Genomic DNA, 72089 nt, shown 5'->3' with positions numbered 1-72089 from the left:
CACCATTACCGGTGCTGGTAAACCCATTCTGCCAACCTCCTAATGAGTGCCAGTGTCTGGCTACAGCTGAGTTCATATTTTGGTTTCTGATGCATGACCTGTGCTCGTTCTATCTTACCTTCACTGTTCTTTCCGATTGCCCCACATAATGTAGTCCACATGGGCATTTGATTGCGCAAATAATACTCTGTGTGTCACAAGTTGCATAATTATGGAGCTTGATGCACTCTCCTGTGTGCGGGTGATTGATGGTTTCGCTCTTGAGTATATATCCGCAGTTAGTGCAATGCAGGCAAGGGAATGTTCCAATCTGTTCAGTTCTCCTTTTTTGTTTTGGTGGTCTTTTACTGACTAGTCTATCTCTGAAGTTTCTGTTATGCTGATAGGGAAAGGTTGGAAAGTCCCTGAACAGATGTTCCACTCGTTCATCACATGTGATCGTTCTCCAATTCTTTTAGATAATTATTTTTATTGTGTTGCTTTGCTTGGAGTATTTTGATACAAAAACAAGAGGTTGTTCTGTTTTTGCCCAATTGCTCCAATTTGCTCCACCGACTAAGTTTTCACCAGCCCAGCCTGATAAAAAACATACTGTATAGCCAAATGCTACGAGTCCAAAGAATTGTGAGTGACCCTAAAGATTACGCTAAAGAAGTTTCGACAATGGGCAACAAATTCATCAATCGTGGAGGAGATAGAAACAGCTGGGGCACGCATAGAAACCCAAAAGAGAGAAGATCTACTTAAACCAAAAGAAAGGGCAAACTTCAGAGATAGACTAGTCAGAACAAGACCACCAACACAAAGAAGGAGAATTTAGCGGATTGGAACATTCCCTTGCCTGCATTCCAGTAACTACAGATATACTTAAGGGCAAAACCATCAATCACCTGCACACAGGAGAGCACATCAAGCTCCATAATTATGCAACTTGTGACATACAGAGTATTATTTCCGCAATCAAATGCCCATGTGGACTATATTATGTGGGGCAATCGAAAAGAACAGAGAAGGTAAGATTGAACGAGCACAGGTCGTGCACCAGAAACCGAAATATGAACTCAACAATAGCCAGACACTGGCTTGATAAGAAACACAACCTGGTGCAGATTCGCTTTCAGATTCTTGAAGTTGTTGCATAAAAGGGACCCACATGAAAATATCCAGAAAAGACTAGATCAGAGAGAATCATTTTGGATTGACAGATTGGGCACATTGTTTGTTTGTTTGTTTGTTTATTTATTTCTAATGTGCACCAGACCTGGGGGTATCAGGGCACAACAGTTACAGAAAATGCAAGGCTAAGGTTACAGAGTTACAAGTAATGAGCAGGAATAGATCATATATACAGGTTATACACAGGAATTATACATATATACAGCAGGCCTGTGTTAAGAAGTACTTTGAGGGCATATACAGATACATTACAGAGGTGTAGGTAGCACAGCGGTCGAGCCTACAGGTCAGTGGATTTGAGCAGGTTAATGTAGTTACGTCTAAAATTCAGGTATGGTTGATCTTCTCTAAGAGGGTGTGGCAGAGAATTCCAGAGTTGGGCTGCTTTCATAGGAAAGCTACTGCCACCTGCCTTAGCGAGCTTGAATCTGGGGATGGTGAGGCAGTTGGCGTTACTAAGTCTCATAGGTCTGGTGGATGTTCTCCTATGGAGTCTATCCATGAGGGAGTTGGGGGCAGCATTGTTTAGTGATTTATGGGTGAGGGATGCGGTTTTTAGTAGGATTTTATTGTGGGTCAAGAGCCAGTTATTTTGATGCCTGGTCGCTGAGATGTGTGATCTTCTGGTCACACCAAGTGCAGCTCTTGTGGCGTTGGTTTGGTGGATTTGTATCATCTGAATGATTGATTTATTGCCGCCGATGTAAAGGGCATTGCAATAATCTAGCCTGGAGAGTATGAATGCTCTCGCCAGGATAATGCAGTTGTCATTCGACAGAAAGGGTTTGCCGGTCCTAATGAGTTTACAATTGTAGGCAGTGGTGGAGGACATTGATTTCACTTGTTTGTCGAAGGAGAGGGTGGAGTCAAGGTAGAAGCCAAGAGGCTTTACCTCCTTTGCCACCTTGATGAGGTTACCATCAATTATGAAGGCTGAGTACTCCTGGCCTAGTTTCTTAAGGTTGGTTTGGGTGCCCAGGATGATAAGCTTAGACTTGTCATCATTCAGGCATAGACCATGGGTCGCCATCCATGCCTGGATGATGAGATACACTCTATTCACCAAGGCCAAATCCTTGTCGTAATCCCTGGAAAGTGGGAGGAGAATCTGAGTATCATCTGCATAGTTAGTTTTGTTGATACCCAAAAGGTCCAAATAATCAAACAGGGGCTTAGTGAATATATTGTATAATGTAGGGGAGACACAAGAGTCCCGGGGGACACCGCACGTGATAGGAATGGGGTCAGCAGCTGCTGAAGGGGAGAAGACCCTTATAGTTATGTCGCTCAGGAAAGATTCTATCCAGCTAATGGCTTCTTTGGAAAAGTGGGCCGCAGAGTCCAGGTGGCCGCATAAAACCTTGTGGTCCATGAGGTTGAATGCGGCAGAAAGGTCTAGTAGTAGGAGGAGGGCTGTTTTCCCTTTGTCTCTTAGCACATCAACCTGTGTTTTCAGGTCAATGAGGGCCGTTTCCGTACCATGTAGTGAGCGGAAGCCTGATTGTCTTGCTCCCAAGAGTTTATGGAATTCCAGATATTTGGTAATCTGAGTATAAGCAACCTTATCTAGTATTTTGAGCAGGAAGGGTACTGTGGTGATGGGATGGTAGTTGGTAGGAATTAGTGGATCCAGGGTTTGCTTCTTTTTTTTTAAAAACATAATTTTTATTGGCATTTTTTAGGTTATTACAACAAACATATAATTTCAATTTGGTTCCATTCCCAGAACGTTCAGTCATTAACCCTTCCCCCCCACCCTCCCCTCGCCAGTGAACAGGTGTTGATTTCAAACTTGTCTTGCAGGGACGCATTGTGCATTTTTAGGTTCGGACTGACAAATAGACTAGTGCACACATAGTCTAGGGCTCAACCTAGTAGCACCCCGTGAGGGGGCGCGTGCCTCGTACAACAGGTACCTATGAGGTCCCCAAACTCCTCCTGGCCTAGAACCTGAACAGGTCAACAGATCAAGGGCTCCCCCCTCAGGTTGGCTGCTCGTATTTTTCAAAGAAGGGGAGCCAGAGTTCCTCAATGTTAGATCTGGATTCATCCAGGACATGGGTTAGAAACTCCATATCGTATATCGCCCGAACCTTTGCAACCCATTCCTTCTCCTCAGGCATGTGCGGGTTCCTCCATTTCTGGGCCAAGATGCTCCTGGCCGCCACAAGCATGACCTGTAACATGTAGCCTTGAGTGTCCTCCTGGTCATCTCCCACCTCAATGCCAAATAGAAGCAACCAGGGACAGAGGGGGCCTAGTTACTCCATCAACCCCCTTGGTCCATGGATAGGACCTCTCCCCAATATGACTGCACCCTTGGGCAAGACCACGACATGTGCATGTAGTCCCCTTTTTCCTTTCGGCATTTTCAGCAGTGAGGGGTATAACCCGGGCTCATTCTGGCTATCAACTGTGGAGGGTAGTGCCATCTGTGTAAAACCTTTAGAGCTTGGTGTCTGTACTGGGGGGAGGTCGTTGAGCGGTGGGCCCGGATGCACATTTTAGTCCACCTTTTGTCATCTATTGCCATGCCCAGATCTTTTTCCCATTGTGTCCGTGCTGGCGGGGGATCCCTAGGTATCGAGAGCAAGAGGAGCTTGTACAAACGGGATATGACCCCCCTGGAGCCTTGTGTGGAGATTATCGTTTTCTTGAAGTCCGTGAGGTCCCTCCTGTGGATGTCCCCCCATGAGGGTTCGGAGAGGACTCCCTTCAGTTGAAGGTAGCGGAAAGGTGATAGCTTGCCCAACCACAGGGCTTCCTCCAGATCCAGAAGGGGCATGAAGGACCCACCCACCCACAAGTGGCATGGCCTAACGAGGCCCGCCTCGTACCACCTCTGATATGCGGCAGGCTCTGCTACTTTGGCCAGGAATGGCGGCACCGAAATACAACTCAACGGAGAGGGCCAGGTTGTGAGCCATCTGTAGTAGCTCCCCTCCTTCCAGACGGACCACAAAACACCCAGTACCGGGTGGTCCAGAACCCGCCTGGGGATGTGTGCACTAGGGACCCACAACCACTCGTCGAGCGTGACCGGGGCGAGTAGCCTATTATTCAGTGCCACCCATTGCTTTTCTGACCCAGGGTTGAAGTGGTCAACCAGAATCCTCAACTGGGAAACCCTGTAGTATGTATCAAAATCTGGGAATCCCACCCCTCCGTCTTCCTTGGGCCTTGTTAGGACGTCGTAGGAAATCCTATGTTTCTTTCCCGCCCAGAGGAACCTCAGCAGGGTGCGTTTCATTGACTGTAGGAACATGGTAGGGACCTGAGTGGGGAGCATCTGGAAGAGGAATAGAAATTTGGGAACTACCACCATTTTGATCAGGTTGAGTCGTGCCATCCATGAGAACCCCCGAGACCGCCCACCTCTCTATATCTCTCTTGACCTCTGTCCACAAAGGGGTGAAATTGCTCGGGAAGAGGTCCGTTGGGTCAGGTGTGATTTGAATTCACAGGTGTCGGAATCCCTATCTCTGCAATTGGAAAGGGAGACCCTCCACATACTCCTTCTTGGTTTCCGGTAGTCGACCCCCCATAAAAGCCACAGATTTGCCCAGGTTAACCTTGTACCCTGAGAGGTCCCCATAGCGCTCCAATGCCTGCAACACATGGGGGATCGTCTGTGACAGTTTAGTGACATAGAGGAGAGCATCATCAGCGAACAAGCTGATCTTACAGTGGGAGCCACCCATCTGAACTCCAGTGATAGCCTCATTGTTGCGCACCGAGATCGCCCAGGGTTCCATGACAAGAGCGTATATCAGAGGGGATAGTGGACAACCCTGTCTCGTTCCTCACCCCAGGGAGAGGCCTATGATTCCATCCCATTGGTGGCCACCCTGGCCGTGGGGGCAGAATATACTGCCGCCATCCATCCCAACCACCTCTGGCCCATCCCTATTGCCGAGAGAACCTCCCCCATGAATGCCCAACTCACCCGTTCGAAGGCCTGTTCTGCGTCCAGGGACAGCAGAAGGACCCCCTCGTCCCGGGTTTCCCTTGAATGCAGCACATGGAGGGTTTTGCTCATGTTGTCCGAGGCTTGTCTATTTAATATGAAGCCCGTCTGATCTAGGTGAACCAGGCGGGACAAGCATTTCTCCAGGCGAGTGGCCAGGATCCTGGCAAAGATTTTAGCATCGAGGTTCAAGTGGGAGATGGGTCTATAGGAGCCGCACTCTGTCAGGTCTTTTCCTGGCTTGGGGATTACCGTGATGAGGGCCTGTAGGAATGTGGGGGGGATCGTCTCTTTGTTATGGATTTGGTTAAACAATTTGGCCAAGGGTTCCATCAGTATGGGCTGGAATTGTTTGTAGAAATCGGCCGTATACCCATCTCCCCCTGGGGCCTTCCCTGCTTTAAGTCTCTTGATGGCTGCCTCCACCTCCTCCATCGCTATATCCCCCTCCAGGCCCTGAAATTCAGCCTCCGTTAAGCAGGGCTGCCGGTGTTCCTCCAGATAAGCCCAGATCTCCCCCAACGATTCTCCCCTTGTTTTGTGTACAGGTGCCTATAAAAGTTTGCAAAGGAGCCCACTATCTCTACCTTTTTATTGAGGACCATACCCTCCCCGTCTTTAATAGGCCCGACCCTCCTCTCCAGTCTGCAACCCCTGGCTCTACGTGCCAGTAAGGTCCCCACCCTGTCCCCCTTTTCGTAGTACCTTTGTCACGTGTATCTCAGTTTCTTGACCACCTCCCCTATGAGGACCGTGTGTAGAGCCTGGCGCTTCTCACGCTTTTCCGATAGGAGGGACTCCCTGTCAGCCCCCTCCTGGGTAAGCCTACCCCGCAGGCTCTTGAGTTCCGTCCGTATCTTGGCCTCAATGAGCCCTCTTTCCCGCTTGCGCCTGGAACCCTCAGCTATGAGGAGACCACGAAAGGTGGCCTTCGCCGCCTCCCACACTGTCACCATATCTGTCTCCCCATTGTCGTTCGTCTCGAAATACGCCTCCATTTCGCCTCTCAGGAAGTCCCTAAAGACCGGATCCCTCAGGAGCGTGTCGTTGCACCGCCACCGGGCTGACCTGGGGGACGGGGGGAGTGACCAATCTGCCACAAGAAGCTCACGGTCGGACCACGTTATTACCTCAACTCTTGGGGCTGTAGCTACCCCTCTCCCCTCTTTAGAAGTTAAAAGGAAATCAATTCTGGTGTAGGTGTGGTGTGGGGGGGAGAAGAATGTGTATCCCCCGGGCTCCAGGTGTGCCACTCGCTAGACGTCCTCCCAGTAATGTTCCCTCAGAAGGGTCTGCAACGTTAGGTTATCTTTAGTTGTCCCTTTCGGTTCAGTCTCCCTTGCCATCCACCAGTCCAGCCCGGGGTCTATTATAAGATTGAAGTCGCCCCCCAGTATCATGGCCCCTTCAGCCCATTCATCCATTACCCCCAGAATTTGGGTCAGGAAACCTATCTGACCCGAGTTGGGAGCGTAGAGGGTGGCCAGGGTTATGCGTTCCCCTTCATAGGTTCCCTTAATCCCCAGGAACCTCCCCCCAAAGCCTCTTTTGGTTTCTATGTTAGTGAGGTGGAATGTTTTGCTCAAGCGGATCCCCACCCCTTCCTTCTTCGAGCTTCTGTGGGAGGCCCAAAAATTGGCTCCAATTTCCCTCCCCCTGATGGGTGAGTCCCTCCCCTGTCTGTAGTGGGTTTCCTGGAGGAACAGCACCATTAGCTGTTGTTTGTGGAACATATTACTGGTCAATGACCTCTTGTTTTGAGAGTTGAGGCCCTTGACATTGAGTGTGCCTATTTTGCCTTCAACCATTTTCGTCTAGGTAGTCCATCTCTATCTTCACCGTAATGTAATGCTTGTGTGCAGCCTGCTGTAAAATAGAAGATTCTTGTTCGAACTGGCTAGTCCCCCCACCCCCCGTAAACCCCTCTAGGTGTTACCATTTTGACCTTGGTGATGGTCATTCTCCCCCCTCCCTCCCTGTCCCTTTCCCCCTCCCCCCGACCCCCATCTTGAGGCGTTCGTCCATGTCTCCCGATATCCTTCGGGGACGGTCAACGAACCACCAAGGACTCTACCCCAGCCCCGGGTAGTGTGAACATGTGGATAACGCATTCCCTTCAAATCAGAATGTATGTGTATGAACCTTTAAACAAACATGTGGGGCGCGACCTTGCGTTCGAGGTCCCCCACCCCCCCGTGTCCCCAGGCACGGACCCCACGTACGGGTCCATCGAACAAGTCAATAAACCTTGTGAAAAAAATCAGTAAACAGACCCAAAACCCCCCGCGGGCCCAACTTGGCACCAACGTGGCGCTCCTCCATGTGACCCCCGGTCACCGGCCCTAGAGAGCCAACGGCGTAGCCCCCAGCGACCATGGTCACTGGGAAATCTCATGCTCAAGTGATGAAGTGATGTTGCTGTCATTTCAGGTGCTCCTCAGAGGCCGATTAGGGGGGCCTGGTTTTTTGGAACTTGCGCGCCCCCTTGACCCTGGTCTTGCCACTGGGTTTCCCCAGTCTGTCGGGGCCCCATGCGGGGTTCCTGGCCTCACCCCCTGATCCGCCGGATGGACCGGCACGGTCTCCCACCAGGTCACCAGTGGCCTGCAGAATGTCCTCTTCCCTCACCAGGTGGTGTCTTTCCCCCGACCACTCGAATGCCAAGTAGAAGGGGTGGCCCCAGGGATACCTGACCCCCTTATGCTGTAACCATCTGGTGAGGGCTCCGCATTTCTTTCACATTGTGAGTGTAAGGGCTGAGAGGTCTTGATAGATTACCACTTTAGAGTCTCCATATTGGTTATCACCGAAGTTCCTCGCTTTCTCCAGGATCCTGGCTTTGTCCTTGTAGTAATGCAGACAGGCCAGCACCGACCTCGGGCTCCTACCTCCGGCTCGGTGCACCCTGTCGAGTTTAATCTCGAATTCGGCCTCTGCCCCAATGACGATTCCTATGATATCGTGAACCTTGCCTTCCAGTGCCTGCAGGCTCTCCCCTTCGGACTCCACTAGGCCAAAAATACGCAAGTTGTTCCTCCTTTCCCTGTTCTCCATGTCATCCACCTTGAACCGTAATTCCTCCTCCCTACGATGTACCTCTTGAAACCTGGCCTCCATTTGCGTCTCCAGGATCGCCGGGGAGAGCTGGTTGTTCTCGACTCCCTCCACGTGGTCTTCCAGGGTGGTGACTTTAGTGGTAAGGTCGGCCAATTTAGCACCCATGTCGGTCCGAATCCCACGTATCTCCTCCAAGATCATCTGGATGTTATTTTGGATGGCTCCCAGGTCGGGAGGCGACACTGATGGGCATCCAGAGGCCATTTTGTCCCCTCCGGCCGCAAACTGGTATTTGGAGAGGGCCTCGTTCCAACTCATGGGGTGCTGGTTGCGGCAGAGTATGGCAACTGTCCACCGCGGGGTCCATGGCCGTGATAGGACTCGTGCAGGGGAGAGACCGGGAGAAACCGGAGCTATCCACGGTGGGGAGGTGCCCTCAGAGTGACTGTCTATGGATGTGCCAGCCGAGTAACTCTGGGCTTCAGCGCCAGTGGGGGAGCAGGTTTATCCCCCCCCGTGGTTAGGGAAACCACTGAATGGCTGGTCGTGGTCGGTGGGGTCTTCTGTGGCGGGGTATGGGGCGGGACCCTTTAGTCAAGCGGCGCTCGTGGGGGCCACTTCATGAAGTCCTGGCCCGAGGGCCTCTCACCTGGAAGGTGCCGTCTCCAATGTCCCCCAGTCGGATGTAGTGTGGGCACGCTCCCATGACGGCCCGGACTGGGGAGCTCTTGTGTGAGGGTAGGCGGGCCTGTTCAACTCCGCCTGTGGAGTGTGCCGGGGTGCTTCGATTCTCGCTGGGGCGATGTGGGTCCGTGTTCAGCTCCTCAGGCGTCTACGTTCAATCTCGAGCGTGTCCTCACGTCGCCCCGCAGCACTTCACCGCGCCCGGGAACAGAGCACCAGAGGCCTTGGGGTGAGGCGGAACCTCCAGGATCCCCTGCCCCGACTTCTCTTCGCTCCAAGTGGGTACACCCCCCGCAGGCGGCCGCAGTGTTTCCCCGCTCCTGCTCTCTGCTGCGGCCTTGGCGTGCCTTGGCGTGCACCGCCTGCGTGTTGCTCGGGACCGCGGGGGTAGGGGCCGCGGAGACCTCGGGCGGCCGAACTCGGCCCGTGGGTGTCGTATAGACTCCTGGTTTGGACCCCCTGGGGGTCTTGTGAGGGATGGGCCCCTTCTTCCTACTCAACTCCGCAAGTTTCCCGGGGCTGGGTGCGGAGCTATCGGCTCAGGCGGCCATCTTGCCTGCGCCCCCTGGTGGCTTCCCAGGGTTTGCTTCTTTAACAGTGGGAACACCCAGGATTGCTTCAGGTTAGTGGGGATGATGCCAGATGCAAAAGAGGCGTTGATGAGTTTGGATATAAAAGGGGCAAGATCTCTTGCGGCATCTTTTATAATCTGTGCTGGACATAGGTCGCCCTGGCAGTTGGATGGCTTAAGTGAGAGAATTACTTTTTCTACCTCAAGTATAGAAGTTTTAGTGAAATGGAATCTGGCGGGGATGTCCGATAGTGTTTCACTAGGGGGGAAGTCTAATTTGTTCAATTGGGATAGCGAGTTGATGGAGGCTTTTTTTGGCTATTTTGTTTTGGAGGGTTGTTACTTTGTTGGAAAGCGCCTGTTGAATATCTGAGCACCATGTTTTAATTGTGATGCACATATCAGATGTTGGGATAGCAAACTCTAATTCTTTTCATATGGTGAATAATCCCTTCATACTGGAGTTGGCGTTAGAGATACGTTCATTGTAGGAGTTACGTTTCGCCAGGCAGATTTCCTTTTTATATTTGTATTTTGTATTTTGTTTATTTGTATAGCGCACAAGGCCCGAGGGCAACCGAGCGCATTATTTAGTTACAGTCAGCTTACATAGAACTATTTACATTTAGAATATACAAAATATACATGTCACATAATCAAAAGTATACAATTTACAATATACAAGTGACATAATCGAAGGTATACCATTTACAGGATAGGGCAGAATGCAATGGCAGAGACATAAACATAGCCTGTGGTGTCATAGAATATTATTACAGTCAATAGTCATCCTTAGTCGAGGGTGGATATCCAAGCTTTGGCATTACGCTTGAAGGCAGTGAAGGAAGGTTCAGCTCTGAGTGGGTTGGGTAGTGTGTTCCACAGCTTGGCTGCTAGGACAGGGAAACTGCGGCCTCCAGATTTTTGGAGGTTGAACCGTGGGATGACAAGGCAATTAGTGTGTGTGCTTCTGAGAGGTCTCGCAGCTGAGTGCGAGGTGAACCTGTTGGAAAGGTAGCTGGGGGCTAGGTTAGCGATACTTTTATGTGTGAGTGCCAAGGCTTTAAGAGAGACTCTTTGGGTAACTGAGAGCCAGCGAAGGCTCCGTCTGTATTCGGAGATATGTGCAGTTCTAGGAATGTTCAGGGCCGCTCTAATAGCATTGTTTTGGATGATATGAAGTTTTCTGATATTGCATTGGTTAGTGCCCAGATAGAGGGCATTGCAGTAATCGATTTTGGAGAGGACAAGATTCCTGGCTAGAGTTATGCAATTGGCAGGAGACAGGAAAGGGCGGCAAGCTGTGGTAAACATGCATGTGTAATATGCGGCTGAAGAGACTGCATTAGTTTGCCTGGATAGGGAGAGGGTGGAATCAAGATAAATACCTAATGTCTTGGTGTCCTTGGCCACTTTGATGGAGTTACCATCGATGCTGAAGGACTTGAATGAGGAGTCAAGTTTACTGAGTTTTTGGGGTGAACCTAAGATGAGGAGCTCAGTCTTCTCGTCATTTAAACACAGTTCATTCTGCACCATCCAGGCCTGGATGACTTGATAAATGCCGTTGATAGCTAGGGAGTCAATTTTGTGGTCACCCGTGATGGGAATAAGTATTTGGGTATCGTCAGCGTAGTTGGTGTACGTGACGCCCATACTTTCCAGTATGTCAAATAGAGGTTTTGTGAAAATGTTGTCGAGTGTTGGGGACACACATGACCCTTGGGGGACACCACATGTGACAGGGGAAGGTTCAGCAGTGGCAGAGGGGGAGAGTATCCTCATAGATCTATTGTCCAGGAATGATGTAATCCAAGCTGTGGCTTTCTCCGAGAAGTTAGCCGCTGATTTAAGGTGGTGGCAGAGGATTTGATGATTGACTAAATCGAATGCTGTGGAGAGGTCTAGAAGCAGTAAGAGCGCCAGTTTTCCCTTATCTTTTAAGTCTTCTATTTGTATTTTTAAATCTAGTAACGCAGTTTCTGTGCCATGGCGAGGGCGGAAGCCCGATTGCCTAAGACCCAGAAGGTTGTTGGATTCAAGATAATCTTGGATCTGCAGGTATGCCGCTCGATCGGGAATTTTTAAAAGAAATGGCACCGTGGTGATAGGTCTGTAGTTGGAAGGAGTGTTAGCGTCCAAGGTAGGTTTTTTCACTAAGGGAATAACCCAGGCGTCCTTGAGGTTGTCAGGGACGATCCCCGACTTGAAGGAGGATTTTATGAGTGTAGTGATGAAAGGCGCCAGGTGCTGTGAGGCCTCCTTGATAATAGTGGCAGGGCAGGAGTCACCCTGACAATTAGAGGGCTTAAGACTGTTAATGATGTGTTCAACTTCAGAAATAGAGAGGGGTGAGAAGCAGAAAGGTTGCTGAGGTGCAGTATTCGGTTTGTAGTTAGCCTGAGGGGCAAGCTGTGCTATAAAGGAGTGTAGACTGTTTTTTTTCTCATTGATTTTGGTTTGGAATATAGTAATTTTTCCCAAGAGAGCCTCTTGGATGTTTGTGCACCAAGCACTGCCTTTGGAGCAGGTGTCTGGAGGAGTAGCAGGGGATTCCAGTTCCTTTAAAATTTTGAATAGCTCCTTGGTGTTGGATTGGGCCTGTTCAATATGTTTATTGTATGGTTCTTTTTTAGCAGCCAATATGGCTTCTTTGTAATTTAAAGTGGCTAGAGACATCCTTGCTTTATTGGATTCCGTGGGATGGCTTCTCCAACCAGTTTCAAGGGTTGTTTTTTGGGACGGGATTTTAGTTAGTTTGGATTTGTTGGCTTCTTTATTTATTTATTTATTTATTTATTTATTCACATTTGTTAAGCGCACATCAGACCGAAGGCATCGTGGCGCTGGTTACAGTGTTGCTTATACTTGGTTACATACAGTTCATGTCCGTGTGGTTACATTGGACGAGATATGCTTTTTTACAGATATACATGAGCAGCAAAACCACGTGAGAACGTGGTTAGTTGAAAAGGGCAGTTTTGAGCTTTTTTCGGAAGGAGAAGAGAGATGCATCAGCTCTGAGGTCAGTAGGTAGGGAATTCCAAAGTCTAGGTGCGAGGAAGGGGAAACCTATGCCTCCTGCTTTGGTTCTGTTGATGCGAGGTATAGCTAGTTGGTTTGTGTATTGTGCTCTTCTTGGTCTTGTGGATTGATATCTACCTATCGTGTCAGATAAGTAAGAGGGAGCTGTGAGGTTGATGCATTTATGGGTGGTTGTGAGAATTTTGAAGGAGATACGGTCTTTGACAGGGAGCCAGTGAGCTGCCTTTCTGGCTTGTGTGATGTGTTCTCTTTTTGGTATGCTGAGGGCTGCTTTGAGAGCGTTGCTTTGAGTTGTTTGGAGCCTAGATAGGTTTTTTTGGGAGGTGCCGGCTAGGAGCGCATTACAATAGTCTAGTTTGGCTCCTATAGTTGCTCGAGCGATGGAGAGGCAGCCATCCTTGGTTAGGAAAGGTTTTATAGCGTTGATGAGTTTAGTACTCAGTGCTGCGGCCGAGACTATGGCGCTGACTTGTTTGTCCATGGATAGTGTTGCGTCTATGTGAACCCCCAGTGTTTTGACTGAGGATAGGACTGGGATGGTACAATTGTCTATGTTGAAATTGGTGTACAGTGGGTTAAGGTTGGAGAGGGTAGATTTCTGTCCTAGAATGAAGATTTCGGTCTTGTCCCCGTTCAAGCAGAGGCTGTTAGTAGCCATCCAGGCTTGTATGGTAGAGTAAATTTGCTGTAGGGTAGAGGCATCTTGGTGATAATTCCCTGTCAGAGGGAGGAGAACCTGCGTGTCGTCGGCGTAGTTCGTGTAGATGATCCCCAGCGAATCTAGTTTATCAAATAGTGGCTTCGTAAAAAGATTGTAGAGCGTGGGGGCAGTACAGGAACCTTGTGGTACACCACAGTGGATGATGGAGGGTGCTGCATGAGCTATGTTAGAGAACACTTTCATCGCTCTTCCTTTTAAGAATGATGTTACCCAGGATGCTGCGTCCTTTGAGAAGTGTGCTGCGTGTGTCAGGTGACTGGTAAGGGTAGTGTGGTCTACCAGATCAAATGCAGCTGAGAGGTCAAGGAGAAGGAGGAGGGCGGGCTTGCCTTTGTCTAGGATGTTGGTAATTTCGTTTTTTAAGTCTAGAAGGGCAGTTTCAGTTCCGTGTCCCTTGCGGAACCCGGATTGTCTTTTACCTAGGATTGCGTTCGATTCAAGGTATAGTTGAATCTGTTTGTGGGCGGCCTTGTCGAGTAGTTTCAGGAGTAATGGGACTGTGGTTATGGGTTGGTAATTGTTCGTGTTAGCAGGGTCTAGCGTCGTTATTTTTAGGAGAGGGCGTACCCATGACTCTTTAAGGCTGTCTGGGACTATGCCCGTTCTGAAGGATGCATTGATGAAGGCTGTGAGAAGAGGGGCGAGTGGTTCTGCGCAAACTTTGATGACTTTAGGGGGCATACATCATCCTTACATTGTGAGGGTTTGAGATGTCTGAGAATGTCAGTGACCTCGGTTTCGGAGATTTCGGTAAATGCAAATTTGGGCATGTTTCTTACTTTTACATTAGGTTTTATCTGTGCATTTGCACTTTGCTTTGGTAAGGTGTTGAAGTGGTGGGATATTTTGTTTTGGAGGAGGTTTATTTTTGTAAGCATGGCTGATTGAATGCCTGTACACCATGCCTCATCTTTGATGATCTCATCAGGGCATGTAGGTGGTATGGTTAGCTCTTTGAATATATTAAAAAGTTCTTTAGAATGGGAGTTGGCATTAGAGATGCAGTGGTTGTAGTCTTCAGATTCGGCAAGGAAGATTGCGTCTTTGGATTTTTTTGCTATGGATTTGAAGTTAGCTTTCGTGGTATCGCATGGGTTACGCTGCCAATTTTTTAGGGCTGAGCGTTTGTCTTTGCGCAATGTCTGGAGTTCCTCTGTGAACCAGGAATTGGAATGGAAGGATTTTTTTTCTTTTTTGTTTTCCAGTGGGGCAACAGTGTTGACAGCCATTGTGATGGTGTCTTTGAATATTTCTGCAAGGATGTTGGGGTCAGCGGAGAACGGGGGCGCTAGGCAAGGTAGGTTGAGGAGTGCACTGATGTTGTCTGCAGTGAGTTTTTTGGCGTTTCTGGCTAAGGTCGCCGGTGCTTTAGTAGGCACTTTAGTGCTTTGTAAGACAGGGATGTCAAATAGGAGAAGGTTGTGGTCTGTCCATGGGAGGCTAGTATTGGAGGTGATGGCTGTGTTACAGTTGTGGTCTATAATCCAATCTAGGATGCGTCCTTTAGCATGAGTGGAAGAAGTGCTCTTCTGCGAGAAGCCTAGGCCTTGGAGGTCTTTGGCTAGAGAGATAGCAGTTTTGTCCTTAGGGTCGTTGAATCCTAAGTTAAGGTCACCTATAAGTAGTGTTTTGTGGATTTTTTAAGGTTGTTTCCTAGGAGGTGATTGACTTGACCTATGAAATTAGCGGTTGGGCCAGGTGGACGGTAAATGGTGTGAATATTTATTGTGCTATTTGGAGAGAGTGCTAATTTGACTGATAGAATGTCAATATTATCTTCCTTTTGGTGGGGTACGGTTCTGATAGAGAGTGTTTCTTTGTGAATAATGGCTACCCCCCTCCTGTTCTAGCTATTCTATCTTGTCTGAGGATGGCATATCCTTGTGGTAGGGCTAGTGAAATGGCTGGGCCAGAAGCTTCGTTGAGCCATGTCTCTGTGATCGCGAGTAAGTCTAGATTTTGAGTAGTTATTAGGTCATTCACTTCTAATGCGTGGGCATTGAGAGATCGTACATTGATTAAGGCACATTTGTATAGCGTTGGGCAAGGGCAAGGAGTTTTTGTGAGTATGGTATGAGTGTCTGCTTTAGGTACAGTGTTACATTGAGAGTAGGAGTTACCTCTCTGTGTCGTAAGTGTGTGTTTGAGTTTGTGGCATATGGAAGTATTATCACGGAAGTGGGGTGTGTGCACTTTAGAGGTGTGTGAGCTGAGTCTGTAATTTCTGTGTGGTAAGTGTGTAGGGGTGACATGGTGGTGGATAGGGATGGTGCGGACTCTGAGTCTTTCTAGTCTGAGGCTGAGGTTAGGTATCATTAGTGCTGTGTTATTTGGAGTGTGTGAGGGCTTGGGCAGGAGGTCCATCGTGTGAGTTCGATGACGCAAGCTGATTTGATAGTGGGGGATGTGCTTTAATGTAGAAGGGTGCGGTGTGGTCATAAATTTGAGTAGCATGCTAGTTAAGCAGGTGAGGACGGGCAGTGAGTACATAGCAAAATAGCAGTGGCAATCTACCTAGATTCCACTATCAGAAAAAGGCTCAGAAATGCAATGTTTGGCAGTAAGCAATTGCAGTGGCAGCCTGCCTAGATTCCATTATCATCGATAGTTCAGAACATGCATGCCGCGGTGGGTGGTGCACCTAGGTGCTACGAGCAGCAGTCAGAGGCATTTGAATAAACATATGGCCGTGTAAGCAGTGTATCTGCATTGCATCACAGTATGGTTTGAGAGAGGTGTGCAGCCATGAGCATTGTGTGAGCAAGGCAAGTTCTGAGTACATTTGTAATATAATGGTTGGGCAGCTGCTTAGACCAGAGCAGTGACCAAAAGGAACACCACAGAGTAGATGTGGTCTGGCTAGTGACCATAAGGCACAACACAGTCTAAATGTGGTCTGTTAGTGACCATAAGGCACAACACTGTCTGAATGTGGTCTGCTAGTGACCATAAGGCACAACACAGTCTAAATGTGGTCTGTTAGTGACCATAAGGCACAACACAGTCTAAATGTGGTCTGTTAGTGACCATAAGGCACAACACAGTCTAAATGTGGTCTGCTAGTGACCATAAGGCACAACACAGTCTAAATGTGGTCTGCTAGTGACCATAAGGCACAACAGTCTAAATGTGGTCTGCTAGTGACCATAAGGCACAACACAGTCTAAATGTGGTCTGTTAGTGACCATAAGGCACAACACAGTCTAAATGTGGTCTGCTAGTGACCATAAGGCACAACACAGTCTAAATGTGGTCTGCTAGTGACCATAAGGCACAACACAGTCTGAATATGGTCTGCTAGTGACCATAAGGCACAACACAGTCTGAATGAGGTCTGCTAGTGACCATAAGGCACAACACAGTCTGAATGAGGTCTGCTAGTGACCATAAGGCACAACACAGTCTAAATGTGGTCTGCTAGTGACCATAAGGCACAACACCGACAAATGAGGTCATTTAGCATTCATGAACCAAACAAGTATTAGGCTCTATAGATGGACAAGCATTTGCCACAGGAATAAACGGGCAGATGCAGAGCGAGGCAGCAAAAAGGAAAGGGTGTAGAAAGTTGAGTGAAATATTGTGCATCTTAGCAACCAAGGGCAGGTAGGCTGCAATCTATAGCTATATCGCCTAAAATCAAAGTCACAGTGGGACACTATGGCACTTAAGACAGAGTGATTGTCAAGACCGTATTATACGAACTGAGTGACTTCCATCTGCTACACAGGTGCGGGAACAGAGCTTAGTGTGGCGGCGCAGAGGCGCACAACGGCGAACAGACGGCAAACAGGAAGAACGCCTTGTTCCACAGGCCTTCTTCCGCGAGGACCGGCTTCCGCCTACCGGAGGCGGGTGTTACTGGATAAGGCACACAGTTGCCTAGTAACTGAGGGGAGCCTCGGTTTTGTCCCGCATCGCGCCGGGCATTTTGTGGTCAGGCAGGTGATGCGCGCTTCGGTGAAAACAGCTGATTGAAATGGTCAGCTCGCAGATCAGGCATCCAAGGGCAATATAGACGGTGATATGCATGCAATGATTGTGCTGTGGGTTGCGCCACGTACCGTCGGTCATGCAGGGGGGCTGCTATGAAAGGGGACTGCTCCTGCAGTCTTGGGAGAGCAGGGCTCCAGCCCTCTCACGAACGGCAGACTGGATGGAATGAACGGCAGACGGCAAACAGGAAGAACGCCTTGTTCCACAGGCCTTCTTCCGCGAGGACCGGCTTCCGCCTACCGGGAATAATCTCCAGGCGATTTCACAGCTCCTCTTTAGGAGTCGTAGGTCCCTTAGCTGTGGGGTGAACCACTTGTTTAGGTGAGATTTGGGCTTACTAGGTCTGAGTTCAAGTGGGGCAATATTGTCGAGTACAGTTAGCATAATTTTGTTATATTCATCGACCAATGAACCTGGATCCAGGTTGTCAGCCAGTGAGTTGAGGGTCGGGAGGATGGCAGGGATCACTTTGTCCACTGTGATGTTCTTTTTATTCCTTGTGAAACAAGGTGGGGCAGCTTATGTAACCAACGGGAGTGGTCTGGTAGTAGACAGTGTGAAAGATACGAGGAAGTGGTCTGTCCACAGTTGCGTGCAGATGGAGGTGATGTTTCCCGTGCAATTGTAGTCAGCCACCCAATCTAGGGTTCTCCCTTTATTGTGGGTGGGTTCACTGATTTTTTTGGGATAGGCCAAGTTCGGACAAGATAATGGCTGTAGTTATGGCATGCTTATCTAAAGGGTCGTTGAATCCTAAATTAAAGTCGCCTAGTAATAATAGTTGAGTGGTGGTTTTAAGGTTGTTGGAAAGTAGAGTGTAGATGTCCTCCTCAAACGTTCCAAGTGGGCCGGGGGGTCTGTAGATTAGGTGAATAGTGAGGGTCTGTGAGTTAATTAGAGGGAGTTTAACAGTGAGGACTTCGCAGGATTGCATGATTTCGGGGGAGCAGCTCTCAGAAAGAGGCATGTTTTGGATATAATGGCAATACCTCCTCCTCGTGTTTTATCTCTGTCCTGTCTACGTATTGTATAGCCGTGTGGGACAGCTAGCGAGAGCAATGGTCCTGCCGCATCATGTAACCATGATTCAGAGATGGCAAGGAAATCCAGGTTATCTGCCAATATCAGCTCAGAGATGTCTGTCGCATGGGCAACCAAGGATCTAGCATTTATAAGAGCTCCTTTAAGTGGGTAGGCTTCAGTTGTGGCTATAGCAGGGATTGGAATAGTCAGTGATGTGTCAGCCTTCTTAAGTTTATGCACAGTTGGATGCTTAGTGGTGGCATACGGGCGAGGCGGGATAGTGATAGGGTTGGCATTGTTAAACTTCTTACTTGTATGGAGGTTCATGTTCTTGTTTGTCGAAGGCAGTGAGCTAGTGAGGGGTTTGTAAAGTTTAGATAGTCTGTAGCGGAGTCTGGAATTCCTGTAGCTTAAGGTACAAGGGTTGCTTGCGAGTGAACTCGAAATAGTCGAATAGCTAGGTTGACCAGTGATAGGAAACCGCTGACACCCAAGGGTCTCAATGAAGAAATTAACGTTGTGTGTTTCGTATGAAGGAATCAGGACTGGTCAGCACTCACAGTGCCGACTACAAAATGTTGACTGCCTCTATGAAGGAAGGGACTGTGTGTGAGATTTTTTGTAGTTGATGCTGAACATACTGTATGTACAAGTATTATTAACAACATGACCTGTTTTTTCTGTATGTATAATTATTAACAACAAGTCTTGTTTTGCTAGATATTCTAGATTAAGAAACTTGAGATATAATATGAGAGACGTTGAATAGTACGGTAACCATAATTGGGGATTTGCACAACTCCATGCCTTTGAGCGTTTGGAGGAATTGCACGAACTAAGAATTCAGAATGCACAAACCAAATAATGGCATATTAATTCATTGTTTAGACATAGGCCATGTACATATGCACAGGCACATTTAGTAGCTTTTAATGAGATCATAATCGAGACGTAGGAGGACTCTGCAACCCATATTGTGTACAATTCATACCATTTCATAACAGGGACTGAAACAGAAACTGGTACGAGGCAATGTTTAGCCACATTTGAGCAATGGTTTTTGTTCCAATCTGGAAAAACAGCTAACGTAATGATTAGCATTTGTTTAGCATTTGAAATTCTTGTTGTACACGTTTCATGAAGTAATAAAACATCCTACTAATCGCTTCAGCCCACGTTGCCAAGACAACGCACTTATTGACATGGAGTTCCTGTCCCTCCCTCCCGTTACCATGGCAGGGTGGGACGCGAGGCGTGAGCACGCCAGCACTCCTGTGCTGTAGTGCGACGCCTTTGAGAATCTCCATGGTAACGCATGAATGCCTCTGAAAGGCCACACGTCCATGCGGCTTTCCTTGGAATTTGGAACTGCTCTTGCGAATGCAGGTAAGACAGAGGAAGGTTTTGCTTGATAACGATTGTGCACAATACGAATGCATATCCCTACAGGGACCTAACCCAGGGATACATATATATATATTGTTTTAGGGTGCCTTAATTACCAGAGACTACAGAACGTAATTCGTACTGATGAGATAGCAGAATTTTAGGAGATTAAATAACGTATTAAGGTACTGGCTCGATTTTTCACAAAACTGGGTGATATATAGATCATCTGATACGTCTTGAGGAGAGTTACTTATTTTGATGTTTTTGTTTTTTGTTTTTCTTTGCATATTTGAACACGCCTGAAACACCATGGTATGTACCTGAAATGGAATGTGTTTATATGAATAAAAGTTATGATTCAGCATTAAATAACATATTAAGGTACTGGCTCGATTTTTCACAAGACTGGGTGATATATAGATCATCTGATACGTCTTGAGGAGAGTTACTTATTTTGATGTTTTTGTTTTTTGTTTTTATTTGCTTATTTGAACACGCCTGAAACACCATGGTAAGTACCTGAAATTGAATGTGTTTATTTGAATAAAAGTTATGATTCAGCGTGTACAGCCCTGAAGATGGTACTTAGCACCAAAATGCATTGGCTAAATGCATATATAAGACCTAAGAGTCTTTTTCTGCTAAGAACCACAACACAGTTAAGCTATGTATACTTGCAATAAATCTGTTTCTGCACATGTTTACATAAGACTTTGTCATTTATGGATCATTGAAGAAACACACCTGAAAAGTGTAAACTATTTCAAGTTAATGTATGATAAGAAATAAGAAAAAAAATGGATCAAGATATAAAGATATAAACAATACACTCAGGTTTTGAGTAAACTGAGAGCATCTGATATTACTAGGTGGTCTCACCTGGTTTTCTTTGCGCTATATGACATGTGTTTAGCGTCATGGGCCTTACTAACATGGGTTGACAATGAAGCAGGACCAATATCTATAATACCATTAAAACATGCAACAACATGCTTCAAGATTGGAGGTTTGGTCCTGGTTGGAGAAAATAAAGGATGTAAACAGGTGCTCAAAGTACTAGGAATGCATGATGGATCGATATTGGGCCTGTGGATCCAGAGCTTTCATGCAGCTGCCTAAAAATTGGGGCGGTGTAGGCTCCCTGGTGATCATACACGTTGCTGTATTAGTGATTCCTCGAAGTGACCTCCATATTGATGAATTTCCAAAAATGGATGAGCATCAGAGGTGGAAGAGATCACTCAACCTCCACCGACTGAAGAGGGAGAACTATTTCTCATCAAATTCAATAGGATCCATTAACAATATTCAGTATGAGCAGAAGTTATTCAGCAAGACAGCGTTGATAAGGACATCTATATTTATGTCAGAACTCCAGGCTGCAGTCAATGCCAAGTGGCTGCAGATTACCAAGTAGGAGCTGCTGCAAATGATCAAAGCAACAATAAAAGGATTTAATGCAATCAGAGAAGAACTCAGGGTCATTGGGCTTATGACCCTCCAGAATAGGTATATCCCTGACCTAATTTCAGTTATGGAAGGAGGCATGTGTGCCAAGATCAGGCCTTCTTGCTGCACATTCACACCTTCCCATGATGGAGAAAATGGAACCCTGACAGGAGCAATAACTATGCTGTCAACCCTGCGTACAAAGATGGAGGGTAAAGTTGATGAGACAGCTGAAGATGACTGGTTTTCATCTCTATTTTTGTGGATAAAAACCTGGCTGGCAAATGCCTTCAAATTACTTGGAGCAATACTATTGTTGGTGTTGCTAAGATTCTGTCTCATAAGGATCATGAAGAGAGGAGGGTCCTTGTAATGCCACTCCTCGTGCCCATGAATATGACGGCTCAAAGATTCAAAAATGCACAAAGTCACTCACTATTCAGCCAGCCAGGAGGTTGACCAGTAACTAATACAGATGCAGGAAGATATTCTCTCAGACAGCCATTCAAACCTTATCCAGTGAATGTCTTTATGGATACAGGTTCTTCAGCAGTGGTCATAGACCCAAATTGCTCGATGGATGACGTTGACTAATGCCGGGAAATCACTGTGCTGATGTCATTAGTGACAACACGACATAGCCCTGTTAGTCACGAAGTACACCCGCAACCATGCACAATGTTAAATAAACACATGCTCGTATACATGAAGAACATGCTTAGACAGTTCTGTAGATAGAGGACAGATACATATTGTGGGATGTTTTTACCCATGCATCCGAGCCCTACCTCAAAAACGATGCAGTACTGGCATTGAAAACATCATGATGGCCAGAGCTTCCCAGAAAATGCCCAGGGAAAAGCATGAAGAATAGGCTGCTACCCATTTTTGCCGATGTTATGGGCACAGAAGGGCACTGCCTAAAACCACCATTGGACTACCCACACAGTAGCCTGAAACCATTGGGAATGGCAATGCTGATTGCCAAAAGCAACCTAGAATTGTGGGGAATTCATTTTCTTAAATCCCAAAAATGGGTGCATTACCAGTACTCACCACTATCAGAAAGCCGGCGTTTTAAAACAACACCAGACATTTGTGTAAACTGAATAAATGAACCCAAAGCAGGCCAAAGAAAGACTTACTGAGGGGTGGATACAATGTAAAGTTATATTCTGAAGTGACTTGAAGGTTTATAACAAGACTGGCTGAGCTGTGGATTTCAGCAGTTTAAGTAAATTTGGACTGAAAGACACTAAAAATCTAAATGTTTAAAAGAAATGAGTGACCTACTTTTGAGTGTCACATAGGTTGCAATTGTTTAAATGTCATAGTTTTAAACTTAGAATCAGCATTCTAGCTGCATATGTAAAAATGGTTAGTTTTATTTGAATGCAGAAAACTGGGTAACTAAAAGTGACATTAGCTGGGGCCTGGCTTAAGGAACTGAATTCTGCCTACCAGCTACCCCCGACAGGAGATGAGACTTGCACAACAGCTGTGTTCCCAGGCCTAGCTGCCTTTTGCTGTTCCCACCAAAAGGGATATGACACTTCTCTGATTGAATTACCTGGGCTCTGCAGGAAATTGAACAAAGCCCTGTCCTGACTCAGGCAAATGTTTTATTGGTGGGAGTCGTACATGTGGCTTCCTCCTGGAAGGAAAGGGGAGGAGTACTGCATGTGAGAGCAAGCTGGCTTGGCAGAACTGGAAAAACCAGAAATTCAACCTTGTGCTGGGGGGAAACCACACCCCTTTGGGTCCAGAAAATAACTCTAAAAAGATGGATCATTCATAGAGCGGACTTGTGAAAATTATTTAAATGATACCATAATTCTTGTGATTTTTCTGCCCACATTTTAAGAGGTTTTTACAACCGGTGGTATGATCTGGGGGCAAGCTAGCAGTTAAGAGGGTATTACTTAAAATGTATGCATGTTAAAAATCTGACACTTTATCAATTAATGTCCATACTCCTTGCGCACATGTGTGTAAATTTGGGTTAATGTCCGATATTGCAAAACCAGTTAAAAAGTGCAAATGTTGCCATTTCTCAATGCAAGCTCTCAGGAAGAGCAGATTTGGACAGGGTATACCTCCTGTGATATGTGATGGGTGCATGTAATTTTAAACAAATGTGTACCTGTGCAAATATGTCTTTTGGGTCAAAATATAGATTGTGTGTAATTTGACAGGGGTGGGTTCTCTGTATCATAAACAGACCTCATCATGATGACACTTCATTTCATTCCCCCAATAAAGGGGAAGAGGATGAAGTGGCCAATGACAAGTGGAGAGGGGTAGGGTCTAGAAATGTAGCCTCTCCACCCACTTTCAAAACACATAAAAGCAGACAGTCAGGACAGATAGGGACATTCAATTCCATTTGCTGCAACGCGCTCTGCCGGACCACACAACATCCAGAAGATACTAGATTCAACACTTAGACTTTAAAACTCCAAAGAACTTGATTCAGAACTCAAAGCAAGGGCCTAAACCCACAAACTGAGAACTCTTCTCAGTGGGCCTCAGCATCCAGCAAACCTAACAGCGATAGCAGCATCCAGGAGCCGTGCAGATCAGCGCTGGGTCCAGAGAAAGCTGTGCAGAAAGATCCAGAAGCAGTGCTGTACCCAGAGAAAGCAGAGCAGTATCCAGAACCAGAGGCAGAGCAGAGCTGACCCAGACCGCTGTTCGCAGAACTAGAGAGCTGACCCAGACGCTGTGCGCAGAAACCGTCCGTGGCGAGTGAAGAAAACCTGTTGACCAGATCCGTGGCGAGGCCCATTCTATTTTAAAATATATTGTGAGTACCTAGCAGAACTGTGCAGAACCAATCTCTTAGTTAAAATAATATAATTCAATCTATTTTAATCTAACCAGAACTGTCTCCTAACTGTCACCTGTCATTTGCAAAGCTGTCACCTGTCATTTCTAGTTGCTAGCTGTAACTTGTCACTTTGAACTTTTAAAATTTCAAATCTGAAAAACAACCTTTACCATATCGCTCATATCTCCGTGACCGTTTGTCTTAGAGACTTGCAGTAACTTTCCTCTGTAAGCTGGGAATCTTGGCTTTTCAACGAACCTAGAACCGCATTCCTACTCCCTATACTTTTGCCGCAATCGCGAAAAACACACTCGCAAATTTTACCGCGATTTGCACATTTCTCCACGTGTGAAAACAGCAGCTTCCTTGCTTTCATTTGCCAAAAATTCGTTTAACCTGCCAATCATTCCTAGAACATTGCTAAAGTAAGCCTGAACTTATTTAAACCAACTAATCCTCAACCTAAACCTCCAGAGGGAATTAAAATCATTTTAGCATATTTTCCAATATATTGCTATCACATTTTAAAGCATTTTGAGCCTGTGTAAAACTCATATCTATTCTCCTCTAAGCTTGCTGGGAAACTGGAACTCTGTATTACATTGTGATTGTATACCTGAACTGTGTGCTCTTCCTTCCATCTCCTTACATTGTATAGGGGGATGAATTGCCACAAAGGGAAAGTGATTACCTTGTCTTTTGTGAAACCATATCAGTATATCTTCTATACTGCATTTCATTCATTCAACCTTGCATTTCCTTGAACCCTATAAAGCATTCTCTACCACATTATTCTTCTGTCCCTATTTACCAGTGTGCTACCTTATCCATTTCATGTCAACTCCTTAGTGATTATAAAGAAGTGTGCTAGTGCCAGATTCTCCGCTGTTAATCTTTATCATATCAGATTAAGTGTGATATTCAATTATTAAGTTATTATAAAGTGTGATATATATATAGATATTGTTTAAATTCTCAAATAAACCTTTTAACTTGCAAAACAGAACTACTTCTTGGCTCAGTGGGGTCAGGGGGATTCCAAGAGAGGGGTGTTATATAGGGGTAGTCATCCAGAACGCATGAACTGGACATAAAGATATATCAATAAGGGTTTCCATTCAGTATCCCAGACTAGGCATTGACTTAGATGTAGTGTTCAATTGAATCCTCTTACAATATGCATACTGTCAAAACCTTTGATTATTTTTCTCATCAGCCAAGTGCAGAAATGCTTAACGCAAGGCAACAAAGAGATGCAGTGCAAGATTGCAGATGCTTATGGCAACTAACCCTATGGAACTACAGGATCACATATCACATTTTACAATCTGTACCCACAACAGATGGTGAGGCTTCCCTTATACTGGAATTCCCATGAACAATATACATACTGGCCTTTCTATGAAGAACCAAGACTTTCATACTTAAAATTGAACTTCGCCTTTGACCCTTTGCCAAGGCAACATAGGGGAAGCCTCGACTAAGGTACATTTCAAACCTCTTTGGGGCACCCCAGGCGTGATCTTTGAGAGGGGGTGATCACCCTTACATTTGCCGAGCTGCCTGATGTCCAACCTGGATGCACAGCCGATTGTTATTCAGCTCTATAAAAACACCTTACTGGAAATATGGAGAATCATGCCTGCTCTGGTTTTCCTTGGCGGGAATTTCTTGTAAAACACAAAAAGAAGCAGATTGCCTAGGGGCTCGTCTGTCTCCCGATTCTCCTGGAGCATCTTGTAGAGCTCAGATTCCTTGTCTATGGTTCGGGCAGCTGCAGGTTGGTCATGTTCTACACTGTATGGGATGGAAATTAAAAATCAGTATGCAAACAGCACAGGTTAAGATGGATGCCGGAAGGTTACCATTTTATATCCAGGATTATATTGTCCAACTAGTCGCATTTAAATAGTAGTAAGTAAACTCAAGCTGCTAGGAGAAGGCCAGAGGAAAAGGCCTTGCTCCCTCTCTGCAGTTCTCTGCTGCTCGACGGCGCTGGACGACGGACCATGCTGGGATTTCCAAGGTAAGGCTGCCAATATGAGCCTAGTAAACAAATTTGTGACACATTGCCTTGACCCACCGCCAGCCAACTGACTGCAACTTCATCCCGTTGAAAGGAATGTGGGGCTCCGGTTGCGCACTGCCCCGTCCCCCCTTCCTTCCAACGTACCACTCCTTCACACAAGAAACAATCGGCTGGGAAACAGGAGATCCCACCCTGCTTGCTGCGTTAAGGAGGAGCTAAGTGGCTTCAAGCCCATTCCTACTAGATTTGAACACCCATCAGGAAAGCTACGTCCAGCACCGCCACCCCCAAGCAGCATACTCCAGGACCGCCACCATCTCCTGTCCCACTCCCAAGTCTGTCAGCGCAATCGCCTGCACACTCAGACTCCCATACTCTAAACATTAATAACAATGCATTTGGCGCCAAAACACTATTATTGCCCCTTGCCTTCACGGATATCACCAACTCGGTGCTTGCGGCCCATGCTATACCCATGCTGCCACATATATCTCAAGTGAGTAGGAGGCAAATGCCTGCAGCCTCCAAGGTTCTTACAATGCCTGTGCCTACCATGACTATGCCTATGCCTGCAGCCCCCACTGTTACTACATTGCCTGTGCCTGCCATGACTATGCCTATGCCTGCAGCCCCCACTGTTACTACAATGCCTGTGCCTGCCATGACTATGCCTATGCCTGCAGCCCCCTCTGTTACTACAATGCCTGTGCCTGACATGACTATGCCTATGCCTGCAGCCCCCACTGTTACTACAATGCATGTGCCTGCCATAACTCTGCCTATGCCTGCAGCCCCCACTGTTACTACAATGCCTGTGCCTGCCATGACTATGTCTATGTCTGCAGCCCCCACTGTTACTACAATGCCTCTGCCTGCCATGACTATGCCTATATGTGCAGTCCCCACTGTACTACAATGCTGTGCCTGCCATGTCTATGCCTATGCCTGCAGCCCCACGCTATTACAATGCATGTGCTTGCCATGACTATGCCTATGCCTGCAGCCCCCACTGTTACTACAATGCCTATGCCTGCAGCCCCCAATGCTATTACAATGCCTGTGCCCACTGACCCCATTGTGATGACTACACAATTGCCTGTAGCTCAAAACACCATGGTGCCTCCCAAAGCCTCTAAGGCTGTCCTCGGAACAATACCCACCATCACCCTTAAATGTGGTTTGGTCAATGCCCAGTCTGTTCCAGCTCATGCCTTGGACATCCATGATCTCATCCTCAAGAATAAGACCGACCTCCTCATTATTACTGAAACTTGGCTTAATGAAACCTCTGGCCCAGCCCTCTCACTTGCCATACCGGATGGGTACACCATCTACAGGCAAGACCGCCCCCTCTCAATGGGCGGTGTAGTAGCCCTCATCGCCAAATAAACCCTTGCTATTAGGAGGACGGAAGGTGACCTTGGCCACAGCTGTGACTACCTTCCACTAAAAATCAATCTCTTCCCCAACTTCACACTTGCTCTTCGCATTGTCTATCGACCCCCGGACCAAATCTCTGAATTCCATGACTCCCATATCCACCCTCTCTCAGGCAACTTGAAAAAGACCTCGAAAGTCCTACTCACAGGTGACCTCAACTCAGGCCTCAGTGATCCTAATGACGCTCATGCGGCCACCTTTAACAAAGCCTTATCTACTCTAGGGTTCTCGCAAATCATCTCCAGCCCAAATTTTCTAAAGGCTGCTCACTAGATTGGGTTTCCCAAAACAACTGTTCAGTGTTTACTACAGAGAATTCACCCATCCCATGGCCGGATCACCACTACATTCAATTTGACCTAAACACCTCTAAAGGGCCACCCAAGCCCACCATCCCACTCCCTGCAGCTCTCTCTAGAAGCTCACGTCAACTCACTCCAGAAAAGCTTACACCCTTCCTCAAGGTGCCTGTCCTCCAGGCCCCCTTCTCGAAGGACCCTGAGACTCTCGCTAGCACCTTTAAATGGTTTATCACCCAAGCTGTTGACTCTGTTGCACCCCTCACTCTCAGAAAAGCCAAGAAAGCCAAGCACACTAATGCATGGTTCACTCGGGAACTGTTCCAGTTACGTGCGAATAAGCGAGCTGCCCTCGCAGCCTGGAAAAGTAAACCTAATGATGCAACCAAACTAGCCTTAAAGGCTATCTCCAAAGACTATAAATTTGGCATAATCCAGGCCAAGGCTAACTCCTTCAACACTAGGATAGCTAATGCAAAATCAGGCACCAAAGACATTTTCACCATCTTCAGGGAGCTGGAATCTCTGTCCACCCCTCCACCTACACTCCTCACGGATGAAAATTGGTGCAATAACATCCAATCGGCCATGCTTAACAAACTAAACTCCCTGCAAACCAAAATCTTAGCTCACCAAAAAGCCTTGACCCTCCAAATTGCGAATCAGAACAGTAACCAGAACAAGGAGTCTAAAATTAACTTTCTCCGTTATTCAACTTCAAGGGTATGACTGAATCGGAAGTCATCTCTCGCCTAAAAACCATCAAGCCTTCTAACTGCAAGAGGGATGTCTGCCCTGCTCAGCTCATTAAAGACTGTGGCCCGACCCTTGTACCCTTTTTGACAGCATTCATCAATGCATCCTTCCAGTCTGCACATGTCCCATCTGACCTTAAGGAAGCGTGGGTGTGTCCGCTCCTCAAGAAACCATCCCTCGACCCATCGGTACCAGGGAATTACAGGCCCATCACCACTGTCCCCTTCTTGCTGAAAATACTGGACAAAGCAGCCTACCTGCAAGTCCAAAAAATCCTTGAGGACCACCGTCTTCTGGGCCTTCGGCATTCTGGCTTTATAGCGCGACATGGGACTGAAACGGCCCTCCTAGACCTAAAAAATCAAATGGATGACATCAGAGATGCCGGCAAACCTGTACTCCTTCTGCTCCTCGATTTATCAGCCGTGTTTGACCTCGTGGACCATAACAGTCTATGCCATCACATCTCCATTGCAGCCAACTTCTCCCCCAAGGCATGTGCGTGGATCACTTCATTTCTTCAGGAAAGGGCAGTGAAAGTCTTTTCCGACTCAGCGTGTGCCACTCCCAGTCACATCAAATGTGGGTTGTCTCAGGGCTCATGCATTGCGCCTACCCTCTATAACCTCTTCACAAGGCCTCTCTTCAACTTGCTCGATACCCTGGGTATCTCATACACCAACTATGCTGATTACACCCAGGTGCTCATCCCTCTCACAGGTGACTATGAGGCTAACAGGATTACCCTCACCTCCATTTATTGCACCATCCAAGCCTGGATGGCAGAAAATTGGCTGTGCCTTAACAGCGAGAAAACCAAGCTTCTGCTAATCGGTTCACCAACCATTCCGGGTAACCTGGACAAGAACTACTGCTGATTCACTATTGATAATATATCCATTGCAGTATCCCAATCAGTCAAGAACTTGGGAGTCTACCTCGACTCTAATCTCACTATGAATAAGCAGGTCAATGCCATTGCCTCCTCCTCTGCCTATACTCCAAACTGCTCAATGCAGCAAGATCCTTCTTAACCTCACAGAATTGCCTCACCATTGCTAGGGCTACGATTGATTCAAGACTAGATTATTGCAATGCTCTCCTTGGTGGGATGTCTAACAAAAACATTGCTAAACTCCAACTAGTACAGAACAACACCCTCAGGGCTGCCACACGATTCTCTAAACAGGATCAGATTTCAGACCTGAGAAGACAGGTCCACTGGCTACCCGTTAAGGAGAGAATCATCTTCAAAATCCTCTCCCTCACGCACAAATGCCTCCATGATCTTGCACCCCTTACCTGGCCCAGCGCATAACCATGCCAACATCCTCTAGGCCGTCCAGACTGGCCTATACCAACCTTATCTCCATGCCCAAAACCCGTAGAGTGTGTGCAGGTGGCTCCAGCTTCCCAGCCATGGCTGCCACACACTGGAACGCCTTACCTACGCACCTCAGGGGAATAGATTCTCACCTAGCCTTCCGCAAAGCCATCAAAACCAGGGTATTTGTCTGACCTGTTAACCCTAGCTCTCAACTTGTACACACTGAAATATACCCAACTGTATTGTGTATTTTTGTAATTAAGCACCTCCAATCTTCCACATTGTAACCAAGTAACCACATTTTGTAACCACAAACTTGACTATCTACACTTCATCATTGTAACTAAGTAATTACATTCTGCAACCGGAATCTTGACTATGCACACTTTCATGTAAAAGCGCCTCAATGCCTTTGGGCTGTAGTGCGCTAAACAAATGTAAAAAATAAAATAAAAATAAATATAAGGAGCCTGACAGGACCAAATACTACTAACCTATAGGAAACATAGCACAATATAGATGTGTAGAAATCATAGTATAAGTATAACGAGGATCACATAAGGCCACAAGCCATAGGACGAGAGACGAGGGAAAGCAGAACCAGGCTGCACAGGACAGCAGACTAAGGCTCACAGCCAAGGTAAGAGACAAGCAGCACATTCCTAACCTAAACAATAAGGGGCCATCTGCAGAAAAACAGAACACATCCTCATAAATTGCAAACCAAAGAGCTTGATTTTGTGGTCCTCAAACACATGATGTGGCCAAGCTAGACAATGGGTATTCCTCAGCGATGGGAAGACAAACAGTTCTCAGGACCACAGACATGAAGTGAAACATGAACAAGTTAACAACATTGCAACATGGAGAGCACTCTCACGGGCAAAAGTGAAACTGTTAACAGATACATTGGGAACACATAATCATTCTCATCACCTTGAAGAGGTGCACATAGCGCAGAGAACAGAGCTGGGTTCCAGGCCTGGGGAGACCAGGTCCAGCGAATCAGGGGACAGAAATCCAGGATTGGATGGCTGGGGGAAAGGTCCATTGATAATCCTGCAACCCTGCAACAATGTAATAGATAGTTTCTTTGGGAAGGGGGAGGTCAGCCACCTGACATGAGATGGCCAATTAAGATCCATAAGGGCAATCCATACTGCATACCAATCCGATCACCCAACCAGAAAATGGGATAGGTTTTTCAGGGATGGGCCCATGTTATGATGACACACTGCAACAAAAAGGGTTGACACAGGTTTGGGAACGGTGATGAATAACAGATACACAGTCAGGAATAAGCGAGCGAGGAGAGGACGCAGTACAGAGGTTGAAGGAGAGCTGAGTGTCATCCGCATAACACTAAAAGCTAGAAAATAATGTAGAGATTAGGTGTGCTAGAGGTGCCAAGTAAAGGTTGAAGAGCCACAGTGAGATATGTGGTCAGTGGTCTTGATGCCAAGGATATGTTTTGCAGCCTTGTTTCGAATTAGCTGGAGGGGGCTGAGAGAGAAAGTGGGTAGATTACGGAAGAGGTTGTTGCAATAGTACAGCCTAAAAAGTACCAGAGCTCTACAAACATTGAGCTTCTAGGTAAAAGTGTGGGAAGGGGGTGGATGAGGATGGGGCAAGCATGATAGGCCCGGAGCAATGTTCAAGGGACACATAAATATGTTTATTGTAGGAACAGGGTCTTCAATGGGGAGTCCGGAGACACTGGGACTGCGGTGGCCATGTGGACAATATTCACAGTGCGTAAGATGCCTTTGAGGTGCACATGGTGTTCTGCACCTTGAGCATCCCCATCCACCCAGCCCCCTTGTGAGTGCATGATCACAGGTGCCAACTGCATTGATACTGGAGGGGGTATATAAGGATGAGGCGAGCGCCATAGGCCAATGCACGTGTTATTGCAACCCAATATGTAACAATACTCTTATATGTTTGGATGTGTACTGTACTTACAAAACGTTCTCACAACTGTTTAGCTTGAATTATTTTCAATATTTGTATTTAGTTTGGTAAGGTGGATATCAATGACACTACAAATTATACAGCTGCGGTTGAGGTACTGGATGCATCAATCCACGGTATTGTCCGCTTTCACTGGGGAATTCACCACGAGTGGCTCAAACCACACAGGCAGGCATTACTCTTCGGGCGCAAAATACCAGTCTTCCATGAATCTACCATGTAAACACGGGATATGCCACAAACCTGCACCACCTGTGTAACAGATACAGACATAAATTACTGGAATCAAGGCAATAATTGCATTTTTTTATTTGCATCACCTTGTAAAATGTACAGCATTGTTTTCATTTATAAAGTACCTTTTCACACAACATATTGACAGTACCTGTGTTTTGCTATCCACAAACAGAACTCCCCGGTCAATTTAAATTCAGTAACACAGATGGAGTAAATTGTTATGCTAATGTAACAATGAATCTTCTCTTTCAATTGCCACCAATTGTTCACAACATTTATAAACGACTTGGACCAGTTGAGTTTGCAAACGCTCGTCCTTCATAGAAATGCCACAAATATCCGTAACAACAATTATAGTGTCTCAGGTATAAAGCAACAATTGGAATACTGTGCAGGAATGGTTAGATTTACCATAAACACACAGGAAGAGCCACAAGAATTCCTAATGTACTTACTACAAGTGCTGGAAAACAAAAAATATTCCTATAAATGAAATTTTCCAAATTTCATACATGTGCAAACATACATCCACTCTATGAAACCATGGTTCACAAGACCACATCCCTAATGAACGATATGTATATGTATCCAAATCAAATCCTGAATCCATTCCATTTCACTAGCTTCTGCACAATGCAAATCATTGCATATTATGCCCCTTTTTGCAATTCACACAATCGTTCCATCATACCAATAAACTCACATAGCCGGTATGTCATACTAATGCTTCTAAGGTATAATGTAGATGGTACCAAAAATAACTGTAAGCTTATAGGGTTCACACACTGCCAAGTATCACTTGGAAAGAAAATCTTCACAACAGTAAGTATAGTATACCACACTGGTGCCACAACCACTCCAGGGCACTACACTGCATATGCCAAAAAAAGAAGTGGTTGGTTGAAATTTAACAATACCTATGTTACTCCAAAACATAGGTTACCAGCAATTTAACCAAATGCCTACTTAGTATTCCTTCAACCCAAATTTACTCACTAAACTATAGCACAATTAACAATTAAACAGATCTTTAACTATATCCATAATACAACAATAGTACTTTTCAAAGTCAATCTAGTTAGAATACGCCAACAGGTATCAATCTAGTTAGAATACACCAACAGGTAGCTAACTACTTGAAAAATACCCTTCATTCCAAAACACTTCCAATACGCCATCTCAATTCTTATACGACAAAACATCTTCTAACCGCTAATGTAGTTAGAATATGCCAACAGGTATCTAAGTACTTCAAGCATTCCCATAATCACAACATACTGCAAACAAACATATTATCACCCTTACACTCACATTTCTGTAATAGTTTTTTAAAATCCAGTATGGATTTTTTTTCCCCAATGACCCAATGATTATTTAATGTCAGGACAACAGCAATGTGTCAATACACTAATTTTGTACCAAACATAGTTCTTAGAATGTACTGTCTATGAGGGTCTAAAAATATATATGCAAAATTGTATACAACTACAGCTTTTAAACTATCCTGCTTAACAAATTGTACAGTTATTTTCCACAGAAAATAAACCAGAGATTCCAGCTTCTTAACACTATAAAACTAAGTAACTATAGCAATTACGATACACATATTACTACTGTGGTGGTTGTGGCCAGTGGATAACAAGGACGTACGATACAATGTCAACTAATAAAACTTACCCTAACCCCCTGCAATCGAACCTACAGAAATGGCTCCATATCATCTTCATTCTACTCCCCTCCCCTTTCCAAACCCTCTTACCCCCACCAAATAACTCTAAATGTGTTTCCCAAGCTGCCCATTCATGGTGCCGACTGCGCTGACCACGGACTACTGCAGTGTCCGTTGACCGCTATGACACATGCCCAACCTTTTTCCACCTACAAAAACAGCCCCACATCAACTTTTTCCACTCCCCCACCCTTCACAGCCCCTCTATTCACCATCAAATAACCCAAAATGTGTTTCCCAGACTTTTCTCCGAGCACGCTGTCCGTGAATCCAACATGGCGGACGTTTCCAAAAATATGGTGCTCCTCACGCTTTTCACCATCCAGTCAGCGGGGGCATCCAATGTCTGTGGACCTCATGCTGGCCCCCGGACTAATCAGATGCCCATTCGCAGACAGAACTTGGAAGTGATTCCTCAGACCGAACCAGATATCACACACTTTTTTTTACCTACTTTTTGATTGGGAACAAGCTGCCGCTCCTGCCGCAAATTTGGTGAAAATCCGTCCAGCGGTTTGGGCTGTAGACATGAGCAACATTTATTTTCCATTGCACCATTGGGAAAAAACACACATTTTGGGACCCCCTATAACTTTGCCCCCACTTCACAGAACCTCACCAGACTTTGCAGGATTACTTTGAGAGAGCCATATACTTTTATTGCAAAGTTGTGTGAGGAGTTATAAACTGCCCAAAAAGTGCTCTTCCTATGGGTTGAGCAAGTTCACCATAACTACAGTGCCGCTACAGCAGGCCCTGTAATATATGTAAGTCAGCAGTAGCAGCCCCGTAGCTCATAATCATTGAAGCACATCGACTTCATTCAAACTGGACCCATCTGACCATTTCCTGTTATCTTTCTCTCTGAGGTGTATTTATAAGACACTCATGGGTCCTCTAAAAAACAAAAATGTGGGATCGAAACTGAAAACAAATCATGGAAAAGGCAGAATGTTGTAATTAGATTATGCCTAGTTTATCCCCAGTAGAAGAAACAAGTGGCTCATACTCCCCCACAACACCTTATCATCACAACATACACATCATCAAAAACCTATTCAAATGAACAAAATAACAAAAATAGCTATTTCTTGCATAGGGCTACACACCCATGGGTCTCAAAGCGCTGAAATAACAGATGGCATTATTCTCCCACAGAGTGGTACTCAATTTATTGGCCTTGGAAGGATGAAAGTCTGAGTTGACCCTGCCGGGATTCGGACCTGCCACAGCAGGCTGCACACAGATATCAGGGCCGAGTGTTCAACTTGCTGTGCTATCCGACGGGTAATGCATTCTTCTTCTTGCTTCTCTACAGGATATAAATGCTAAGGAAAAACCCCTCGGTACTTCTGAAAGAATGCTGAAAGTCTCCCTCCCAAGTCTACCTCTTCAATCTCCGTGTTGCAAAAACAACAACTACAAATGGAATTTCATCAAGCCCATGACATCATATTCCAAAGTCCAAATTGACTCGCTGGAAATCCGTCTTAGGAATCTCTTTGAGATGGTAAGACATGCATCTAAACCTGGCCCCTCACTCAATGGAGCAAAGCCTTCAATGTGTGTGTTTCTTTGCTGAGAATATGCTTATAATGTGCCAGGAGTTTTCCGCTACCCATATCACAGACATGACATGTGTGCAGATTTGAAAATCATGACCAGACAGGAAGGATTGCTTTGCAAGCCTTCAATAAGAAAGTTACACCCCTCAACCTATTCAGCTTCGCAGGAAACCCAATAACCCACATCCATTGTGAAGGAGTCTTTTTTAGAGCTTAGGATCTTGCTGGCTCAACTCATGAACATGTTAGTCTTCTGGGTGGGGGGATTCCCAACCAGCCTAAAGGTGGGCCAGACCACATCCCTCCAAAAAGAAAAGAAGTTGCGGCATCCGACCTGAAAAACGTTCACCCCATGAACAGTTTTTACTTACTGGCATAAAAGGGATTTGGATGTCAAAACTGTCTGCTGGGTTAGTTTCAAGTGTGAGAAGATTCTGTAAACAAGGGTCTTTAGTCTGTTTGTGATCTGGGCTTTTGCATTACATAGTTCAGGAAGGCGGGGATTCCAAAGCTTTGGGGCATGACCAGAGAAGAAATGACTCAGGCTTTGCTATCTTTAAAGTTGTGGATCTCCAGGTGTAGGTTAGTTGTTGCTTGAAGCTACCCTGCAGCCACATGAATTCATGGGCCTGTTATTCAGGAAAGCTGTCAGAAAATCTGCCAGTCCCCATGCATGCAGAGCGGGCTGGCACATTTTCTGCCAGCTTTAAATCGGTCGATTCCCAGTGTAAAGCCAGTTAAGGTCAAACTTTGAGTATTGTAATTTCCACTGGTAGAACATCATAGCCATCAAAATAGTGTCATGATTCCTGCCCCTCATGTCCCCAGCCCTCCAAGATGTCAGGCTGGAGCCAGGCCACGATCAACTACATGGCCCACAAGGGCCTCTCCATCCCTCCAAAGACCCACTTGGAGTCAGACTTGGCGCTTGTGGCACCAGACTCACTCACTCCCATAGGATAACATTGGGGATTGGACTTGTAGTGCATTGATGGGGACAAGATGGATGCCCCCACATATTTCGGTTCCCAGAACTGCATGTGCGGTCTAGTCTTTTGGGTGTGGTTCAGACCATAGACACCTGGGATACCCAGAGACTATTTAAGCCACACCCAGGCTGAGAAACATGCTTTGCATTTTCTGCACCTGCAGCGTGACACTCACCGTGTTCGGATCGGTCTCCAGTAGGCCTGCATCTTTCTTCTGCGCTCAGCTCCTGCAATTACAAGAACACTATTAGGAACAGCCTTACCTTGCGGCGCTTCTGCCCATCATTCATCGCTCCTTCTGTTCTGCAGGCATCTTCGGCGGTGTCATTCCCATCCCGGCACGCCGCTTCCTAAGGAAAAGGGAAAAGAACAGAAAAAAGGCATTAGTAAGCATTCTGCAAATCTTCGCTTATTTTTAAATACTGTACGAGCTTCAAACGCTTACCTGAATCCCAGCCGCTCTGGGGGAACTCTGTCGCCGGAACTTCTCATCCATCTGCAAGAGGGAAAAGACACTCCAGGTTAGCGTGGAAACATCTAGAGGCGCCGCATACCGTGCTTACCCACCACATTTGTTCTTCATAACCGGCATCCATGCTGAAAACTTTGCGGCACCTAAAAGACACAGAAAAATAACTCAGTTTAATACAAATACAAAAGGGGTGCATCGCGCATCGCGCTCTCACTCACCTTCAGCGCTACTCATCTCAGCAGCATGCCGCCATCCCCGGACGCCGGCCATCATCTAAGGAAGGAGAGGAACGAAGTTAGAGAACTGTTCAAAAGACTCATTATACTTACCTGTCAGACTCTTGCCAGTGAAGTAACTTGGCAGCAACGAGCCCGCATCAATCAACGCGCCCCTGCACTGAACGCAGGTTGGAGAGCACACTATCCAAGAAAACAAGGTGAGCTGTGGATCAAAGAGAAGGGTTGGACCCCAGGGAAGAAGGGGTTCAAGTACACAGACAATAGGGAGTTAAACTCTACCAATCCTGTGTTTCAGGCCCAGTCTCCCGTCGAATAGCCTCCAGGGAAGGGTTCGAGGTCGTAAGAGGTCAGAACAGGCTGAGTGACGTCCCCGTGGATACCAGGTGAGCGTTACAGAACGCAAAGCCTCACATCAAAATCCACCTGGGTGTCATGGAAACGTCAGAAACCGACCAGTTAGCCCACATGTTGGGGCAGCTACGTTCCAAAGTACATGCAGCCAGGCAGTAGACCAACACCCTGAGGAGAGAGCTGATAGTAGCCAAAGAACGCACTGATGATTTAAGCCGGCAACTTCTCCAGTCACAAGCAGGGCATGCACCATTGCCGGGAAGCGTGCCCTCAATGCCAGCACCATCAGCCAATCCTGTTCAGATAACCCTTCCTAGGGCAGTTCCCTTGGCCCCGCCCGAATGATTTACGGGGGATCCCAAGAGGTTTGCAACGCTCATGAACGAGTGCTGCCTGAACTTCCTTTGTAGGGCAGGGGCCTTTCCGAATGACCAACCACCGGTTGCTTTTGTGCTATCCTACCTGAGTGGTAGCACCGCGGACTGGTCTGTACCCTTTGTGGCCCAAGACGATCCTTTGCTGCATGACTTCAGGGGCTTTCAGCAGAAGATGGAAAAGCTGTTCGTCCGTCATACTCATGGGCAGGCATTAGACAACGAACTTCTGTCCCTACGCCAAGGGAATCAAGACCTATTAACATACATATCCACATTCAATAGACTTGTAGTTGAAGCAGAATGGCCAGTGGAGAAAAGAACCACTTTATTTCATCCAGGGTTGCGGGGGGAGCTCAAGGATGTTCTTGCACAAGTAGTGAACCCCCCGAAAGACTGCTCAGAATTCATTGACCTTGTTGTTCAACTGGATCATAGGTTGCAGGACCGAAGAGCAGATCGAACCAGACCGGACCCTCGCCCTATGTATGTGCGTTCAAAGGACAATACTGCCCGAACAACGGAGGGTTCAGGAGAACCAATGCAAATCGGGGGGGTCAGATCCCCCTTGACTAAAGCAGAAAGGGATAAAAGGAGACAGGAGCAGTTATGTCTGTACTGTGGAAGGTCAGGTCATTTCCTTAAAGAGTGCCCTGTGAAGCCACCGAGGAGGACGGTAGGGGCCACGGACAAGGAAGATACCATCAAGGAATCGGAAAACACCCCAACCCGGCAAGTGTAGGGGTCCACTTGTCGAGCGAAGAAAGTGAACTACAGACCTCCCATTTTGCAATATCTGTGGTCTTGATCAATCACCAACAACCATCTCGGATGCACGCATTAAGAGCGTACATAGACAGTGGAGCTGTTGGGAATTACATCGACCAGGATCTTGCGGCAAAGATGGGGCTTCCGTTATGCCCTAAATCAACCACCGACACTGTTACCACTGTCGATGGCACGGAAATAGCTTCTGGTCCAGTATCCCAATGCACTGCAGCTTTAACACTTATGTGCCAGTATGGACACCAAGAATCTATTGTTTTCAACCTCATTAAGGCACCACAGTTCCGGTTGATTTTGGGAATGCCATGGTTGGTAGCTCACAATCCTCGAAACGATTAGCGAGCAAAAGAATTGTCCTTTCTTGAGACTTGCGCCCACACATGTTATCGCCAAGAGAAACAACCAATAGACACCAGAACCTCCACGCTTGCGACGGTGGCAATCAGCACCCTACCAAGTGAATACCAGGACTTTCAAGATGTCTTTCAGAAAGAACAGGCTAATACCCTGCCAACGCATAGACCATATGATTGCCAAATCGACCTGATACCCGGCGCACAAATCCCTTGTCTTGGGCGAATTTACGCACTCACGGAACCAGAAAACCAGCACCTGAAGGCCTATCTTGACCAATACCTGGCCAACGGGTTCATCCGTCCCTCGAAGTCTCCAGCAGCCAGTCCTCTATTCTTCGTACCGAAAAAGGAGGTGGACTTGAGAACGTGCATCGACTATCGCGCACTGAACCAGATTACCGTAAAAAATCACTACCCCCTGCCACTGATCCCTGAATTGCTTGATCAAGTTAAAGATGCCCAAATCTACACAACACTAGACCTGAGGGGGGCATATCACCTTGTTTGCATAAAACAGGGGGACGAATGGAAAACCGCTTTTTGCACAAAATACGTCTTGTACGAATATCAAGTAATGCCCTTTGGCCTTTGCAATGCACCTGCTGCATTTCAATACTTCATGAACGATGTCCTACGGGAATTGATTGATGTCTATGCTCTAGTGCACAGCGACAATATCCTAGTATATTCCGCATCAAAGCAGGACCACGTTAAACACATTCGATCCGTATTGGAGAAACTCTGTCAACACCAGCTCTACGCCAAGCTTGAAAAGTGCTCATTCCACGTCTCCGAGGTAGAATTCCTGGGCTTTATTCTCAGCCCGAATGGAATCCGCATGAATGTACACAAGGTAGATGCTATCCTGAACTGGCCATCCCCAAATTCATTCAAGGGGGTTCAAAGTATGCTGGGTTTTGCAAACTTCTACCGCCGGTTCATCCCAGGATTTTCGCAAATCGTGCATCCCATCACGTCATTACTAAGGAAAAGCAACAAAAAGTTCCAGTGGACAACAGAAGCCGAGGAGGCTTTCCAGGAACTCAAAGCAAGATTCACATCTGCCCCAATTTTACGCCACCCTCTCCCTGATCTCCCATACCTGGTGGAAACAGACGCCTCAAGCATGGCTATGGGATCCGTCCTCTCACAAAAGGACCCCGAAACGGGCCAGTTACACCCTGTTGCCTTCTGGTCGCGTAAATTCACACCCCCTGAACTCAATTACGCTATCACAGACAAAGAACTCCTGGCCATTAAGTCAGCCTTTAAGGCATGGCAGCACTACCTCTTGGGCGCCAGACACACAATCACCGTAATAACTGACCACCGGAACCTCCAGTACCTAAAAACGGCAAAGGCCCAATCCTCACGTCAACTACGTTGGGCTCTTTTTTTTGCTGAATATGACTACGTGATTACATTTCGACCAGGGGTGAAAGACGGGAAGGCCGATGCCCTTTCCCATATGGGGGTGGAAGAGCAAGGGTATCAGACCCCTGACCCAATAGCAATCATCCCGAGTGACAAGCTCCTAGGAATCACAGCAACCATAACTCAGAAAGAATTACAAGAAGAAATCCAAAACCTGATGAGTCCGGAGCAATTACAAGCATGGAGTGCACAAGGAGAACATTACATGATAAAAGATCAGTTGCTCTACTTCAGGAATCATTTATTCTTACCAAACCAAGAACTATGAGAACAAGTCATGTCCGGTTATCATGATTCCTTGATAGAGGGCCACCCCGGAATCGCTAAAACCCTAGCCAAGGTAAAACAAAATTATTGGTGGCCCACGTGGCGTAAAGACATTATCCAATTCATCCTATCTTGTGGAGTGTGTGCTCAAAACAAGTCATCCAAGCAGAGACCGGCTGGGCTATTACAACCATTGGAAATCCCACCAGCACCCTGGCACATGTTGTCCCTCGATTTTATTACTGACTTACAACCCAGTCAAGGGTTTAACACTAATCTTGTGGTCGTGAACCTATTTTCAAAAATGGCACATTTCATTCCTCTTAAGGGGATCACAAATGCTTCCACTCTGGCAAAGGTATTTCTTGAAGGCACCGTACGGCTCCATGGGTTTCCTTCAGTTTTGGTCTCAGACCGAGGTACTCAATTCGTATCTGAGTTCTGGAGAAAATGCTGCTCTATGGCCCAGATAGACATCCGGCTATCCACCAGTCACCATCACCAAATGGATGGTCAAACTGAGAGGACAAATCAGACCCTCGAGCAGTATCTGCGTTGCATGTTACACCAAGCTGAAGGAAGCTGGTTCGACCTATTATGGATAGCTGAATATGCTTATAATAATTCCCTACACACCAGCACTGGGCAGACACCCTTTTATACCATGTATGGCAGGCCCCCACGTACTTCTGAGTTGGACTCCTACAACCCTGGAAATGCCAGCAGTCAAAACCTTGCACACAACCATTTTTCAAACCTTTAAAAGGGCAGCTGAACACCTACTTCAAGCTAAGAATCGCCAAAAGAAGTTTGCTGATCAACACCGAGCATAGGCCCCCAACTATCAAGTGGGAGACAAAGTCTGGCTGGCGTCTAAACACGTGTCCATTAAAGGAACCCGAACTTTCTGTCCAAGATACCTCGGTGCATTCACTGTCACCTCTGTGATAAATCCTGTGGCAGTCAGACTAGCTTTGCCGTCAAACATGCAAATTCATACTGTGTTCCACGTGTCTCTCCTTAAACCTGTTCAACCTGGGAACCGGGTAGCAATGCCACCGCAGCCAGTAGTAGTCGCCGGGGAGCCAGAATTCGAAGTCAAGGACATCCTAGATTCAAAGTACGTCAGATCCAAATTATACTACTTAGTAGACTGGAAGGGGTATGGTCCACAAGACAGGACATGGGAGCCTTGTGAGTACATCCATGCACCTAATTTGCTTAGACGATTTCATCAAAACCATCCAACCAAACCAGGACTAGACAGAAGAGCCACATTGAGAGGGGCCTTGGGGGGGAGTGCTGTCATGATTCCTGCCCTCATGTCCCCAGCCCTCCAAGATGTCAGGCTGGAGCCAGGCCAAAATCACATAAATGGCCCTCAAGGGCCTCTCCATCCCTCCAAAGACCCACTTGGAGTCACACTTGGCGCTTGTGGCACCAGACTCCCTCACTCCGATAGGATAACATTGGGGATTGGACTTGTAGTGCATTGATGGGGACAAGATGGATCCCCCCACATATTTCGATTCCCAGAACTGCATGTGCGGTCTAGTCTTTTGGGTGTGGTTCAGCCCAGAGACACCTGGGATACCTAGAGGCTATTTAAGCCACACCCGGGCTGAGAAACATGCTTTGCGTTTTCTGCACCTACAGCGTGACACTCACCGTGTTCGGATCGGTCTCCAGGAGGCCTGCATCTTTCTTCTGCGCTCAGCTCCTGCAAGAACATGAACACTGTTAGGAACAGCCTTACCTTGCAGCGCTTCCGCCCATCATTCATCGTTCCTTCTGTTCTGCGGGCATCTTCGGCGGTGTCATTCCCATCCCGGCACGCTACTTCCTAAGGAAAAGGGAAAAGAACAGAAAAAAGGCATTAGCAAGCATTCTGCAAATCCTTGCTTATTTTTAAATACTGTACGAGCTTCAAATGCTTACCTGAATCCCAGCCACTCTGGGGGAACTCTGTCTCCGAAAATTCTCATCCATCTGCAAGAGGGAAAAGACACTCCAGGTTAGCGTGGAAACATCTAGAGGCGCTGCATACTGTGCTTACCCACCGCATTTGTTCTTCATAACCGGCATCCACGCTGAAAATGGTGCAGCACCTAAAAGACACAGAAAAAGAACTCAGTTCAATACAAATACGAAAGGGGTGCATCGCGCATCACGCTCTCTCTCACCTTCAGCGCTACTCATCTCAGCAGCACGCCACCATCCCTGGACGCCGGCCATCATCTAAGGAAGGAAAGGAACGAAGTTAGAGAACTGTTCAAAAGACATATTATATTTACCTGTCGGACTCTTGCCAGTGAAGTAACTAGGCAGCAACGAGCCCGCATCAATCAACGCGACCCTGCGCTGAAAGAAGGACGGAGAGCACACTATCCAAGAAAACAAGGTGAGCTGTGGATCAAAGGGAAGGGTTGGACCCTGGGGAAGAAGGGGTTCAAGCACACAGAGACAATAGGGAGTTAGACTCTACCAATCCTGTGTTTCAGGCCCAGTCTCCAGTCGAATAGCCTCCAGGGAAGGGTTTGAGGTCGTAAGAGGTCAGAACAGGCTGAGTGACGTCCCCGTGGATACCAGGTGAGCGTTACACATAGCAACACCTCAAGTTTTGCACTCCTCTCCCTCCGGTTAGTAGAACATTTAGCTACATGCCACATATTGCCTTTTTCCTCAAATCTCACTACCTCAACTCTGCCCCACCCCTGTATGCTCCCCCCTCTCCTTCCCAGGACCCCTCACTGAAACCCAGCTGTTTTCCCTCAAGTAAATACTGTCCGTCTAAATGCTAGTGTTTGCTAGAAGGGATGCCCATAGTAAGAACTTTCATCCAATCCTTAATCTCCCCCTGGTCTCTGTTCTCAGTCACCTTGACTTTTCCTTCAACCCTTGCAACCTCCAACAAGTGCTATATGAGAAACAACTCTCCCCTTTAATAATATGCCCCCTTTGTAATCTTGATTCTAAAACACCCTCCAGGCATCTATCCAACTCCATCCCTTCTCCTTCTTTCTCTTGTATAACTGACCAACATGCCCTGGGTTTGTGCATATGATTTGACAAACTGCATTTGGCTTCACTACAGATTGCATTTCAGATTCCTCCGGGTCCCTCTCCCCTGCCCAATCTTCTTGTTGCTTTACATTTTACGGATTCCCTCAAGACCATCTCCACTGCTCAATCTGCTACTGGATTCCCTGTTTATGGATCCCCTCCAGATGGTCTCCCCTCCCTGATCGGCTATTCTAATCAATGCTTGCGATTCTCACACAGCTGTCCTTTTCGATTCTTCCACCCGCCTCGGCATGATAAGTCTACAGGGTGGCTGAGCTAGGCCATCAAACCTCCACCCATCTCATTGCACAATCTGCTTTTGGCTCGAGTGTTTTCATGTCCGCTCAAGATGCCCTTGTCTGCCCAATCTGATCATGGATTTACTACATGCGGATCCCCTCCAGATGGCATCTGTTGCCCTAACTGCTCCTGTCTTCCTTGCTTGCTGATCACCTCCAGATGTTCTTCCCTCTCTGTTCTCCTATTGTCATCAATGTATGCTATTCTTCCAAAGCCATCCTTTACGGATGCTTGCACCCTGGTGGCATGTAAGTCTAAACGGTGGCTTTTCTAGGCCCACAAACCTCAATCCATCTCATTACACAATATGCTTGTGGCTCTACTGCTTTCAGATCCTCTCAAGATGCTCTACTCTGCCCGATATGATTCTGGATTTACTACTTGCAAATCCCCTCAAGATGGCATCAGATGCCCAGTCTTCTTCACTGCTTGCTGATCCTCTCCAGATCTGTGATGAATCAACTTCCAGGGCAGCAGTGGTCCAGGGATGAATATCGGTTTCTAAATTATAAATCAGCCCCACCCCTCTAGTACACCAGAAGGGCTCCAAACAGATTGGAAACAAAAGCAAATTATAAACCTCTTTGTCCAATTTTGGTACTGTGGACGGAACGGTAAGCTTGTGTCCGAAAGGTCATGGATCGTTGGATACTTGCAACACAGCAAAAATACAATTATTACCCAAGGATAAAAGGGACTGTCTAGTCATGGTCGTATATAAAAATTGGCTTAATTATTATCACAACAGACAGTTCTAGCGGACTATGAATTACAACCCACCCTGTAAAGGAATGCAGAGGACAGACAGTTTCAAAGAAGGAAAAGGGCTGCATTCTGGAAACTGTCAGGAGTGTAGTTGGTATAGTAAATAATGCAACAGTTCTGTGAAACCAGCTATTATGGAGAAGCCTGGTTTGTTATCATTAGAGAATCATTGTCCATTGTTAGAGAATAATCACCCATTTAGGGATCCAGTTATCCATCATTCATACTGATTAGTAGTGGCATGAAGTAGTGACATTAGACTATATACATATTATGTAGCCATTTGCAATTTGCTATAGAATGAGGCCTGTTATATTTGAAGTGCCATGTAGAGACACATGTTTGTCATATTTGTAGAGACATGTAGACACATATAGAGATATGTTGTTATGTATTATGTATGCACGTAGAGAGACATGCATGAGTGTGCACTTAGAATATGCATTGAGCTTTGAGTATAGTGCTTGGTATGAATGAATGTGTTAGGCACTACATTCGAGAATAGAGAAAGCATGAAGCCATTCCAATGTGAAGAAAGTATGCGTAAACAGTTTGCTTGGCAGACAGACCATGTGACCCTTGTCCGAGTGGAGAAGGCATTGGAAGCCTTATCAGGCCTGGGCTGGTGCTTTGCAGACAGAGAGAAGGTGGGGGCAGGCAGTACCATGAAGGGAGAGGAGCTTTGCAGACAGAGACATGCAAGGATAGAGGGATTTCAATGGAGTGAATGGAGAAATATGAGGAGATGGTAACATGGACCGCAGGCAGACAGAAGAAGATATGGTATAGATATGTAGAAAATGTCACAATGACAAGAGCATGTAGTGATTGACCAGAACACACATTGTTTGAAAAGTACAAGACATGCATCACAGACTTTTAGGCACTGCTCACATTTAGAAATGCTGACAGACAGAAAGAGAGTCATTTTAGCTTACAGAGACATGTAACCATGGATATGTATACGTCATTGAACAGTATAATGAGATGTGAGGCTCTGAGATTTGAGTTGCTGCTCTCTGCTGGTCTGCTCTCTGAGATAGAGAGGGAGTTGGTAGTTTGAGATGCTATTTGGAGTTGGAGACCACACACTGACACTCTGAGAGATCGAGAGATGACTTGGAGAGGCATTTGGGAGTGATTGGATGCACTTTGGGAAGCGGTTTTGTGTGCAGCAGAGCTGATGAGATCGATCTGGCAGGGATCTGGCAGAGAGAGGCCTGGCCCTGACTGACTAGCTGATTGCAGTGTTAGCTGGAGAGGAGAGACAGAGCAACACAGAGCCAAAGGGGAGTATTGTTGAATAAGACACGTGCATGGGGAATTAGAACACTCACACAGAGCTTTGGCTGACATGATAGATGGGGTAATCAGACAGGGCTTGTCTTAGAGAGAGAGTGTGAAGTATGGGGTGGATTGAATAGGAATGGTGTGGATTGGAGTTACTATTAGATTGCTTGCATTTGAAGCCCGTAAGGCTCATAGTTATTGCATTGCTAGTAGATATGCACCAAAAGCATAAAAGGTGCAAATTCGAGATTTGCATTATAGTAGTGTTTGCATCATGCATTGCTATGTATGAATAAAAGTGTTTCTATTGTTGAATAGATTCATGTGTTTTCTTTGTGTCTTATGTTAGTGTGTCTATAGAAGTAATTTAGGAGTAATCTAGGAGTAACACAGTGCACAAAGGCCCTGAGATACAAGAGCAGGGGGGGCATAGTAATGCACTTAGATTTGTCTAAGACTGACAACATGGTCGCCCACGTGGGGCTAGGCCACTTGGTTTCAGCACAAATGGAGCAATGTGTTGTAAAATGTCACTAGGAGCCTTCGGAGAAGGACCAGGGGTACAGAACCACAAAGTACCTGGTGCTTTTAAGTGTTCTTGGTGCTTGACAGGGTCGAGCTCGTTTTAGGGCACTTTGCAGCTTCTGTGACTGAGTTCAAGACAGCTGCGGGTATTAGGCAGCAACCAGTTCAGCGAGCGAGGCTGGACAGATAGCTGCAGGCTGGCCTATACAGCAGTTTGTCTCAGTGCTGGTTGGTATTTGTGAAGCACTGGTAGAGCCATCTCCAGCAGCTTTAGCGACGCCTGCATAGCAACAGTCTGCGGTGTCGTCAGTTGCAGCTCGAGGGGCTCGACTGTCTCGAAAATGTCCCTTAAGGCGGACATTGGTAGATGCTTGTCAACGCACTTCTAGCTTCTCCACTCGGCTCGTTTTATTTATTATTATTATTATTTATTATCCTTTGAGGCGGATGGCCCAAAGATGATGAGAGTGTTGCAGGCTGGTGCTTGTCCTTGGTTTGGTTCAGAGACTCTCTGGCACTTCCCACCAACAAAGCTTGCTGTAGAGCCTAGCAGGGCACGCTGTGTACTGGCTGGGTTCTGGTTTTGGAACTGAGAGAGGTTCCTCTGGATTCTGTATCTCCCTCTGTTCCCTGTGACATATTTAGGGGAGAGACCTTGCTTCCCTCTTGGAGGTCCCGGCCTTCCTTTACTGCCGGAAGATGTAAGGCAGACTGTACTTTCAGCAAGGGTCCAATGATGAGCTCTTCTTGGTACTCCTTGCAAAGTCTTCAGATGATCTGCCAAAGAGGGGCTTGGCCCTCTTTTAAAGCCAAATGGACCACAGGGATTGGTGTAGGCTAAGCCTACCTTAATGAACCAATCCTGGGTCCCCATCAACCATCTACTGTATGCGTGAGGTCATAGCCAGATTAATTTGCAACAGAAAAGGTAAAGGGGTGAAAACATGCAACACTAATGGGGTAACTCATAGATTTCAGCGCAGAGGCAGCGCACGCGAGCTGGGAAGAGAGGGAGCGTGCGCCAGCGTGCACCAGCCATGTGCGCTAAACAGCATTCTGACGCACCGCGCATTCATGGATTTCCCAAGCCATTTTGAGACCTGGCGCAGCGAACATCCCACAGCGCCAGTTACGCCCCCAAGAATGCCCCTTGCGCAAGGAAAAGCCATCAACGTCCCCAATACAGCGCAAAGGGCCGCACTAACCCATGACCAGCTCATAGGGCCGCTACACTGTAATCGTGTGAAAATACTACGCTCCCTGCAGCCAAAACGCGTAAAAATGTATTCACGCCTCCCTCGGAATACGGGTACCCCGCTCGTGCATTGAAATCATGTGTAAAACTCTCCGTGCACCCCCGGAATACACGTACCCCGTTCGCGCTAGCGAAATCGCGTGTAAAATTCCAGGCACACCCCTGGAATCCACGCACCCCACTCGCGCCAGCGAAATCACGTGTAAAACTCCATGGGCACCCCCAGAATCCACGTACCCCACGCTCGCCAGGTAAATAGCATGTAAAAAGTCCCCCCTGTCGTGTGTGCTGCCTGTGGGGCATGCCCAGGGTACATGGGCTGCCTCTGTGGCATGGGGAGGGTGGAGGGTGGATGCGGTACGCGGGGAGTTTCACATGCGATAGGCCTGGCGTGAGCGGGGTACATGTATTTTGGGGGTACGCGGGGAGTTTGACATGCGATAGGGCGGGCGCAAGCGGGCTATGTGTATTTCGGGCATGCGCGCGGAGCTTCACACGCGATATGCCTGGCGCGAGCGGGGTACATGTATTTCGGTAGTGCGCGTGGAGTTTCACATGCGATAGGGCTGGTGTGAGCAGGGTACGAGTATTTCGGGGGTGCGCGGGGAATTTCACAAGCGATAGTGCTGGTGCGAGCGGGGTACGTGTATTTCGGGGGTACGCAGGGAGTTTTACATGCGATAGGCCTGGCGCAAGTGGGGTACTTGTATTTGGGGGGTGCGCGTGGAATTTCATACGCAATAGGGCTGGCGCGAGCAGGGGATGTGTATTTCGGGGGTGTGCGGGGAGTTTCACACGTGATCTGGCAGTGTGTGCCCTCCCGGGTATGCCCCCCTCCCCATGCCCCGCTGGCAGCCCACACCACAGGGGACCAGCCCACACCCCAGTCCATGCCTGCAGGCAGCCCATCACTCCTGCCCATGCCCTGCAGGCAGGCCACATGGGAGCCCTAACTCATGTACCCCACCCACCCCATCCACCCCCATTGACTGGCACCTTCCAGCAGGCCCCGACTCATGTCTCCCCACCCCCCCTATTGATGGCCACCTGCCAGCTGGCCCCGACTCATGTCACCCCACGCCCCACCCACCCCCATTGAGGGGCACCTGTCAGCAGGCCCCGCCTCATGTCCCCCACCCACCCCCATTGACGGGCAGCAGGCCCCGACTCATGTCCCCCCACCCACCCCCATTGACAGGCACCTGCCAGCAGGCCCCGACACATGGCCCACCAAAAAACATGTCATAACAAAAGAGACCCATGGCCCTAAAGCCAACCCAAATCCCCCTTGCCCCCTAGTACAAGCATGCAACCATCCACAGCACCCACTCCCAAATGACCCATGGCATGACACTCTTAAAAGAACCACCATGCCCATGCATAAATGCACAACAGAGCCACACAGTGGCAACACATGACTGAGGCAATGTTAATTGAGACATGCACAAAACCAATGATAGTACACAACACCAATCATGAACTCAGAATGAATGTATTAAAAACCCAATGAAATTACATAAAGAAAATTAAACAACATACACAGATATTAACAAAAAGTAATGAAAATCCACAGCATGAAAAAAGAAAAGTGGTCCAAAAGTGGTCCATTGCCAGTGTCAAAATGAAAAAAATAATGCAAAATAAAATAAAACCATTGATCCATGGGAATTGTCCATAAAGAAAGTATGTACAAGTCTTCAACTATATACAAACCAAGTCCAAAGGGTCCATGATCCCCAAAATAAATGAAACCTACCAAAAAGTCCTACTAAAAGAAAAATATATACATGAAGTGGAGCAAAGTCTATTAACTCCTAAAAAAAGAAAAAACAAAGGAAACCTAACACTAAAGAACTATGTACAAAGGCGGCAGGCAAGTCCTACGGCTCACTCTTTGATGTTCCGGGCCAGGGCATCATCGAACTCCTATTCAATGTCCTGGGGGCGGGCCCCTTCCCTGGCCTCGAGATCTCACAGGGATGCAGTCATGGCGGCCTCCAACTCCCTGTGAGTTGCCTTGAGGCACTCAGTCTGCCTCAATGCCCTCCATATGGAGTTCTCCATCCTGACCATAGTGAGCCGTGCCTCCTCCACCCGCCGCCGCTCCGCATCTATCCGCTGGCCCAACCGCTGCCACACGGAAGACACTCCCAATCCAGGGTCCTCCTGCACTCCGGCTGATTCCTGCCCCTGTGATGTTGATGGCCCCGAGCCATCATCGCTCCAACCTTGAGCCTGCTGCTGCCGTGCATGTGCCCTGCCTTTTGATGCCTGCATGTCCTCCTCCTGCTGGGGTCCAGTTGTTGGGGTGGCCACCCCTGCTGGACCTCCGACTCCCAACTGTGGCAGGGATGTGTCCTCCACCAGCCTTGGTGCTGGGTCAGGGGCAGCTCCACAGGGTGACCAGGTGATTCTTGGGCAGGTAGATGGCACAGAGGATGACTGCCGCATAGAGGGTGCAGTTGAGGAGGGGGTCGGTAGAAGATCCAGCACACAGAGGAACCCAGCGCCGGTGACCTGTCCTAGTAGGTCGACGCGGTCAATGAGGTATTCAAAATGACGTGCATTCTCCTCACGAGAAGTCTGCACGTCATCCCGAATACCATGTTGATTCAATGCCACCCCAGCTAGGACAGGCTCAACCTGGTCACGGATTGCCACTTCCTCTGAAGGCCAGTTGTTGTTTGCGCATCCCCTCCCTGAAAACGGGTCTGGACGAAGGCATCCCTGCTGGTGCGGGATGATGCAGTCACAGGATCGGGGACAGGATTACACACAGGCACCTCCGCGGCGGCCTGTGCTGCCTCCTGTCCCTGCCCCTGGACTGCACCACTAGCACCAGTGGAATCCCCCCTCCAGGCCCTGTGCGTGGGCCTTCCACAGCCTCCTCCTCAACCAAACCCCCCACCAACCTGGATGACTCCGTGCCATCTACCTCCATAGCCCCCTGTGTGGGCTCAGCTGTCCCTTCTGCTGCCGAGGAGTCCACCTCCGACCTCCGCCTCTTGGGCCTTCCCTCGGTAGCTGTGGCCGCGGACACAGCACCAGACTCCTCACTCCCAAAGAGATGACAACCTGGGAGGAGAGCTGGCCTTGCGTCTCTGGCTGGCGGTGGGATCCCTGCTGCTGTGCTCCACAGCACTGTCTCCGCCCTCTTCATCAGTTGATGCTGCAGACAGGGAGAGACAGAACACAGCCATCAGGGCACTGTACAATGGTCTGATACACACATGACATTTCGCACATGAGTCGCAGTTTCAAACTTCACAGATGGCATCACACTCCCCAACACACATATAATTTGAACCCACACACATGCGAAAATTAACAGGAATGTTGCAGCAGGCAGCAGCATCCATACACATACAAGATCATGAACATCCGAAGGTTAGCCTGACGTCACATGCAACACGGCGAGTGCCGAACACATGCACACATGCCACCAGACATACATGCATCTGTACATCTCCACCACCTGTCACAGTGCAATCATCGGCAACTATGTCACATCTGCCAATCAGCCTCCTACATGTAGGTGTCACATGCATCCATGGTGTATCACAGTTGCACACATGTCAAATACACACACACGCATATGTACACCGTGCAAGTACATGAAGGTGGAACCAGCATCCATGTGTCACATCCCAACCATGCCATATACACAGAAATGCTAACATGTGCGCATCCCCACATCCATTTGGCCATCATGCATTTGAACACATACACCATTGATGTGCCTCACACATGACTGGACTCACATGCGGCAGGCTCATGTCCCTGCACATACACATCCATACACGGGCCTTTCCAGACATATGTCCAAGCTGCACACTCCTGGCACACTCAACATGCACTGCGTCCAATCAGTATACATGGACACTTACCGCTCGACTCCAGACGGGTCTGCCTCTGAAGGACCTGGAGGAGGAGCGCTGGGTGTATACGTTCCAGGACACTTATCTGGTTGCTGGTAAGGTGGACACGGCACCCCTTTGCATGCGCTGCCTCCAAGAGGCGATGGGCCTTCCTGAGGGTCCTGGACCTGAAGTCTTCCCAGCGCTTCCGGACATGTGCTATGTTGTGGGCTGCCACCCCCTCTACGTTGATGGCAGCCACGATGTCCTTCCAGATCCTCTTCCGTCCTTCATTGTCGGCACGTGGTCTTCCCAAGAGGGCATCATAATGCACCAGGACTTGCTCCACTGGGATACCAGATTCTGCGGCACTGAAGCTGGTAGCCCTCTGCCTCTCTGGCTGGGGGTTGCCAGTGGTCTCTGATGTTCTTTCCCCCGACATGGCACCCCCCGAGGCAGGTGTGGGTGGGCAACTGGGTCCTGGTGCAGGGCTGTGGAGCGATGGAACTTCAGTCGGGAGTCTTCTGTTCCAGCAGGGGTGGTCACAGCAACTGGACCCCTGCAGATGGCTGATGTGCAGGCACCAAATAGCAGGGCACATGGCCAGCAGGCGGGCAGGCAGCAGCAGATGGCTGGTGGGAGCCGGGTTGGGGCCCTGGGGGGCAGGAAAATGGCCTTCTGGCAGGAGTGTGGTCTTCCGTGTGTTGTCGCATGGCCAGCTTGATACGGAGTGATTTGGCACATGAAAAACAGCACGTCAGTGTGTAATTGGAGGAAACGCCCTTAGCGCGTAAGCGCATCTGTGACGTAACGCGCACTAGCATTTATCTCCACACGGGTGCATAGTGATTCCACACGTGCAAAAAATGCACGTCTGGGTGTCACTGCATGTAATTGGAGGAAAGGCCCTTAGCGCATAAGCGCGTAAGTCACGTGGAACTTGTGGGCAGGGTTAAAAAGTACGCATAGGACGCCTTTTTCTTGTATGTGCTTTTTGTGGAGAGCGAGCGGGTGATTCTTGTACTTCTTGTCGGTTCACACACGATTAATTCACAACGGTTGCAGTTCGTACTCCTTTTTTACTGAGACAGCGTTCAATTCTTCTTTTGGCAGGGGTGTTGCCAACGCACCCACGCGCGTCTTTTCACATTCTTTTTCCAGGCAGGCGGTGAGTCACGCACGTATTTTTCAACTGTGGTTGCCCCCGTGAGTTGCGTACCCATTCAGAGGTCATTGTAGCCTGCGTGTACTACACGTACACTTATTTTTGTGTTTCTGGGTGCCACAGTGTAGTGCAGGTCCTTTATTCCACGCACGTGGGCTACCAGGGGTCGCGTGCACATTATATTTTGTTTTCGGGGTGCCTGAGTATTTTGTTACCCGTCATCTTCCCCCAGGGGTCACAGACAGCCTTGCTAGAGCACAGGGGTACATATTCCATCTAGTACCCTACCCCCTTCACCCCAATTGCCCAGGACAATTGTTTACTGCACCTCCCATTCTCACAATAACATCAGTGCCATGGTTGGGAGGTGACCAAGTGGTAAGGGAGGCAAAGGTGGCCGACCTCCAAGAGGTGTCCGCTGTAGGGGACGTGGCCAGGGTGTGCAGGGTGGCCCAAGAGGCCAGTGTGTGGAGGACCAATCAGGGACACCTATGCCCCCCCCAATGGGTGGGGGAGATGCAGCTGACACCATCCCAGATCAGGCCCTGTTAATCCAGCCCATATGGTTCCCCGAACTGGCACGGGATGACTCACAGGCCAACTTCTGTGTCACGAAGTCAAAGCCACGTGTGGTGGTGAAAGTTGCTGTTACCAGGCCACGTAGATCTGGGGCAGCAATGTCATCTGCTGCCCCAAGTAGCCTGGGTGAGGAGGCTGCAGGGGCAGCTGCAGCTCAATCCACCCCAGCTCCGAGTCACCCAGCCGGGACAGTGTTGGTCCCAGACCATCACACCAATGTTGGTCCTGGCAACAGCACCCAGCAGCCAATGCCTGCAGTGAGACCTTTTATCATCGTGCCTTTGCCTACTTCCAGTGCCCAGTCCACCAGCGCATCAGCCCCTACCGACCAGAGTGGCTTAAGCCACTCAAGGTCCGCACCACCTCTCAAGAGGAAGAAGCGTGCTCTTACGTAACAGGCTGGTACCCCAGACACGGCTCACCCTTTCGGCACGTAAAGGAAGTGGAGTTTCAATGATGTGGAACTAGACGCACTTGTGGGCTACGTGTAGGCCCAATGCCCGCGAAATGCTGGTGACTGCAGGGTGCAAGACTATGACTGCTCAACGTAGGGCCCACTGGCAGTGCATCGCGGACCAGATTAGTTCCCTTGGACTCGTAAGGCACACAGCTGATGATTGCTCAAAGCGGTGGAAGGACCTGAAACGCACAGCAAAAAACAAGCTGCCTTCCAATCATGCCTCTACTCTGGTGACTGGCAGTGGGTCTCCACCATAGGAGGAAGTACTCACAGAACATGAGTCAATCGCTGGAGGCTTCATCACAGAGGATCAGATCAAAGGCGTGGGAGACATACCAGATCTTGAGGCAATGTCCGGTGAGTGGCCATGCATGTGTGTGCAAACCATGTGTATGTTGTTTGGGTGATGTGTTCTGATTGAGTGCCAGGTGAGGCTGTGTAGTCATGACTGCTATAGGTCACCCATGTGGTGCCTCCAAACCACCCACTGCCCTTGGGTTTGGGTTTCACAGTATCCCTTCTGACCGCAGTTTACACTTTGCACCTGATTACTGCACTTGCCCTTCAACTGCCATAATGCCACAACATTGTTGATACTGTTTTCCTGTTCATTCTGCCTGATTGATGGAATCATTTGCATGATAAACACACATTTTTGTGCCGTTCTGAACAAAATTCACCATACTTCAGACATAGATTTAACCCCACAATGCCCCACATTTCTTTACTTATTATGGAAATAATTTCATCCATCAGGCTGACTGACTTTGTGCACCTACACATGCTCTGCACACAATCACTTCGGGGCCCTGTTTGAATGTTCAACATGACAATTGACTTCTGTCATGTCCAAGTGACCAACCATTGATGTATCCATGTGCCTGCCATCACTGTATTAGTAAACACTAGCTTTGTTGCAGCATGTCACACATACGTGTTTTGCCACACTCTTATGCATGTTCTATTTCATGATGTCCATCTCACATGGATGGGGGGCAGTACTGATTTCCTACCATATGGGTGTCCTTGTCAAATCTGCCATGGCTATGCTACGTGCCATCTGTGTGCTGGCATGTGTCATGTATGTGGATTGTCCATGCCACTCACAGGCTAATGTGTGATGCAGGTGCTATGCAGCATGCAGCACATGTGTTGCTTTTCCATCTTGGAGTCCTCAGTGTCTGCTTTTAGGGCCCCCTTCCACTTCATTGCCAGTGCATGCATGCCAGAGTAAGTGTAATGTGTGACATGTGTCATTTATGTATTGGATGTGTAGATTGTGATGCCTATGTGTGTCGGCTATGCTGTTCATGCCTGTCTTCATTACTTTTCTTTTATGTTTGTGCAGGTGATGTGGCACTAGATGCTGTTGAGGAGGAGGAGATGGCGCAGGGGCAGGAGTACTCACAACCCCCAACAGGCACCAGTGGAGGACGTGGGATGGTGGTGGGTGAAAATCCATTAGTCCTACAGACCATCCTGTCCACGGGTGTCTCTGGGTACACCTCCGAAGACCTCAATGCCTCAGGTGCTGAATCTGACATTGAGACAAATGTCCCATTGCAGGTGAGTGTTTCTGGCAGGGATGCTGTTCTGTCCAACCCACCTGCACCATGGGTAGAACCCTCTATGGGGCAGTCAGTGTTGGAATGTCAGCCTGTGGTGGTTACGGATGCAGGGTCACACTCCAATATATTTGCTCCTGTTCCTGGGCCAGCAGATCAAAGGAGGAATGCAGTCCTGCAGCCTCAGGCAGTGCCAGCACAGCAATGTGCACATCACCTTGCCCCAAACAGGTGTGGTGCCTGCCAACGTGGTGGTCGTGCGCCGCCAGGCAATACTGGGTGGGAGAACTCCATGTATACTATTGCAGCACAACAGGGGGCATCGTGTGAGATGATGGATCAGGCCGTGGATAGGGTGGCCACTTCCATTCTTCCTCCTGAAAGGCAGGTGGAGCTCCAGCAGCAGGTAACAGAGTCCATATGCCGCTCACACAGGGAGGACATGTTGGCGTCCAACAGGGACCGACGGGCTGGACTGGAGACTCTGCGCACAGCCATATCTGCAGAGTCACTAGCCCACAGGGATGCCCTGAGGTTAGAACACAGGTCCCTCAGACATACTCTGGGTGCACAGAGTACAAGGTCAGAACAGCAGCTGAGCTCCAGGTAGCCCGTGAGAAGATCCGGGCATCACGCGGGGCCTTGCAGGCAGAAATCCATGCTACCCGTGCGGTGCTGCATGGGGATCTCCGTACCATCATCCTGCAGAAACAAACCTTTCAGACCCGCATGCTTGCTGCTGGGTTTCTACTCTAGAAGGTATGTGGAAGTGGAGGAGGTGGTGGTCGGTCCATGGGCATGGAGTGTTGGAGCTAATGTCAGCGCCACAGTTGTGATCCACTAACCACTCAAGTATGCGTCCTTTGATATGGGTTGGGGACTTCACTTTTTGAATGAAACCTAGTTCATGGAGAGACTTGGCGAAGGTTTTGCCTTGTTTGTCTTTTGCGTCATTGAAACCAAGGTTGAAATCACATAAGAGGATGGCTCTGGTGCTGGTTTTGAGGTTATTACCTAGGAGGCGTAGGACATTAGCTTGGAAGTCTAGAAGGGGTCCTGGTGGGCGATATACTAGGTGTAGCATCATGGTGTCATTGGGTGAGAGGGACATTTTTACTGAGAGAGTGTCGAAGTTGTCTCAGGTAGCTGGCTGGATTTGTCTAGCTTTGAGAGATTCTTTGACTATGAGGGTGACCCCACCACCTTTGTGAGTAGATCTTTCATGGCTAAAACAAACCAGAATACATATAATTACCTACAGTGAGGAACTGGAAAGCGAGGCAAGTTCCCCTGCCAGCTACCCAAGTCACGGACAAAGCGAAGCCAGACTAAAGAGATTAACACAGGGTGGGGTAGTGGAATGCTGGGGGGTGCTATCCACCTGAGACCCCTGACCCTATGAAATATAACTATTCAAAAAACAGAATAACCCACAGTTGGGACCTGGAGAGCTTAGAGATGAGCTCCATCAGTGACCTGGGACCCTGACTTAAGAGGGTAACCCAGAGGGGTGAGGGGTGGTCTGGAGAGCACGGTGAGGTGCTCCATCTGCAACCCAAACCCAGGGAGAAACTTTGAGAGCAACCCATGGTTGTGGGCCAGCATGCAGGAAGAAGCTATTCGCCAGCGTCCCCCAACCTAGCTGAGAAAAGAAAAACTCAATACCAGCTGGGAACCAGAGCGCATGGAGAGGCTCACCACCAGCAACCCTAATACCTTAAGGCGGGGAATTAAAGAGTGAGACAGACACTGCATCTCACTACTGAGCCATGAGGCAGGCTCTGTAGTGCACTCCCGACACAGAAGAAGCTTAAGCGTGAGAAAGACTCTACATGCCAGTACCCAGCAGAGTTGAAGCTGAAAAGTGAGATGGACACTATAACCCGGTGTCCCCGGCCCAAGCCCAACCTTCTTGTTGCACTTAAAAGATAATGAAAGAAGATGAACTAAAAAAATAATCTTCTGAAATCACTGTGTAGCCAGGATTGTCTAACAAGTGTGGCCTCAAGCTAATGTAGATGGGCCCACTGCAGTAATATTACCATCTGTAAAGTCCACACAGCGCTGCCGAGGGGGCATTTACAGATTTTGGGTGGGCCTCGCCTGCTCAGGCCCAACCCTGTCTACACCTCTGTGAACAGATAGGGAAGAACTTCTAGTTAGTAGTGGGACTTTTTTTGGCAAGAATTGTTTGAAACTTTCTGTTGTAATGTAAGGTCAACCAGGGAACTGATAAACTAAAAGATTAGGTTTTGAGACATTATTTTTATTTATTTATTTTTTTACATTTGTAAAGCGCCACACAGCCCAGAGGCATCGGGGCGCTGTTGCAAGATAATGACTTAGTTGCAGTGCAAGGAGGGGTAGATCGAGGAGGTTACAGCAAGATCGTATCTACCCCTGGCCTGGGAAAAAAGGATGTTTGACATTACAGCGGTTATACAGTTGACAGGGCCCAAGTGGGGTTTATACAAACAGCATCATTTTTATTGCTTTCCTGAAGCACAGGTGGGATTTGATACCTCTAATCTCGGCGGGTAATAAATTCCAGTTGGTGGCGGCGAGGACTGGGAAGCTAGTGCCACCTGCTTTGGTTCTGAGGCTTTTTGGAATTGCTAGGCGGTTGGTGTGGCTAGATCTAGTTGGTCTGTTTGAGGGGGGATCAGAGAATCTCTGCGCAAGGTAGCGTGGTGCTGTGTCCTGTCGGCATTTGTGGGTGAGTGCCAGTGATTTGAAAAGGATTTGTTCCTTAACTGGAAGCCAGTGGACGGATTTTCTGGTGGCTGAAATGTGGTCTCTTTTCGAGATTCCTGTTGCTGCTCTGAGGGCATTGTTCTGCACCGTTTGAAGTTTTTTAATGTTTTTGGCTGAAGTGCCTAGTAGGAGTGCATTGCAGTAGTCTAGGCGGGATCCTATGATAGCTCTTGCGATGGTGAGGGAGTTTTCCTGCGAAAGGAAGGGCCTTGCTGCGGTGATAAGTTTTGAGTGGTAGGCTGCTGCTGAAGAGATTGCGTTGACCTGTCTGTCCATGGTGAGGTTGGAGTCCAGGTAGACTCCAAGGGTTTTGACTGTTTTGGAGACCGAAATGCAGCAGTTGTCGATGATGAAGGAGTCACATTGGGGCCCCATTTTATTGATTGTGGCAGGTGATCCGATGATGAGTAACTCTGTTTTTTCGCTGTTGAGGCAGAGCCAATTCTCAGCCATCCAGGTTTGGATGGTGGTGTAGATGGAGATGAGGGTTTTTTGGTCGGCTTCATAGTCTCTGGTGAGAGGGATGAGGACTTGTGTGTCGTCCGCGTAGTTTGTGTATGTGATGCCCATTGCATCGAGGTATTTGAATAGTGCCCTTGTGAAAAGGTTGTACAGAGTAGGAGATATGCAGGACCCCTGCGGTACACCGCATTTAATTAGATGTGATTGGGCACAGGCTGTGTCCGAGAAGACTTTCATTTCTCTGCCCTTAAGGAAGGATGCTATCCAGGTGGTGGCTTCTGGTGAGAAGTTGCCCGCTGTAGAGAGGTGGTGGCAGAGGGTGTCATGATTGACCAGGTCGAATGCCGCCGAAAGGTCTAGTAGAAGTAGGAGAGCTGGTTTGCCTACGTCTCTTAGGTCATCGATTTGGTTCTTGAGACAAAGTAGTGCTGTTTCTGTGCCATGGTTTGGCCGGAAGCCAGATTGCCGGAGACCAAGTAGGTGATGCGTTTCTAGGTAGTTTTGAACTTGGATGTATGCAGCTTTATCCAGGATTTTGAGAAGGAAGGGAACTGTTGTGATGGGCCTGTAGTTCCCTAGTACCTTGGGGTCTAGTGTAGGTTTTTTCAGTAATGGGCGGACCCAAGCTTCTTTGAGGCCGGATGGCACTTGGTTGGATTTGAATGAGGCATTGATGAAGGCTGTGAAGAACGGTACTAGTGAGGGTGCGCTATCCTTGATGAGCTGGGCTGGACATGAGTCGCCTTTACAGTTGGAGGGTTTGATGGCGTTCAGTATGGTTCGGACTTCCTCTTCTGTCATCTCCTGGAACAAGAAGGCTGGGATTCCGGAAGGGGCGGTGTTCTGGTGTAGGTTGGATAGTTGTTGCGATAAGGCTTTTTGGTGAGTGATGATTTTATCTTGCAGAGTATTCAGTTTGTTGAGCATGGCTTCTTGGATGTCATTGCACCATTCTTTGTCTTTATATAAGGGGTTAGGGGGGGGAGTTGGGGACTCCAATTCTCTGAAGATAGCAAAGATTTCTCTGGATCCGGATTTAGCGTTGGCGATCCTGGTATTGAAGGAGTTGGCTTTGGCAGCAATGATGGTGGATTTGCATTGTTTGGCGGCGTCTTTAAAGGATTGTTTAGTGATGTCAGTGGGGTTCGTTTGCCAGGCTTTGAGAGCTAGTGGTTTTTGTAAGCGTAGTTTCAGGAGATCCTGAGTGAACCAAGAGTTCGTTTTTTTGGTGGGTTTAGCTTTCCTAAGTTCCAAGGGAGCAATGGTGTCTATGGCCTTGGTGATAATGGCGTTGTAGGTTGCTGCGAGAGTGTCTGGGTTGTGGGTGAAAGGGTGTTTGAGTTCGGGAACCAGGAGGTGGGGAAATAGTCTTTCCTTGGTTAGTTGCTTGGCGCTCCTCGTGAGGGCGGGCAGCAGAGCTTGGTGAGCGGTGGGTGGAGTTCTGGAATAGTTGATATTGAAGTGGATGATGGAGTGGTCCGACCAGGGAATGGGGGAGAAGATGGGCGTCGATACCTGACAGTTGTGTTGGGTGATCCAATCCAGGATGCGGCCTTTGTTGTGTGTTGGTTTTAACACTTCTTGTTTGAATCCAAGTGTTGTGATGGCGTTGTTGAACGAGGCGGCATTCCTGTCTGAGGGGTCTTTGAGCCCGAGGTTCATGTCACCCAGGAGGATGGACATGGTGGTTTTCTTGAGGTTGTTGCTGATGGTGTGTAAGAGCGCTTCTTGGAATTCTCCCGCTGGTGGGCGGTATGTGAGGTGGGCGGTGATGGTGCAGCTAGGTGAGGGTTGATTTTGACGAGCATGTAGTCACAACTGTGTGAGGGGTCTCCTTGTATCTTTCTGATAGGGATGGATTGTTTGGCTATCAATGCGACCCCCCCTCCTTTTTGTGTATTACGGTCTTGCCTGAAAATTGTATAACCATCGGGCAGGGCGATGGCTAGAGCAGGGCCTGCGGCTTCATGGAGCCATGTTTCGCAGATAAATAGTAGATCAAGGTTGGAGTTGCATATGAGGTTGTGGATGTCTAGGGCGTGTGCCGGGAGGGAGCGCGCATTGATGAGGGCGCATTTGAGTATTGATGGTTTGCTTAGGGTCGATTCGCTAGCAGTGGTGGGGGCGCACATACCAAGTGGTTCAACAAATCGTCAGTGGCAGCAGCAGAGGCAGTGCTGGGCGCACCTAAGTCACACATAGCAAATGGGATCACAGTCGCATCAGTGGCAGCAGCAGAGGCAGTGCTGGGCGCACCTAAGTCACACATAGCAAGTGGTATCACAGTAGCATCAGTGGCAGCAGCAGAGGCAGTGCTGGGCGCACCTAAGTCACACATAGCAAATGGTATCACAGTAGCATCAGTGGCAGCAGCAGAGGCAGTTCTGGGCGCACCTAAATCACACATAGCAAATGGAATCACAGTAGCAACAGTGGCAGCAGCAGAGGCAGTGCTGGGCGCACCTAAGTCACACATAGCAAATGGGATCACAGTAGCATCAGTGGCAGCAGCAGAGGCAGTGCTGGGCGCACCTAAATCACACATAGCAAATGGTATCACAGTAGCATCAGTGGCAGCAGCACAGGCAGTGCTGGGCGCACCTAAATCACACATAGCAAATGGTATCACAGTAGCATCAGTGGCAGCAGCAGAGGCAGTGCTGGGCGCACCTAAATCACACATAGCAAATGGGATCACAGTAGCATCAGTGGCTATGGCTGTAGCATACATAACAAGTGTGTTGGTGTATGCATCACGCCTCGAGTTACATTCAGTGGAGGCAGTACATGAGGTGTGCCTTGCGTTCATATCGCAAATGGCACCGGCGGATACAGCAGCAGTGATCTTGATGGCAGCAGGTACAGTTTTGGCCAGGATGGGGGTGGGTTTCATAATGGGGGTTGCTTCTGAAAACCGGCGATCTGCAGGGGGGCATGGTTGATGCCTGTATTGCATTGCGTGCACAGCGGAGAACACAGGCTGGCAGTACCGGGGCGGTGACCAGAGGGTGGTTGGGACATGCAGTGCGGCTGAAGGGAGAGATATCCTTGTGCAGAGGCAGTCGTTTCTGCAGAGATAGGAAAGGGGGACCATGCAGGCGGGCGGGGCTGCTGTGCGGGCTCGTAGGCGTGATAGCCTTCTTATTAGCGGTGCAGGGGACCAATTAAAGGGGGGTCTTACCTTTGGTCGGTATCTGCACCTTCGAGCAGCAGAGAGCAGACGAGAGCTCTGGATGTGGCCTTTTCCCTGGGCCTTCGCCCTGTGGCTTCGCCTGTCCGTCGCCTCCACCTACTTTTAAAGCAGTAGGGGAGGGTCTGGTAGGCTCCACGGGCCTATTGGATGCTCGGGCCGCGGCGGTGATGATGCGGCGGCCATCTCTGTTGTTGATGGTTGCTATGGCAGCGTAGGCGGCCATTTTGCAGGGGCCGAGCTCCTCGTGGTTTGCAGCAGATGTCGTGGGTGCTGATGCACGGCTGTAGGGGCGGATGCACTCCGGTGCGATTTCGGATGCTGGTGGGGGGGGATCCTCGGGGCAACAACTGATCCTTCTCTCGCAGCAGAGCAGACGAGAGCTCTGGATGTGGCCTTTTCCCTGGGCCTTCGCCCTGTGGCTTCGCCTGTCGGTTACCTCCACCTACTTTTAAAGCAGTAGGGGAGGGGCTGGTAGGCTCCACGGGCCTATTGGATGCTCGGGCCGTGGCGGTGATGATGCGGCGGCCATCTCTGTTGTTGATGGTTGCTATGGCAGCGTAGGCGGCCATTTTGGAGGGGCCGAGCTCCTCGTGGTTTGCAGCAGATGCCGTGGGTGCTGATGCACGGCTGTAGGGGCGGATGCACTCCGGTGCGATTTCGGATGCTGGTGGGGGGGGATCCTCGGGGCAACAACTGATCCTTCTCTCGCAGCAGAGCAGACGAGAGCTCTGGATGTGGCCTTTTCCCTGGGCCTTCGCCCTGTGGCTTCGCCTGTCGGTTACCTCCACCTACTTTTAAAGCAGTAGGGGAGGGGCTGGTAGGCTCCACGGGCCTATTGGATGCTCGGGCCGTGGCGGTGATGATGCGGCGGCCATCTCTGTTGTTGATGGTTGCTATGGCAGCGTAGGCGGCCATTTTGGAGGGGCCGAGCTCCTCGTGGTTTGCAGCAGATGCCGTGGGTGCTGATGCACGGCTGTAGGGGCGGATGCACTCCGGTGCAATTTCGGATGCTGGTGGGGGGGATCCTCGGGGCAACAGCTGATCCTTCTCTCGCAGCAGAGCAGATGAGAGCTCTGGATGTGGCCTTTTCCCTGGGCCTTCGCCCTGTGGCTTCGCCTGTCGGTCGCCTCCACCTACTTTTAAAGCAGTAGGGGAGGGGCTGGTAGGCTCCACGGGCCTATTGGATGCTCGGGCCGCGGCGGTGATGATGCGGCGGCCATCTCTGTTGTTGATGGTTGCTATGGCAGCGTAGGCGGCCATTTTGGAGGGGCCGAGCTCCTCGTGGTTTGCAGCAGATGCCGTGGGTGCTGATGCACGGCTGTAGGGGCGGATGCACTCCGGTGCGATTTCGGATGCTGGTGGGGGGGATCCTCGGGGCAACAGCTGATCCTTCTCTCGCAGCAGAGCAGACGAGAGCTCTGGATGTGGCCTTTTCCCTGGGCCTTCGCCCTGTGGCTTCGCCTGTCGGTCGCCTCCACCTACTTTTAAAGCAGTAGGGGAGGGGCTGGTAGACGGGCCTATTGGATGCTCGGGCCGCGGCGGTGATGATGCGGCGGCCATCTCTGTTGTTGATGGTTGCTATGGGAGTGTAGGCGGCCATTTTGGAGGGGCCGAGCTCCTCGTGGTTTGCAGCAGATGCCGTGGGTGCTGATGCACGGCTGTAGGGGCGGATGCACTCCGGTGCGATTTCGGATGCTGGTGGGGGGGGATCCTCGGGGCAACAGCTGATCCTTCTCTCGCAGCAGAGCAGACGAGAGCTCTGGATGTGGCCTTTTCCCTGGGCCTTCGCCCTGTGGCTTCGCCTGTCGGTTGCCTCCACCTACTTTTAAAGCAGTAGGGGAGGGGCTGGTAGGCTCCACGTGCCTATTGGATGCTCGGGCCGCGGCGGTGATGATGCAGCGGCCATCTCTGTTGTTGATGGTTGCTATGGCAGCGTAGGCGGCCATTTTGGAGGGGCCGAGCTCCTCGTGGTTTGCAGCAGATGCCGTGGTGCTGATGCACGGCTGTAGGGGCGGATGCACTCCGGTGCGATTTCGGATGCTGGTTGGGGGGATCCTCGGGGCAACAGCTGATCCTTCTCTCGCAGCAGAGCAGACGAGAGCTCTGGATGTGGCCTTTTCCTTGGGCCTTCGCCCTGTGGCTTCGCCTGTCGGTCGCCTCCACCTACTTTTAAAGCAGTAGGGGAGGGGCTGGTAGGCTCCACGGGCCTATTGGATGCTGAGGCCGCGGCGGTGATGATGCGGCGGCCATCTCTGTTGTTGATGGTTGCTATGGCAGCGTAGGTGGCCATTTTGGAGGGGCCGAGCTCCTCGTGGTTTGCAGCAGATGCCGTGGGTGCTGATGCACGGCTGTAGGGGCGGATGCACTCCGGTGCGATTCCGGATGCTGGTGGGGGGGATCCTCGGGGCAACAGCTGATCATTCTCTCACAGCAGAGCAGACGAGAGCTCTGGATGTGGCCTTTTCCCTGGGCCTTCGCCCTGTGGCTTCGCCTGTCGGTCGCCTCCACCTACTTTTAAAGCAGTAGGGGAGGGGCTGGTAGGCTCCACGGGCCTATTGGATGCTCGGGCCGCGGCGGTGATGATGCGGCGGCCATCTCTGTTGTTGATGGTTGCTATGGCAGCGTAGGCTGCCATTTTGGAGGGACCGAGCTCCTCGTGGTTTGCAGCAGATGCCGTGGGTGCTGATGCACGGCTGTAGGGGCGGATGCACTCCGGTGCGATTTCGGATGCTGGTGGGGGGGATCCTCGGATCAACAGCTGATCCTTCTCTCGCAGCGTAGCAGACGAGAGCTCTGGATGTGGCCTTTTCCCTGGGACTTCGCCCTGTGGCTTTGCCTGTCGGTCGCCTCCACCTACTTTTAAAGCAGTAGGGGAGGGGCTGGTAGGCTCCACGGGCCTATTGGATGCTTGGGCCGCGGCGCTGATGATGCGGCGGCCATCTCTGTTGTTGATGGTTGCTATGGCAGTGTAGGCGGCCATTTTGGAGGGGCCGAGCTCCTCGTGGTTTGCAGCAGATGCCGTGGGTGCTGATGCACGGCTGTAGGGGCGGATGCACTCCGGTGCAATTTCGGATGCTGGTGCGGGGGATCCTCGGGGCAACAGCTGTTCCTTATCTCGCAGCAGAGCAGACGAGAGCTCTGGATGTGGCCTTTTCCCTGGGCCTTCGCCCTGTGGCTTCGCCTGTCGGTCGCCTCCACCTACTTTTAAAGCGGGAGGGGAGGGGCTGGTAGGCTCCACAGGCCTATTGGATGCTCGGGCCGCGGCGGTGATGATGCGGCGGCCATCTCTGTTGTTGATGGTTGCTATGGCAGCATAGGCGGCCATTTTGGAGGGGCCGAGCTCCTCGTGGTTTGCAGCAGATGCCGTGGGTGCTGATGCACGGCTGTAGGGGCGGATGCACTCCGGTGCGATTTCGGATGCTGATGGGGGGGATCCTCGGGGCAACAGCTGATCCTTCTCTCGCAGCAGAGCAGACGAGAGCTCTGGATTAATGGGCCTCATTACAAGTTTGGCAGTAGCCTTGCCGGTAACGTTTTTCCGGCCCTGGCAATGGGGAAACACAGCAGACCCTGTATTTCCCCATTGCCAGGGGCCGGAAACGTTTACTTCCCATTCCCATTTGAGCACCATAGGGGTCAATGAGAATGGGGAGGTCAGATGCACCGGCACCATTCATAAATGGTGCCGGTGCATCCGACATGCTCTGCTCGCGGGTGCCGGTGCGCCCGCCAGGTCCGACCTGGCGAGTGAAAAGGCACCCGTGAGCAGAATTCGTAGTTTGCTGGTCCGGTACCTATGGTACCGGCAAGCTTACCGGTACCATAGTTACCAGACAGGCAAACTTGTAATGAGGCCCATTGTGTTGGCACCATTTAGAGTTCCTGTTTACAGCAGGTGTCCGGAAAAAAGACACAGTTAGACGACCATTCTTCCCTAGTAAGGTGTGCAGGAACACCCTTCCTTAACCCAAGGTTGTCCTTTATTATAGTAAACCCCTTTAGTTTTAGTTCAACAACTAGTACATTTAGGCGTTTGCCCCACCCGGACGCTGGCTAAAAATCAGAGGCAAGCTCATTAGGTATTTCCTTTGCTTCATCTGTTAGGATTGAAATGTGTACGTTCTCCTCAAAAACATGAATTGCTTTCCTTCTCTTCAGTGTGTAGCTCAAAAGCACGTCTGTCTGCTGTCCGTGTGATTGACTTGTGGGGTGACACTGTATTGGATGGCTGATGAAAGCAGTACGATCCAGTAAGAACCCAGATCTATGAATTAGCAGCTGTTTACATGTAGGGGAAGCAGGAAAGCAGGGGTGGAATGGAATGTGGCGGACAATAGGACATGAAACAGACAAACAACAAGGATATCCAGCGCAGGAAATGGGCCACAACAAGACTGAGCAGCGCTCTGGCGAGACACGTCTTGGCCGAGCACTGCCCTGTCAGATCTGCTTTGAATCCACGTTATCACACACAGGGCTTCCAGAAGACTCTACATGCCAAACTGAAGACAGAAACAGCCAAAGCCGCACATACATGTTGTATCTGTCCAAACTGGTATATATGTCCTGCAATGTTAAGATACTTTGTTCTTAGGGTGTGAGCACTCAAAACTGCATAGCCCAACTTCCATTATTCGCTCAAAAGTGATTATTACTCAATCGCTATAAGACATTGGGCCTCATTACAAGGAAGGCGGTAGAGGAATAACGGCGCCGGTAGAGGTGCTGGCCCGGTTAACCCTCTACCGCCTCATTGCGATGTCTGCTTGCGGGACCTTTCTAAGGACATCTAGTAAAAAACCAGGCATCCTTAGCGGCAACCGCGAGCAGACCAGGATGCTAACAACGGGCCTGTCATTAACGGGGTCGTTGTTAGCATCCTCCCCATTCCCATTGAGCCCTATGGGAGCTCAAATGGGAATGGTGATGTACCGGGTCCGGATCCCTTGAATGGGGAAATACCGGGCCCTCCAAGGTCAGAATGGCCAGGTATTTCCCCATTCCAGGAACCCAGACCCTGTACCCGGTATGGGGGAAGACATGCCGCTAAAAGCGGCATGGCTACCTCCATACTCGTAATGAGGTCCATTGTTCTATCCAGTGGTGGAAATGTGAAGGGGGATACTACAAGCAGTGGGGTGGGGGTGGAGTTTAGGGGAGGGGTGAAGTTCAGAGAAGGCAGAGTTCAGAGGGGGCGGAGCTGGCAGTTGAACTCCAATCAAAGGATATTCGAAATAGTTATAAAATGGTGGAATTTCTTTCATGACTTGCTGTGCATGTCATACTATGGTTTGTGTACTTTTCAAGCCATCTTCTCAAGACTACAAATACCAGAATCTATTTGGGAAAGGCAATGATTACTGAGTCCCCAGCTGTGCGGCTCGATAATGTAATCTGCTCTGTGTGCACAGTGTGCTTGCACAGAGCAGATTACATTACCGAGCCAGCGAAGCTGGGGGCTCAGTAATCATTGCGTTTTCCAAATGGATTCTGCTCTGTGTGCAAAGTGCACTTTCTGCTCTGTAACAGGGTCTTTGACCCTTGGCGAACTTGGGGGTTATCCTCGGCAGAGGAATATCCAGCATTGCAAGAGTGAGGGGAGAGCCACGAAAAAAGTCCTGCTACTTCCCCCCCCCCAAAGGCAGTGCGCGCAATTCAATAGAGTCTAATTTGTGCCCCCAAACTGGCCACCGGCCCTGCCCCAATCTATTTTTTTGGTAACATTAGTGGCAGATGGCATTTGAACAAATAACAAAAAAAATAAAACTGCAGGGTTATTACAGATGCAGGAAACTCATCTATACTGGGCTCTGTCCAGGTGCTCTTGGGCAAAATACATGCAGACCTCCTAATTTGCATATGGATTGCACCAACAGAAGTGACTTCACAGAAAAGAACATTGCAAAGAGCATCGTCTTTGATAGTTGGGGACACCATGGAAGTTACTTTCGAATACGTATAAGTAAGTCAAGTGTCAAATAACTTTGTGGTGCAAAATATCTAAATTGCTGTCATGATCCCTACCCCTAACCCTCATAGGCAAGTCAGCCTCCCACCTGGAGCAAGCTTTCTTCCACTGTGGCCTCAAAAACCTTGACATCTCGTTAAAGACTTTCTTGGAGTCTGTCCTGGCGCCTGGAGCCAGGCTCATACTTAATGTGAAGATAACATTAGGGTTTGGACTTCTTAATAGACTTTTATTCAACATGGAGGCACCCACATAGCTCAGTTCCAAGAACTGTGCTATGCGGTCTAGTGTTTTGGGTGTGGTTGGGCCTTGAGATATCTGGGGCTATATAAGCCACGCCCAAGCAGAGGAACACGCTTTGCGTTATTCAACGGTTGGCAGTGTGACGCTCACTGTGTCCAGCTCGGTCTCCAGAGTCCCTTGTTGCCTGCCTTATCTTGAAACCGCGCACCTGAAAGAAGAAGAACATAATTAATACAGCACTTACCTGTGAGTAGCATCCTGTCTTCGATCTATCGTAAGCTGCAGTTCCACCCACTTGAGTATACTCGATTCAGAGAAAACAGCATCTTGGCGCCACATCCTTCTCCGGAACACCGCAACCTGTAAAGAAGAGAGCGAGATGGCATTAGTGAGCACTTACTCACTCCTACTCCAGAACAAGAAAACCACAAGACTCTTATCTGGTTCAGTCATCCCTCGGTCAGCATCCATTCCGGAACATCACAGCGGCCTATAAGAAACGGGAAAGATAGCGCTGCGCAATGCATATTTACTTACGGAATAGCGCCACGCACTGTGCATTCACTTACCGACTCGTGCTCATCTCCAATTAGCACGGCAATGCCTAACTCTCTTTTCACACCTATCGGAAAGAAGCAGAGACATTAGTAACAAACAAAGGGGGACAAGAAAGAAAGAAAGAGCAGAATATCAAGACTGTAAGGCAGCAAAACCTACCTTATCAGAGTCGGAGTCACAGCAGGTCTGGACTCGAACAGGGCCCACACCAGTGAAGCTACTAGGTCGCAGCACGCCCGCACCAGCTACGCTCCCCTGCATCGAGAAGCAGGACAGAGAGCACACCGTACAAAGAATTAAGGTCTAATACTCATCTGAAACATTACCAAGGGACCAAGGGAGAGGGTTTGGGAGTGCAAGTTTTCCAGCCAGGGCTGAGTGGCATCCCCGTGGATACCAGGTGAGTGTAACAATTGCACTATTATTATATATGGAGCCACTCTATAGTTTTAATGCTTTTTTTATAATAGCATGATATATTAACAAAAAAGGTAGCAGGTGCTCCTCTTCAGAAAGAACATGGCATGATAACCTGTTCTGAGATGAGAGTTTGCAGCACACGCTTTTTGCTCACTGTACCTTTCAAAGATGGGAAATATTCATTTGCATATCAGTCTTTGTCCCGCCCACATGGGCAGTCCAGCACCAAAATGCTGTGGCAATTCCTCTCTGGACAAGAGTACCAACAGCAACCCCATACACGTGTTTCAGCCTTGTTGGGCCTCATCAGTGAGGTGAAGCTGTGCCTCTCTGAGCACAGTGAGCAGGGAGTCCGCGTCTGGTTGCCCCCAGGTAACTCAGGGTGACCAACCCCAAGTTCCTTGCAAATATTTCAAAAAAGGTAGCAGGCCCTCCTCTCCAGAAAGAACATGGCATGATAACCTGTTCTGAGATGAGAGTTTGCAGCACATTTGCTCACTGTACCTTGTACATTTGTACTGTACCTGTACCACTGTAGCCTCCCCATTTCCATTGAGCCCTGTTGGGCTCAAATGGGAATAGGGATGTACCGGGCCTGGCACCCAGGAAAGGGCAATTACCGGTTCCGGCTGGGCCAGAATAGCCTAGTAATTGCCCATTCGCGGGTGCCGGACCCGGATGCGTGTTTGGAGGTAGCCTTGCCAGTAAAACCGGCAAGGCTACCTCCAACCTCGTAATGGGACCCAATGTGATTAAATGATTTTCCCAGGATCACACACTTTGGTTAAATAGTGAAACCAGGATGTAGACAATTTAAGCAACTGAGTACATCTTCCCAGGTTTAGTTGATATGCATATTTATTAAAGTTTTGCTTTGCATTTCATGTGCTTTAATAATACTTTATTTATAGCAATGCCTTAGATGCAAACCACTTCACATATTCACATAATAAACTAGCCTTTCATAGTAAACTGACTACACTGCATTGCCATAGAAATAAGCTGAGTAATAAGAGTACGGCTTTAGTTTTATTCCCCCCATCTTGTATTCAAAGTGAGCCTAAGAAAAACCCCTTTGGGTTAAAAGCTATAGTCATTATTTCATATAGTAAGCGATATTATGCACACTTATCACTCGCTCCCATTCACATTTCTAAAGACAAACGTGCGTGCTAATAGGTCCCCCCTTCCTCCCATCAGTGCCTAATGGCTCACAATCTAATGCTCTGTTTACACAGGGCAACATAACAGCCCCTCTGCTGTCTGCATCTCCTTGGGACATTGTCCTGGCAGCGGGACACCTCTCCCGTTTGGAAAGGGTAAGGTGTCCCCTGCCAGGACAATGAGCGTGCTGAGCAGGAATTGCTCAGCACACATTGTCCTGACAGCGGGACACCTTTCCTGTTGGACACCCTCATTGAGGTGCCGAATGGGAGCGGTGTCCCACTGACTGCCCCCTCTTGCTCGGTATGCCACAGGGCCAGGGTGATCTAATGTGCTCTGTGCAGCGCACTGTGCACACAGGCTCTGTGTGCACAATGCGGTCGCATAGAGCACATTATATCACATGCGAGCGCACTGTGCATAGTTTGGCATGTCTGGGGCAGAGGCAAGCAGGATCCCGAGATCCAACTAGAGATCTGATGCCGGATCTCGGATCCTGCAAGAGCTGGCCCATTAGCCAGCACTGGTTATATCCCTGACAGTCAGTCTCGTTCAATACTGCGCCGTACATAGACACAGCCACACAGGTTTATGTTTGGCATTTAACAACTCTGCCCCTCCCTCAACCATGAGGGTCACATGACCTGCATGGCTGCCCGTGCCCTCCCATCACGTGCCCACATGACGGTCTGTAGCACGATGTCACAAACATGTTTCAAATTTACAATTGTGGACATTCTTATGTTCCCATAATTCTTTTTGCTTTTATGCAAATTGCCAAGAGTGGGTTCTATGAAAAGATATTGGATCTCGTTACAAGTGTGCTAGTCCGGAAACAATGGCGCTGGTAGGCTTACCGGCACTGTTGTTTCCGGACCGGCACACTACGGGTTTGCCTGCCGGAGCCGCTGTGCCCGACAGGGTAGACCCTGCCAGACACAGTGGCCACGGTAGGCAAGCCATAACAGGAGCACCGGTGCTGGTGCTTCCATGTTCCCCATTCCCATTGAGTCCATGAATGGCGAATTACAATTTACAGGCGCCTGACTTTCCTGAAGGCCGGGGTGTAATACCCCAGTGTTACCGGCAAGCCAGGCACTGGTAAACTTTGCAAGTCTGGCGGCAACCCACCGGTAGCAACAGCAGGGTTACTGCCAGACTTGTCATGAGGCCCACTTTATTGCTGACCTGTGCTGGTGCCACGCCCCTCGACCACACTCCCTCCTCCCCTCCTGCTCCTCTAAGGATGAGAGGGTTCCCCCAGTAAAAATAATTCAATTTCCATCACTAGGGAGATCTGTAAAAGCCAGATTGGGATGCAAAGAGGAAGATCAAATATTAGCACTGCCCCTTGTGGCCATTCATGGAAAACACACGTTTACTGTTACAGCATATTGGAGCACATTTTCCAGTCCTCGGATTGATTAAATAGGTGCTAAAACAGGTGTACAAGAGTTGCAGTGTATTGGCAGTTTTAACACCTATTTTAGCCATACAGAGGATTTCTGTTTATTTTTACAGTCGGTGGTTCCCACTGGTTCCCACCTATCGCTTGCAAAAAGCACATCGTTTATCAGCAGCATGCCATTCCTATGCTGGCCATTATACCAATGCATTTCTATAGAATACACCTGTTTTTGGTACATGCTAATGGAAACCAGATTCCATAGGAATCTATTCTAAATGCCCCTCCCCCGCCCCCTGCATGCCCCTCTGCTCCTGGCAATCATTAATTGGGGAAGGCATTTACACTATTTCCAAAACGTAGTGGAAAAAAAGGTTTGAATGCAATTTCACTGGTTAAATCACTTGTGTTTCACTATCTGTTGAAATTGTAGAAAATTGCTGCACAGAAATTCACACAACTACTGACTCCTGTCACACAGTGTATTTGCTCCATGAATAGGACAGTGAAGAACATTGTCACCCAAGTTGAGTGGCAGAGGTAAGGTCATGTTTCAATCGAGGACA

This window comes from Ambystoma mexicanum, chromosome 3p (genome assembly GCF_040938575.1).
Source record: "Ambystoma mexicanum isolate Mex_15411 chromosome 3p, UKY_AmexF1_1, whole genome shotgun sequence".
NCBI classification, from domain to species: domain Eukaryota; kingdom Metazoa; phylum Chordata; class Amphibia; order Caudata; family Ambystomatidae; genus Ambystoma; species Ambystoma mexicanum.
Note: the sequence above shows the minus strand (reverse complement) of the source record.